Below are 72,089 nucleotides of genomic sequence, written 5' to 3'. Positions count from 1 at the left end.
TTCTGCTTATCAAATTCAGTGTTTGATACACAATACTTACTAACATTACGCAAATCTCCACGTTGCTGTGCATATTCTTCTGGGCTACATGTCAAAAAACTAAAATACCCGTCTCCTGTGGGGTTAACGTACTCCTCCCAATAAATAATTCTCTGGGTCTGATGGGGAGTCAAAACATGTGCCTGGGGGACCATTTGGAGTTCAATCTCACCATTCCACTAATCAGTCTGTGTGTCCACATGTTTTAAGAGGGGAGTGACCTCCCCTGCTTTTGGTGTGAGTGATATCAACCATGTTCTTCTGGACAGCGTTTTTGTGAAGCACCCTACGATCAGTTGACAGGAACACAAAATTACAAGCACCAGGACAAGGACAGGAAACATTATTTTACAAACAGTACTCAACCATGATGGTATCCTTGCAAATATTGATGACCACCAATCTTGCTCCACCACCCCAACTTCAGTTTCCATCACAGTATGTAGATTGTGTAGGGCAACAACTGCGTGGGCCAGAGACCTGTTAGCTGAATCGTGGGGTGGAAGGAATCGACAACATGAAGGGCCTACTTTGGCACAGATCCTGCCCTCCATGGCCATGAATAAATCAAGTACATAGCGATTATGAAATGTCATTAATCTGATTGCCCTTTGTTCCTCTCTAACCGCCTTCAAGCTGTGCTCAGTGTCAATTTCCAGCTGTACCATTTCCGAGCGGGTGATTTGAAGACACTTTAGAGTAAGCTGCTACCTTGATTCCTAGAGTGAGCAGAGAGGGGAAGAAAGTCTCAGTCTTGGTGAACAGCCGGTACTTCTCGGCAATGCCATTGAGTTTCTCATTTGGATCTTTTACTAGAGTATCCCTTTAACCCATTGTATTACACCCTATAGGTACAACAATGCCGGAGCGAAGGGCCCTGAATTGCGCCACAACAGAGTTAGATAGAAATAGGGACAACATTAGCACCACTAGAACATACTCCTACGATTGTGGTCTTTACTTCACGGCTATCGTGTTTTCAACTTTATTATTATGTTTAGGATTGTACCGGAGAATGTATTTTATTATGAATGACATAAAAGAAGGGGGGTGGTTGAAAACTTGTGCAAGAAGGAACACAGCTAATATGGGACGGGGTGAAACTAATGTGGGCTCATAACACTTCTGCAAACCTTACCTCCTTGCACAAGAACTGTACAATGAAAGTACCTCAGATGAGGTCCACCACAATGAATGCAAGTGAAAATGAAAACGTAATATATATGTAAATGACGAGTATCAGTTAACCTCTAATGTCTCAGCGCTGCCACATATTCACTCCCAGACATCCTCGGATCCTACCCCAAATGTCGAATTTATGTATATTGTGCCCCAAGCAACCGCCCCAAGCACTCCCCCAAATATGCAGTACCGGCAACATAAGACATAGCATGGCCCAGGGGGATTAATAGAAGGAGGAGGGAAACAAAATGCAGCAGATATGATGCATACCATGGCCTAGGGCTGGATGCAGTAGAAGACCCCCCCCCCGCCCCCACCCAGACCCATCTAATAAATGGTATTCGGACAGGAGCACCATGGGCAAGCAGGTAACAAATGAAAGTTGCTAGATGTGTTCTCTGATCCCTCACGCTTCAGGGACACCTAAAGTTCTAGTGCCAGAGGAAACTCCCATAGAGGATGCTCAGTGTCTTGTTCATCTTGCACTTTGTAGAATTTAAAACACCTTCCAAGCACACACACAGTAACGTTACAACTGCTCCAGAAAGAGAAAACGTGCCGCAGCAAACTTCAAGGAGTAATTTGCATCAAAGAGACGTTTTTTGTCATAAAAGGGACAATGTTCTCGGACAACAAATGGCAAGAAGCAACAGTGATGTGAAAAGCAGAAGCACTAAAAGGATTGTCGGTAGAAAAATGTCAATGGATAGAAAAGACCTGCACTCAAACGTGGTCCCAGAACATTGCCAAGCTCACCTGGGTCACAGCTCTAGAAAAACTAATTAAGATCCAGCATGAAGCTGAATATGAACTTTGTTTCCACAGAGAAGGAAAGGTACCCATGGGATCAAACAAACACTGCAACAAAACACTTGTCCTCCCCGACATGCGAAAGGGAACAGCTGCCCTGATGGACAATTGTTGGGTATGTGGCAAATAGGCATACTTGCACCTTCCGCAGTCATGGAGAGGTACTTGTGCTCTGGCTACGCTGCATTCGGCCCTAATGGTGAATCCGTAGAGCCATGTTCAGTCGGAGAGAGTGCCCACCAGGCTGTCCTTGGCACCCCAGTCCACAACTGAAGAACCCCCCCATCTATGATGTGCTGTCAGAGGGCCAGCTACGAGACAGAATGTCCCGCAAAAAGAGAGCATCAAACTACATCTCTCAAGACTCGTCCAATCTCTTAGCACAGATACCGGACCAATTTAAACTCTTTAATTCAGCAGAAAAATGTTTCGCATCACTGGTACTAAATATCCAGCCCCGAGCAAACGCCAAATGGTTACAGATAGTGAGGTGGGAGCTGATTCAATTAGCCAACGACACTGAAGAAGGTTTCAACATCATCAAGGTAGAACTCAGAGCCCTGCGGTTAATGACGATGCAGAGCCGCTATGTTCTGGACCTCCTCACAGCAATGGAAGGCAGTGTTTTCTGAAAAATCGGTAGTGCATGTTGCACTTTCGTACCTTCTGCAGACTCTGACAACGGGACACTATCACACGTGATTGCAGCAGTACATGATCTCAGAGAAAGGATGAAGAAAGAAGGGGGAGTGCAACCAAGTGACTGGTTCGATGAGGTTTTTATCTGGGTACCATCATAGTTCGGGACTGCAAAGAAGCTACTGTTACCATCACCGTTTTCCTGCTACTACTTTTCTGTGTGTGCCAGGTAGGAGTTTGATGCTGTGCAAAATCTATGCATAGTAGAGCCATAGATTGAGGCCTTTGAGCAGGTAGATGGCCAGAGGGGGGTGACACTGTTATCCTCCTATTCCTCATCTGTTTCAACAATAACATCTTCAACATTATTTTCCTCAAGGTTTGCTACATTTGCTGGAGTAGTGGGCACTACAGCACCACTATCCAGACTTTGTTTCTCTAAGAGTCTATCAATCATTTCTTGTTTCTTGCTTTTGACAGGAAGACCTTTCTGTCTACACAGATCCCTTAAATAATCTGCACTATTAGTAAGGAGGGTCTCCTGGCTGTAACTTTCCACGATTTTCACTTTTGTTTAAAATAAACTTGTTGTGATAGATAGCTCTGTGGTTAATTGAAACAAGGCACTAGCAGAACTCTAAAGTGTAAATCCAATACCTTTATCCTCACCGCTGTACTCCAGTGTTAGGCAGAATACTGTGCAGTTCACTTAGGGAGCACTACACCAGATAAGGATTACAGGTGAGAGCAATAAATCCCCTTTGGTATCAGTCTGTACCACAAAGATTTATTTGGTAGCTGTGGCTGAGCAGTCAGACTTATCTCAAGAGGGAGCTGAGCAGTATTCAGGGTTTACATCATAGGCCTAGTAGGCTATGGGACAAGGAAACACTGAACAAAGCTTTGTAGTTAAAAAGTAGAGATATATATTTATTTTATACACTTGTAATCAAAACACATGTATCACAGTATCAAGCAAGTTAAATTAAGTCAAGGAAAAATATACATACTCCCTATATGAATTGTAGACCAAGTGAACCAAAGTGAAAACTGAGCAAAACGGCACAGTGACAACTACACACATGGGGTCCTCTAACAATTCCGCACAAGGGAGGGAAAGCACAAGTTATTTAGAAATAGGTTCTTATACAGCCTAGCAACACTTCCCATTTACTTGTGACCCAGTTAGAGCAAGACAGTGCATCAGTATAAGCAGTACTTAAATGAAAACTGAGCAAAATGGCATTTCACAAGATTAGACAGTGGGAAGGAAAGGGTAGTTATAAGACAGGGGTGCACCACACAGTTCGAATGGAGAATCAATCTAGAGAAAGCAGATTTAACAAATGTGACCAGATTCAGTAGGCCTGTGCCAGAGTTAGTGGTACAGGGTGAAAGGGCCCAGGAGCAAAATGTTCTTGTAGCTGCAGTCAAGTCTTTGGTTAACGAATTGGAACTGGTAGATGCAGAAGTAAGATAGACAAGGGGGGCGGCCAACCCAACAGGTAGGTAAAGGATTTAAAACACCTTTAGGCTACCGCGAAGAAAGGGCAGCCTGGCAGAACAATGTACCTTTAAAATGAAGAGGTGGCTCCTGCGGTGGCGGTTGTTCCTGGTAGTTCGAGGGATCCAGCAGAGGAAGAGAGGCTCTCGTCTTCGAGGAAGGTTCGAGGTACTGCACTACCCAGGGATGAAACCAGCCGCGCTGCTGCCAAACGAAGTTTAAAAGGTACGTTGCTTTTAATCGCGGTCCGGGGCGATAGCTGACTGGCTATCCGGTCTCCAAGTGCGGGGCACTGGTGATTCGACCAAGGCAGGTCCGGGGAGGCGATTGGCAAACTGGTTGGCCCCACCAGCTCAAGGGAAGAAGGCTCTTTCAGATGAAGATCTCTCGACGTGTGGAGAAAAGTGGTGAGACGCTGCAGCAGGGCTTCACCGGTGGTGGTAGTCGTTGCAGATGTCTTTGGCTTCTCTCCTCTTCGGTTCCGTAGTTCCAGTGGCGACGTCTTGCTCTTCCAGTCCTCAGGACCCTGCTTTTATGCAAAAAGAGCCCCATTCATACAGCGTAGCTGTCACTCACACAGTGGAGTGGTCATCTTGGTGGGAGACCCTCCAACCTATCAGGATAGAGTGCGACATGGGTTGCCAAAGCAACCCTGTCCAGGGGTTCTACTCCCCCTCCCACACAGTGGACCCACCCCAGACTCAGTGGCGCCGAGAGGAGGGCTTCTTGGCAGAAGCCTGCCAAAAGGACGAACAAAGGATCCCCGACCTGGGTTAGGATTCTAGAGAAAGACACGAGAAAGAATTTATATTAAAGTTCTGGCAAATAAAACCTACCGGAGTAAAGTTACTAATAAAATACACCTGCGGTATGTAAGAGGCTGTCAGTAAAAGTGGTAGCCTCGAACAATGGGAAAATCCCGTAGGGAAATATTCACGGTCGAATATTTATGGTAGTAACCACTGCCACCAGCCAGAAACCTTTGAGAGAGGGACTGTACGGTATCCTCTCGAAAATGAACATAGGGGAAAAACTATTAACCCCTTCCAGTACCTATATTGTAAGATGGGTTGTTTTGGTTTAGTTCATAGAAATTGACTAGTAAAGTCAATGGGGACTTTACATGCCCTGGGAGACAGTAGTCAGTCTCAGGGTATGGAGTCTATGTTTGGGGGTCGCTACCACACCCCTGTATCACTGCACTGAGGGCGCTGTGTAACACATGTGAATAAAGATGGTTACTATGAGGGTGAGAAAAACCCCATAGACATTAAACACAAAAATAGCCTAGAACACACATAGCAAAAATGCCTAAGATTGGGAAAAAGAGTCTCACTCTTAGCAGGTAAAAAGAAACAAACCCTTCAAATCCAGCAAAGCTGCTGGGGGACTCTATAGGTAAGGGAAATTAGCCATAGAATGAGAATTCTCCCTAACACCCGGGTCTGCACTTAGAAACCTCTGGGTATTAAGCGCGTTATAAATAACTTATCACATCATATCATATCTCCTCCCCTGGAGAGCCTCTCAAGGTCCTCTCCCTTGCAGGCCTAGTGAGCTCCTGTTCCTTTTACTGAGAGGCCTGGGGGTACTAGACACAACTCCAAGTGTTTTCAGGTCATTACCCAACAGGACTCTCCCAGGCACTTCACTCTGCACACTAACAGGTATCTTGACAGTCATATCATTACACTGGATGAGAGCTGGTTAACTGGGAAAGCATTTACACAGGGCCTCCAGCTAACTTGGTTAGGCGTTTGGGTGCCTTAGCAACATCCTCCACCTTGAAAAATGTTTCATCAACCACAGTTATGCTGGCTCCAGTGTCTCTGATGGGAAGAGTCTCCTGGCCATTCACAAGAACACTATCTTTATAATACTCTTTAGTATTATCTGGGATGGAATTATAGACATCTAAATTATGTTATTCCCACAAGCCCAGGGACACTAAAGAAACACTAGCTGAGACTGTCATGGGTTCATCAGCCAGAAGGTGAAAGTTTCCACTTGCCATAGGTACTTCTCCTCTGGGGAGAAGGCTAAGGAGACAGTGTGGACCCCTGAAGGTTTACCCTTACATCTGGGATCCCCTTTCACATGGTCAGTTGACCCACAAACATAACATTTCCCAAATGTCTTGATGAATGGAGGTTTGTTCTGACCTCCATCTGTTTTGGGTCCAGATGGTACACTAGCCTGATTCGGTTTCCCTTGTGGTTTACCCTTATGTTGTTGTTTGTGGCCCTCTTTTGGATTGGAGGTATTTGAATTCTCCTTGTTATCTTTCTTTGGCTGCTTTCCCTCATCCTTCTTCTGAGTTGCCCCAGAATCCTTGTGAGTAGCCCTGTTGGCAACCCACAAGTCAGCAGCCTTAGCTAACTTCTTTGGATCTATCTCCTTAGAATCAGCCAAGTACTGTCTGAGCTCAGGAGAGCAGGAATCATAAATTGACTCCAACATTACAAGATTCCTCATACCTTCATAAGTGTTAGGGTCTTCCCAAATCTAGCAATTAAAGCTAGCTTCACACACTCCTAATCCATCCTATCCACCTCCCCCAACTCCAACACAACACCAGATGCAACAGTGGGCAGCCTAGAGAAGAGCCAAGGAAGCAACTGATTCCCTGTAATGTCTTGAATCCCATGGTTATATTCAAACATTGCCAACCAATCCAAAATATCAAGCTTAGCCTCATACATACCCACAATTTCTTTAGGCATACAGGGTCTCTTAGGACTGGAAGACCTAGAAGACTCTGGGAGAGAAGCATTTTCCAACAACAACTTTTCATTTCTAAGGCATGATTCATTTCCATTTCTCCGAGCTTAAGTTCTTGATGCTTTTGTTCAGTTTGAGCATTTAAACGTTTAAATTCCAGTTCAAGCCTCATCTTTTCTAGAGCAATGAATTCAGGACTGGGTGTAGGGCCTGGTGGGTCCCAGTGGACAAAGGTTGAGGTTGCTGAGCAGGCGAGGGAGCAGTGAGGCCTACATTAGGAGACTCATCTACTTCCTCTAACTCATCAATAATAGACACATTATCATCCTCATTATTTTCCACATTTGCTGAGGGGTCAGGCATTTCAGAGCCACCCTCCAGACTTTGTTTCTTTCAATCTACTCTGACTTTCTTCCTTTAACAGAGAGATTCCTTTCTCTACACAGATTTTTCAGATAATCCACAGTGTAACTAAGGAGGGTCTCCGGGCTGTAGCTTTCCATATCAGACATGATTAATATTGCTTTTTAGTGATGTTTAGCCTTGTGGTTAGTTGATCCAAGGTAATAGCAGCACTCCAAGTGTAATCACTATACTTCACCGCTGTACACCAGTGTTAGGCAGAATCATGTGCAGTACCCTTGGGGAACACCACACACAATTATGGGCCTCATTACACGGAAGGCGGTAATGGTTAACGGCCACCGTTAATGGTAACGGTGACCGTTAACCATTACCGCCTTACTACGAGGTCCCTTAGCGGGTTGGTGCTTTAACGCCTGCTTTTTGCAGGCGTTAAAAACCAACCCGCTAAGGGACCTCGGAGCTAATTACGGCACCGCAAAATTGCGGTGCCTTAATTAGCACCTTCCCCATTCCCATAGAGCCCTATGGGGCAGAAATGGGAATGGGGAAGGGCAATGGCGGAAGGGGGATTTACCGCCCCACCAACCTTGGAATGGGGCGGTAAATCCCCTTTCCGCCAAGGCGGTGCCGGTAATTTACCGGCATGGTCCAGGGTGCTAATAGCACCCTGGATCACTGCCTTCCGTGTAATGAGGCCCTAAGACTACAAGTGACAGTACAATTTCACCTTTGGTACAAGCCTGTACTACACAGTAAGTGGTAGAGATGGCTGAGCAGCCAGACTTATCTCAAGAGGAAAGTGAGCAGTATCAATAGTTACACAAAGTACTACCCCTCGAAGGAGCAGGAGGGTCCCGCACTGCTGGATCTGTGCCCCTCTCTCCTCCACCGAATCCGGAGCCCCCCTGCTACAAGGTAGTCTCTGTGGAAATTGTGCCAATTTTGCCTAGAAGGGCGGCGCCTTCCCGTCGAGTGAGTCGAGATTTTACCTGACCAGCCGACTCTTGTGCAGTATATGCACCGCTTTTATTGTGCTGGGCCAAATTTGCTTATTTTGCCTTGAATGCAGGCATCTGCCCACTGCTACCATACCTTGTACACGAGGAAGCCGACTCTAAGATGGCCGACTGCTTCCACAGTGCCTTTGCCTGACCCTCCTTGCCTGGCCTAACCGCCCCTCGAGCCCGATTGGCCCACAGCGGCTCTTATTGGCCAATCTATTGCCGGTAGGTGATCGCCGGTCCCACCCACGAAGGACCACACACCAAGGACTGCTTCCTGTCCTGAACCTGTCCATGCCTATCCCTGCCTTCTGCAAGCCACTCTGCTCGACGCTGACCACGCCAGCCTAAGGTAATGTTATCCCTGCCTGATTACATCCGGTGCAAACCCGTTAGGTATAAGATTACTCAACAAAGACTGATCCACAAGCCGCACGGTAACACCGAAACCTGCCTGCATCCAATTGCCTAGTGCTCCCTGCGCACTCAATCAACTTATGTTGTTCCGCACTCCCCCGATCCTACTACAAAGACGCAACTATAACATACCGTGCTTGCTTGATTGTGCCGTCCGGCATGATATCCCAAGACCGCCTCCTCAACGCTGTATGTTGCACTGTCCATATTGAACTGTTTGTGGCCACTAACGTTGTCCAACCCACACGTGCCCTCTAAAAGCCAAATCTTGCACTGTCTTAACCGCTGTTAACATTGCTAAGCCTAGCCCTTGTGTGTTTGCATTTGCTCTTTGCTTTTCGACCTGGCCAGTGACATTATTGCCACCTTGCCTCTTTGCGCCTCTATAATGCTCTATTACGTATAGCCCTGCTTGTTGCCCTTGTATACTATACATTGTACTGCATACTGTATAGATTGTATTGCTTCAGCCCACATGGGCCCTAACGTTGCATTATGCATTGACCCAACTGCTCCTACTACTGTTACCTGCTAGCACCATTACTGCCCTTTGCCCAACGCATACCCTATCCCTGCGCGCAGCCACTGCACCCATGCCTATCCTGTCCAATGCCACCCTGGCAATGCTGCTGCAGCCCATAGGCTCTTCCTAACATGGCACTCTGCAACGTTCTGCCCTCGGCCACTACTGCGACTGCCCAGGTGCATTCCATCAACACGCACCTCTCACAAACCCTCCTGCAACCACTCTGTGTTCTAAAGCCTTCTGCCATCTCGCTGCATCAACCCTCATGCACCCACCGTACTAGCAGGAACTCGCACCCCTGAGGCTTCAGCCCGCTCACATGACACCCACAGCCAACCCTAAACCCGCATCAGTTATGCCAACTTAGATTATCCTTACCATGTTTCCCTTCTGCTTGGTACAGTTCAACCTACCCTGCACAGGCTTGCACTTCATCGCCCACCCCAACAGGCTTAGTAGATCAACCTGTCCCAGCCACCATCCTATCCCCTGTCCCACCCCTTTCCTACCAAACACAAGCCCATTCCAGCCACTTCTCACTCTGCCCCACCATAAATTAGACACTTGCTCTACACAGAAAGCCTTGCCTGCTACTACCCTCTGCAAACCACCTCCACAGCACAGCATCACCAGCAAGTCCTACTCTAGTACTGGCACCACAAGATATGACCGCCTTAGGTCCAGGACACTCATCACTGCTAGCCCAGCTAACATAAGTGCGAGTAAAAGCAAACCCAAACCAGACACCCCTTACACCAGTTCATCCCACTGTACACTAATTAGAAAACCACACCAATCCACCACCGAAACCATCAAAGGCGCACTTATCAATGCTAGATCACAAGTCGCCCACGCACTAGACATAGCCGATATGATCACACGCAACAACCTAGACCTCATAGCTATCACTGAGACATGGCTACACGCTGCATCTGGCCCCACCCTAGCACTAGCCATCCCTAATGACTACACCATCTACCACACAGACAGACAAACAACCAAAGGCGGCGGAGTGGCTATCATAGCCAGAAGCTCCCTCAACATAAGACATCTACAAAATCAATCACTCCCTTCCGCTGAATTACTCACATTAAAATCATCCACTTCCAGCACAAGCACCATCACCACCTCTACAGACCACCAGGCCCCATTTCATCATTCAATGACGATATAGCTCTACTCCTTTCCAACAACACCAAACCTAACTCACAGATTCTCATCCTAGGTGATTTTAACCTGGGGTACAACGATGAGAAAGACGACAATGCTCGCACAGTAGCCAACACGATCTCAGAATTAGGACTTACACATCACATCTCTCAACCTACACATAATAAAGGCTGCATCCTTGACTGGATCGCAGACCTCAACTGTAACACCACCATCCTCTCCAACACACCTTGTACCTGGACGGACCATCACCTCATCACCTTCGCCATTAACAAAGACAAACACACACCAGTGCCCCTGCCCAACGCTCCACCTACACTCACAAGAAACAGTAAAAATATTACTGTGGAGAAGCTTATCCCATTACTCCAGCCCATCATCGATTTCCCGCCCACCATTACCAACCCTACAGAACTAGTAGACCTCTATAATACGACCATCCTCAAAGCTTTGAACACGGTAGCTCCTCTGAAATTACGGAAAGCCAAACCTTGTGCGCATCTCAATTCCTGGTTCACCCCTGAACTCAAATCACTCAGCAAAATCAAAAGACAAGCCGAATTAGCTTGGAAACAGTTGTTAGGGAGAATTCTCTGTTAAGGCTAATTTCCCAAACCTAGTGATCCTCCAGCAGCTTTGCTGGATTTTTGGGGTTTATTTTTTTCTCCTGCTAAGAGCGAGACTCTTTCTCTCCCACTCTTAGGCATGATTTGAGTATGTCCTTTGACTATGTATGTGTTTTATGGGCTATGGGGTCTTTTACTCCATAGGGCTTCATGTGTTTTGGGTATGTGTGTTACACAGCACCCTCAGTGCAGTAACACAGGGGTGTCATAGTGACTCCCAAACATAGACTCCATACCCTGGGACTGACTACTGTCTCCCAGGGCATGTAAAGTCACCATTGGCGTTACTAGTCCAAAATTGTGAACAGAACCAGTACAAACCATCATATTGTGGAAGTACTGGTAAGGGGTAATTCGATTGCCCCTGGGTCCATTTTCGAGGGGGCATTGTCCAGTCCCCCCTCGTCGAGTTTCTGGCTGGTGGCAGTGGTTACCACGCAAAATATTCCTTCGGAATATTTCCAATAGGATTTTCCCATTGATTTTAAACGCACCACTTTTTGGTGTAATGTTAAAGATACCGCTGGCTTATTTATTTAATATTAATTCACCGGTCGAGTCTTTTTGCCAGAACTCGGTTTTAAATTGGCGTTTGTGTTTGCCTCTGAAACTCTAACCCAAGTCGAGCCCTTTGTTTCACTTTTTGGCGGGCTTCTGCACAGAAGCCCTCCAAAGTGGTGCCACTCTGTCTGGGTCTACAGGATGTGTGGGAGGGGGGGAATAGGCACCCAGGACTGAGTTGCCTTGGTAACTCAAGTCGCACACTTGTGTGATTGGCCCAGTAGTGAGCCGCCCGGCGCACCACTTAGCATGTTTGATTGACAGCTAGGCTGATGAATGGGGGTTTTCTGCATAAAAGCAAGGCTTTGGGGACTGGAACTTCAATGGGGGTTTTCTGCATAAAAGCAGGGCTAAGGACCTAAGAATCCGACGAGGAAGAAGCTGAGCCACCTGCAACTCGACGACACCACCGGTGAAGCCCTGCTGCAACAAACTCACCACTTTCCAACGACAGGGAAGATCTTCAGCTGTAGAGTCTCTCCTCCTTCGAGCTGGTAGGAACAACCAGTTCGCCTTCTTTCGCTCACAGAAGCGTGCCTTGGTCGAATCGCCCGTGCCAAGCAGCCCGGCGGCCGGATAGCCAAGCTCACCACTTTTGACCGCGAATAAACGGACCGCAACTTTTAATCGGGAACTCCGCGGCTGGTTTCATCCCTGGGCAGTGCAACGACTCCAAACTTCCTCTACGACGAGATCCTCTCTTCCTCTGACTGGAACACTGAGCTGCAACCACTGCCAGGAACAATTCCCTCTGCTGGAGCTTCCTTCCCATTTAAGGTACTGTGTCCTACCTGGCCTCCCTTTCTACAGAGTGCTCAAGGTGCCCCCTAAATCCTTGTCCTCTATACTGGGTTGGCCCCAGACCTGCTTACTGTGCTTTTCTGAACTATTCCAACTGTTTTTTGACTTTTCTACAAAGACTTTAAAGTGCATTTCAGCTGTGTGATCTTGGGCACATTCCGCCTTGCTCTCTCCAAGAGTGGGCCTGGCCTATGAACTTTTTGCTCTACAGTAGACCCTGCCTTTCTTGACTTGCTGTGGTTTCTTAAAAGTGTTGGTACTCTGCCTTTTCTCTCCCTTTTTAAACTGAATTATTGGAGTGCCATCTAACGTTATGCGCTCACCTCTGTTTTGCAAATAAGTGGTGTCTTAACTTAGACTTGTCGAATAATTTAATTAGGGAGGTGTATATACTTATAGTGACTGTGTTTGAACTTGCTTGACATATTAGTGCCAGTGTATTTTACAAGTGTGTCTTTAAATAAATAATTATATACTTTTATACCAAAGCTCTGGTCAGAGTTTGCTTGTGCTACTGTATTTTTGTACCTAATGTGTATACTCTATATACTGCCTAACTCTTCTTGAGAGAAGTCTGACTGCTCAGCCACAGCTACCAGGTAAATCTGTGTGGTACAGCCTGCTACCAAGTGGGTTTACTGCCAACACCTGTAGTCTTAATCTTTTTGCAGTGCTCCCTAAGGGAACTGCACAGAATTCTGCCTAACAACAGTCGCCATCAACGAACAATAAAACCTCCTATTCCCTAGCATCCTCTACCTATAAGTCAGCTATCATCCAAACTAAAAGAAAATATGTTCAACGAGAGAATCTGTAATGCCAAATCTAATACCAAAGAGATCTTTAACACCCTGAGAGACCTCGAGTCCCCATCCCCCATCCCCGACACATGCACTAAAGACAAATCTTGGTGTACCAACGTACAGGAAGCACTTCTCGGCAAAATTGCCATGCTACAAACTAAAATTGAATCTAACAAAAACAGTCTTACCTTCAAAGACAATCCCACTTTTCCTACCCACATCTTACAAACGGATGACATCAACCCATTCGAATTCTCCCCCATCTCAACCAAAGAGGTCGAAGACATAATCAATTCCCTGAAACCCTCCAAATGCCAAGGCGACATCTGTCCGGCTTCAGTCATCAAAGATGCGGACAAACATCTTGCCCCTTTCATCACATCTCTCATAAATTCATCCTTCTCATCCAGCATAGTACCCGACAATCTAAAGGACTCTTGGGTACCACCTCTTCTCAAGAAACCCACACTAGACCCCAGCGTGCCCACCAACTACAGACCCATTACCACTGTGCCCTTCCTTCTAAAAATCCTCGACAGAGCTGCCTACCTGCAGATACAAAATCACCTAGAGAATAGCAACCTCCTAGGACTAAGACAATCAAGCTTCCCCCCAAAACATGGCACTGAGACAGCCCCGATTGATCTTAAGAAACAAATGGACAATCTTAAAGACAATGGCAAACTAGCCCTTCTCCTCCTCGACCTGTCTGCCACCTTTGACCTGGTCAATCACGACATTCTCTGCAAACACTTAACCGTGGCAGCTACATTTTCCAACAAGGCTAACGCCTGGATCAAGTCCTTCTTGAACAATAGATCCATGAGGGTCTTTGCCCCCACAGCATCTGCTGAACCAGCCCCTGTTACATGCGGCATCCCCCAGGGGTCCTGTGTCTCCCCGACACTCTACAATGTTTTCACAAAACCCCTCTTTGACATACTAGACCATTTGGGTTTCATCTACACGAATTGGGCAGATGACACTTAAATACTCATCCCACTAACAGGCAACTACACTACTGACAGCACAGTCCTCAACAATATCTTCTCCATTATCCAAGAACAGATGGCCAAACACGGCCTTTGCCTTAACAATGACAAGACCGAGCTTCTCCTCCTAGGCTCTCAATCCAGACTTAACAAACTAGACAAATTCTACCAGACATTCACCATTGACGGTAACAACATCCCTGTCTCCAATAACGTCAAAACTCTCGGAATCTACCTGGACTCCTCCCTCACACTGACAAGACAAATAAACGCTATTTTGTCAGCCACTGCTTACACTTGTAAGCTTATCAATGCCAGCAGACCGTACCTCTCAACCCCCAACTGCATCACCTTAGCTAGAGCACTAGTACTCTCCAAAGTAGACTACTGCAACGCCCTCTACTAGGGCACTAGCCAAAAGAACATCAATAAGCTTCAAGTTATTCAAAATAACGCCCTAAGAGCAGCTATGAATATACCTAAACACAAGCACATCTCAGACGCAAGACGCACCTGTCAATGGCTATCCATACCCCAGAGAATAGATTACAAAATACTCTCTCTCACACGCAAATGCTTATCCAACCAAGCACCCAGATACCTTTCTGACAACTTCACGAAACACATCCTATCTCGCCCAACCAGATCAGCCCAAACACATTGTCTAAATATCCCCAGATTCAAGCTCCAAAAAGCAGGCGGCTCAAGCTTCCCTGTGCTTGCTTCCAAACTCTGGAACTCACTACCATCTGACCTTAGACAAGAACCCTCCTTTCAACGATTTAGACTCAGTGCCAAATCATGGCTACTGGCCAAAGTCACATAATACGCCTACCCAATCACACATAATTGTAAATATAGTATTACAAACTGCCCTACCTCAAACCTTTGTAAATTTGCTGTAATGTATATACTAATTGTAAATGCTTATAATGTCACTATTATCTGTAACACATTTTTTTGACCTTTGCGTGACTTTTTGGCCACTATGTAAACGGCCAAGCGCCTGGATGCCCCAGGGCCAGGTGGCGCTATACAAATAATAAACTAAACTAAACTAAAGGACAGCAACTATGGTTCAAACAAACACGGACTCAAACATTTCACTATTATTAAGCAGTAGAAAAATTCACACTCTTAATACACTACACCACACCCAATAGATTCTGGACAAGTTAAGCTCAAAATGAAGTGTGAGCAAAATGGCACTCCAGTATTTTAAAAGGGAGGGAAAGACAAAGTTAGACAAAAGTTAAGCAGCACCAACAAGTAAGTAAGCAGGGCAATCTAGAAAAAGTAACTACAGTGAGGAAATTAAATCAAGAGGCCGGGGCCAAAGTCAATGGACCAGAGTCTTATGCAGAGGATCACACAGTTCAGAGTAGTTTGCGGTTAAGTCATTGCCAAGAGTTCAGAACGAAGTTGGTCGGACAAAGAGTTACTTTAAAGAAGAGAGAAGGACAAGCCCTCGAATTGGCAAAAGCTTTCAAGCATTTTTACCACGGTCGGACAAAACGGGCGACCGGATTTGAACATTACCTTAAATGAAGAAGAAGGCTGTAGCTGAAGCAGATGTTCTTGGCAGGTCCTGCAGGCTCACGGTTCCTGAAGCGCCTGCCGGACTGACAAAAAGTAGGAAGACTGGAGGATCCTGCACTGCCCAGGGAAGGAACCAGCAGCAGAGCAAAGCAACAAATAAAAGGTGCGCTTCTTAAAACCCAAGCAGGGTCGGTTCCTCCTGGTTATCCGGTTCACTGTAGCTGTACACAGCAAATTCGACCAGAGGAGGGAGGCCTGGCTTGCAGTTTGGGTGAACTGGTTGGTCCCACCAGCTCAAGAGGCGAAGATTCCTTGCAGATCTTCCCTGTCGTCGAAGTTTGAAGATTCGGACCGGCAGCAGGGGTTCACCGGGAGGTTCAGTCATGGTAGAGGTCCTCGTCTGTCAGCTTCTCTTCAGTTCTCTCGATCTAGTGGCGACTCTCCCGTCTCATTCCCAGAGACCTGCTTTTTATGCAGTTTTCCCCCATTCACACAGTCTGGTTGTCAATCACACAGCAGGATGACATTCACTTTTAGCCAATCATACCAGAGTGCGACATGGGTCTCCAAGGAGACCCTGTGCAGGGAGTCTCAAACCCCTCCCTCACATCCTGTCCCCCTCAGACCTTCAGGTGCCTAAGGAGGGCTTCTGTGCAGAAGCCCGCTGAAGGACGGCGAACAAAGGAACCAAACCTGGTTTGGCGCGCAGAGTAAAACACGAGAAAGACTTTTACAAAAAGAAATGGTGAATTAACCCAGCCAGAACCATATAAAAGTATATTTGGTCCAGCGGTTTTAAGTTCGAGGCTACTAAGATAGCCTAAAACAATACCAAGGCTATTTAGAATAACCGCGGTAGAAAGAAATAGGGTAGTTACCACTGCCACCAGCCAAATCTTAATGAAAAGGGAACGAAACAATGTTCCATGAGAGACAGACAAAAGGGGATAACTATTAACCCTTTCCAGTACTCTATGTAAGATAGTTTGTACTGAGTCTGTGATTTAAAAAGACTAATAAAGTCAATGGCAACTTTACATGTTTCTGGGAGACAGTAGTCAGTCCTGGAAAAACAGAGTTTCAGTGGGAAGTCTGAAAAAGACAACCCTATGTCACTGCACCGAAGGTGCTGTGTAACACACAATAAAAAGTTGATGCCTATGGAGTAGGTGTGGCTCCACCGTCCATGAACACACAAAAATGAACAACACATAGCCAAAAACACATGTAAGAGTGGGAAGAAAAGGCTCACACTCTTACCAGGTGAAAAAAGAAATCCTAGAAATCCAGCAAAGCTGCTGAGGGACTCAGTAGGTAAGGGAAATGAGCCATTCTGGAGAATTCTCCCTAACAGCGGGAACGTCGGATGCACCGGCACATGCAGAGTTGTGCCGGTGCTTCCGACTTGCTGTGCTCGTGGGTGCTGGTCAGCCTGCCAGTAAAACCTGGCAGGCTGTCAGGCACCCGCGAGCACAGCCCGTAGTACGGCGGTCTGGTAACTACGGTACCGGCATGCTTACCGGCACCGTAGTTCCCAGACCGCCGTGCTCGGAATGAGGCCCAGTAACACATAAGAAAAACCTAAGAAAAAACAAAGAAAAACACGTTTATATGATCAATAATAGCTGTCTACACACAAATGTATAAAGGTGATCGCTACTCAGTTCCATGCTTTGTGCACCCCATGCAAGTATGTCATAGTTTCATTACTTCATGAGCCCTTGGTTGTGGTCAATTCAGCTTGTTGTGAATAAGTGCGCTCAATGTGTTATATTCTGCCATTTTTAAGCATGTGCTTCTCATGCAGTGCCCCGTAAATGTTTGTCTATGTTCATATGTTTGTATACGTTTGCTCACCATTGTGAGAGTTCATATATATTTATAAGATTGCCCATTTTAACCTATACACCGTGTCAGCTTCACTGACCTGTGTGCAGGGAAATGTCCTGCTCAGAAGTACGTGGTTCGCGACGTTAGTAAACGTCCTTCTGAAAGGAAACGATATCAATATGTTTACGTTATCCATCAATGTCAAGATTGCGTTTGTGTATTTCCGATAAGTTCTGTTCTTACCTTATCTGATGTATCGCTATGCATACAGCCGCTCCCGCTGCGTACAGTGCAGCCGCGGCAATCATGTTCCTGTTAATGTTTTACCGTTGGCATGGCAACATTGTGTTACAAGATGGCCGATCGCAACTAGTTGCGTCGGCCATCTTGGGAGGGGCAACTCATTAGGAATTATGTGTGTAACATCTAATCAGTGTTGTGCTTCGATGGAATTGTCAATGTTGGGTTTTCTACCTGAAATGGGACAATCCTGCATTAAACCTCTCTTCCGCATTGGTAGAGTTTTTACCTCAAATGCTCACTATGTTGATATTCCACATCTAATAACTCGATGCCGTCTAAATCACTTCAATACATTCTACTCATGAATAAATATCAATAGTTATATATGGGAACTACATATAATTTGGGAACTGCATATAATTTTGTAGAACCACGAGCTTCAGTGGTAATATATGTTCCGATGAACTAATAGTTGAACAATTGAAAGTACAATACAAATAGTGCAAACATTGGCTGAAAATATGACATGTGCATTCATCTTCATGTGTATCCAAGTTTGTACCGATACCTCCTTTTAGCATTTAATCGAGTTAGTATAAACTCACCACAAGGGCAAAATCAGATTATGCAAATATATATAGTTGAGAATACTCCAACACATTCAAGCCATAAGAAGTATTGATTCTAACTATCCGATGGCTCTGCATTTTCAGTCCCAACATGGCAGCAGATTGGAGGGTTTCCCTTTTTTTGGTATTCGGACTGTGCCTAATCACCCAGAGGCGGCAATAGGGAGTTACTGTTGATACAACTGGAGACCAAGTCCATTTTGGACCTTGAGACCAAGAAACCTAGGGATCATAATCTTGATGAAGAGCTATACACGTTTTTAGGCACCAAATAGTATATATTTGTTTTTTTATCTTTGATGAACTACTTTTATATTTCAGGTACCTTAAATGTTTTTGTATGACCTCTTGAATGTCTATTAATGTCCAACAGTGCCTTCTTTAGATTTTAGCCACCATGTACATTCCCTTTAGTTCTGACGTATCTTTCAGGTTGTTTCTTTCATGATATTGTGCAGTTTAACTTGCACAATTTTGTTTTTAACAAGATCAGTAATAGGGTTTTGTTTTTAATATTGATCACTGTGATGCATACTTTTACACAGAATGTCTTTTGGATTCCTTATGCTTTCTTACTCTCCCCCTTATCTTGTCTCGACCCCTTTTGTCTTTTCCTTGGCGGATATTTCACATCCTTTTAGATGCAGATACTTACATCGCAGGGGTTACCCAGTCATGGTATATCCCTTTGCGGGTCCACTATGTCTAAATATTGTTTTGGGACGCTCAAGCATATCTGTATCATCTTTTTGCAGTAGAAGGTTTACTAGGAAGCTAGTTTGCCTTAATAATTGGGCATTTTTATGGTTAAATGCACTTTGCACTTTACGGTGGATGAATTTGTTGATCTGCTCCAGTTGTCCATGCATGCACGGTTTTTTGTCATGTATCCTTTTACAGAGAGAAGAGTATTTTTAATATTTTAGATACTATGTCATCTTAAACATTCAGTGATTTTTAAATTCTTCTCTGATAATTGATTGCATGGTTTATGATTTACATTTCCAGCACATTTAGGAATACATCAGTGCATTCATGGACGTAGAGCACTGTGCATATTATTATTACTGTAGAGACTTCAACTCTCATCCCCCCTTCCCTTTTTCCTTTCCTTTGCTGCTAGCACTTTGCACTTTCTTTGCTGCTAAAGCACTTTGCACTTTATACTGCACTTTTGAGCTTGATATGTCCCATCTGCATTTTTGTATTCATACGATGATGACCATGCGTTTATGGATTCTTGAGACTTAAGATAATTACGGGGCATATTTACACGTTAGTCAGTAAATGGTATGTACGATATTCAGACTGCGGGACAGAGTGGAGGAGATGGCTGAACAACGGCGTGTGTGCAGATTATTTGCACAGATGCAATGTTTACTTACATGGAAGGCATTTACTGACTAGGCTTCTACCTTATTAATATTTTATAATTTGTACTGTTTAGAGGCATGATATAGTCCGTATGGCCCCCGTGCATTGCACTAACAGTGGGAGTGTTTCATTAAAAAAAATTATTTTGATGACACTCACAGATATCAGTCGTGATTAACACCATTTTCCATCTTGTTACATTATTGGTGTTTTGAGATATTTGACATATTTTGTCTTTTTCTCCGAGCGGTGTATTCACCGTATTTTTTCCTCCCATTGCTATTTCCGCGCGTTGCTCGCCGTCTCCTCCTCAGTCCCTGCATTCATGATTTCTAGGACACTGGTTGAAGCATTTTTAATTACATAGTAGTTATCTGGTGTTTTGATGACTATGGGGTGTACTTTATTCATATAGTACAGACCGGTGCTTTTAAATGCTATGACATGGCCGCCAAGTGTTTACTACATTGTACTGACTTGTGCATAGGGACATTCTATGCACTGCTACCATAGAGTTTGCCTAGCTCTTTTAAAGGAGTCCTTTTTCTGTGTCATTCCCTACCTACGTGAACAAGCGGTCGGAGTACCGTGAAACGTGTCGTTTGTTATTCAGGTTTTCTCCCTTTTTTCATGCACTTTTATTAATAAAGAATACTTTGTGCTGCCTGGATTTGCTGTCAAGCCTTTTCCTTGCTGAGATTGGACTTCTTCCTCTCAGCTGCTCTCGGGAGTGCAACCCGTTGGTTTTGCCCTGTCACGGGGCACAATTTTTGTTTCAAAATATATATTCACTGAAAAAACTTTGTTAAAGGGACGTTATGGTTAAGTTGGACTAATAAAAACCTATGAAATTCAACGAAAATACTTTGTTAAAGGGACAGTATGGTTCCAAGTAAAACCGAAAAACCCCTGAAATTCTCCAGTTATGGTAAGCTAAGCAACCATAACTCGCGCCACCACCGTGCACTGCTAAGACTAACACCCAGGACATCAAAGATGACATCACAAATGTCATTGATAGACGTCTACCAACATCTGACTTCATAGCGGACCTTCCAGACAGTGCCACATGACCATACGCTGGCGCACGGCATGATGACGTGTCCGGGAACCCGTCCGCACTTCAAAATAAGATCTCTGCTTGACGGACAGTTCGGAACTGCATTTTCTACTGATCTAGGAACTTTCAAATTTCCCTTGCACAGCTCCAACACCTATTCCTACTCATTATCCATTAACAATCTAGTACACAGTACATACTTTTGGCAGCCCACCAAACCACTTGCCTCATTCCAATGTGCCCTCATTAATTCCTGCTCCCTCCCAGCACATGCTCTGGAAATCTGTGACCTGCTCCCCGCACACAAACCTGAACCTCTTAGTCATCTCTGAAACTTGGCTACATGAAGCCTCTGGCACCGCCTTATCCTTAGCCCTACCCCAAGGCTACATCTAGGTCTGGACCGCCTACACACCAAAGGCGGTGGAGTGGCCATCATTGCCAAGGAATCCCTCTTCCTACGACAGGTCACCAACTCATTTGAAGGCAACAGTGACGTTTTGTCCCTCAAACTTACCACCTCCCCTAACTGCACCATCACTATACATATTGTTCCCCCCCCCCATCCCCATGGCTGACTTCCATGAGAAACACATACACCTCCTATCTGACAACCTAAAAATCTCCTCTAAGTCCATTCTATTAGGAGACCTGAACCTCGGATTCAATGACCCTGAGGATTCACATGCCAAATCTCTTGCCAAAGCTCTAGACACCCTGGGGTTCAATCAATCAATCAATCACTAACCCCACCCACTCTAAAGGCTGCATCCTGGACTGGATAGCCAACCACAATTACTCTCTATCCATCTGCTCCAATGCCCCCTGCCCCTGGACAGGCCACCATATCATCCACTTTTACATCCACATGCCTACGATAAAAAACCACTCAACTACCGCATTACCCAGTTCAAGGAAAGTAACCAAATCGAGGCTACTGCCCTATGTAGCAACCCCCACTTTCAAACCTCCTTTCTCCAATGATCCCATCGTTCTAGCTGATCTATAAAACTCTGCACTAAAGAATGCACTCAATGCCATAGCTCCAGTGTCAGCAGGAAAATCAAAACGGCCAGACACGCAAATGCTTGGTTCACCCCAGAGCTACTGGAACTCTTCTCCTTGAAATGCACCGCCCTCTCCACTTGGTAAACTAACCCACTTGAATCCACAAAACTAGAATTCTACCAGATAGCCACCCAATACAAAAAGGCAATCATCTCGCCCAAATCCGCCTCCTTCAACACTAGGATTACCAATGCAAAATCTGGAACTAAGAAAATCTTTGCCATCTTCAGAGAACTAGAATAACCAGCTCCTACCACGCAGGTCATAACTAAAGACGAATCGTGGTGTTCTAACTTCCAAACCGCCATGCTCAACAAACGTAACCTTCTGCAGAGCACAATCCCAACCAGAACACATTGTCTCGCCCTCAGCCACACCCACCACTAACCCCTCTGCCCAGGAGGATATCCCCCTCTTCTCCTTCAATGATGTCACAGAACTTAGTCCTCACCCTCCTAAAACACCTCAAACCTTAGAACTGCAAAGGTGATGACTGTCTAGCCACGATCATTAAAGACTGCTATCACACTAGCCCTGTTTCTCACAGCAGTTATCAATGCCTCCTTTCCCTCTGGACTGGACCCTCCTAGCATTAAGGAAGCCTGGGTACGACCACTTCTAAACAAGCTGTCACTTTACCCGGCCTCCTCTAAACAACTACAGACCCATAACTACTGTCCCTTTCCTTTTAGAAATCGTTGACAAATCACTGGTCCAACACTTCCTCGAAAACAAACCATATCCTGGGCCTACGTCAATCCGGCTTTCGCCCTGGTCACGGCACAGAATCTGCTCTGCTTGACCTTAAAAAGCAACTTGATATAAAGGATGCAGGCAAGCCTGCCCTACTCCTCTTCTTGGACTTATCAGCCGCATTTTACCTAGTGGACCACAACATTCTTTGTCACCACCTCACTTCCTCAGCACACTTCTCACCTAATGCCACAGCCTGGATCAGCTCATTCCTGCAAGGAAGAGCCATGAGAGTGTTCTCAGATCAGGCGTGTGGAGCTCCCATCACCATCCACTGCTGAGTCCCTCCGGGATCCTATATCTCTCCCACTCTCTACAACATTTCCACTAAGCCTCTATTTGACATCCTAGATTCCATTGGTATAGCTTACACTAAGTATGCTGATGACACCCAAATCCTACTCCCACTCTCCAGTAACTACGAAACTGACGCCAAGGCCCTCGACACTGCCTACTCCACTATTGAGGCCTGAATGTCAGCCAACCGTCTCTGCCTCAACAGTGGTAAGACTGAAATCCTCCTAGTAGGCTCACAGGAAACCCTAAACGTACTTACCAACCAATACAGCACTTTCACAATTGATAACATACAGATCCTGGTCTAGTGTTAGGGAGAATTCTCTGTTTAGGCTGAATTTCCCTACCTAGTGAGTCCCCCAGCAGCTTTGCTGGATTTCTGGGGTTTCTTTTTTTCTCCTGCCAAGAGTGAGACTCTTTTACCCTCACTGGACATGTTGAAGTGTGTTTTCTTGGTTAAACCTTGTGTTGAATGGGCTATGGGGTCTTTTACTCCATAGGGCCTCATGTATTTTTGTGATGTGGGTTACACAGCACCCTCTGTGCCGTGACCCAGGGGTGTCCTAGGGACTCCCCAACATAGACTCCATACCCTGGGACTGACTACTGTCTCCCAGGGCATGTAAAGTCACCAAAGACTTTGCTAGTCTTGAATCCTGAACAGAACCAGTACAAACCATCATATTGTGGACGTACTGGCTGGGGCAATTCGATTGCCCCAGGGTCTGTTAGTCGAGGGGGCACGTCTCCGTCCCCCCTGATCAAGTTTTGGCTGGTGGCAGTGGAAACTACGTTTTATATTCGACCGCGAATATTTTCCTATGGGATTTCCCATTGTTTTAGGCTAACACATTTAATTATTTATTTACGGTAGCCTTAAACATACCGCCGGTTTATATATTTATTTTTATAACTCCGGTTGGGACTTTTTGCCAGAACTTGATCCTAAAATGGCGTTGGTGTTCGCCTCTGTAACTCTGACCCAAAGTGGAGCCCTTTGTTCCACTTTTGGCGGGCTTCTCCACAGAAGCCCTCCAAAGTGGTGCCACTCTGTCTGGGGTACTTAGGAGGGGTGGAGGGGGATTTAGGCACCCTGGACTGAGTTACCTTGGTAACTCAAGTCGCACTCCGTCCTGATTGGCCCAAGTGGTGAGCCGCCCGGCTCACCACTTAGCATGTTTGAGTGACAGCTAGGCTGGGTGAATGGGGGCTTGCTGCATAAAAGCAGGGCTTTGGGGACTGGGACTTCAGAAGTCGCCACAGGACCAAGAATCCGACGAGGGAAGAGCTGAGCCGACCTGCTTCGACGACACCACCCGGTGGAGCCCTGCTGAACCGTCTCACCACTTTTTCCCGACGACCGAGGAGAACTCTTAACGGAGTGGCTCCTTCCCTTAACTGGTGGGGACAACCAGTTTTCGCCTTCTTTCCGTTCTTTGAGGTATCTCGTGGCCGCCTTGCCTGTGCCAAGCACCCCGGCAACCGGAATACCACACTTTACCCCCATACCGCGAAAGTCGGTACCAACCCTTTAACCGGAGGACTCCGCGGCTGGTTTCTTCCCGGGCAGCGCTACGACCTTTCTCTTCTGCTCTTCAGCGAGATATTCTTCTCCCCTGACCGACGTCGAGCCTTGCTGTCGCTGCCTGGAACAACTGCCCCCGCCGGAGGATCCTTTCCGCTTAAGGTACTGTGTTCCGCCTGGCTTCCCTTGCCACCGACTGTACGGGGTAGATTTAGTCCCCGGCTTTCGAACCTGGGAGTGCCTGGGACACTTTGGCTAAACTTTCTGAGCCACTCTAAACTCTTTTTGACTCTTTGCAAGACTTTGAATCTCTAACTAACAGTGTGATCTTGGGCACATTTTCGTTCAGGCTACTCTAAGAGTGGGCCCTGCCTAGTGACTTTTGCTCACCTGTGACTTTGTGCTTCTTTAAGCCTATTGCAAGTGTTCTGGACCTTAGAGTGCTGTGTTTAACCCATTTCTGCTTTTTCTCTCCCTTTCTTGGAAACTACTAGAGTGTCATCTAACGTTAAGCACTCACCTCTGTTTTAATTAAGTGGTGTTAACCTAGAGTTGTCTAGATAGGAGAAAGGATTGAATCTACTTTCATTATAACTGTGTCTGAAGTGTTTACTATATTTTGCTAGAGTGGTTTTAACTTATGTGTATTTTAAATAAATAACTATATACTTTTGAAACCAAACTCTGGTCAGTGTTTGCTTGTGCTATTGTGTTTTGGTACATATTGTGTATACTTTGCATACTGCCTAACTCTTCTTGAGAGAAGTCTGACTGCTCAGCCACAGCTACCAGGTAAATCTGGGTGGTACAGACTGCTACCAAAGGGGTTTACTGCTCTACCTGTAGTCTTAAATCTTTTGCAGTGTTCCCCAAGGGAACTGCACAGGTTTCTGCCTAACACTGGTGTACAGCGGTGGGATATGTATTGAGTATACATTTTATTGTGCTTTAGATACCTTAGTGCAACTAACCACAAAGCTTGGCACTGAAAAAGTAAAACCTCTAACATGTCAGTTATAGAAAGCTATAGTCAAGAGTCCCTTGCAGCCAAAACTGCTGATTGTTTAAGAGTGCTCTGTAAACATAAGGATCTCCTGACTAAGGGCAAGAAAATGGAGCTGATTGAAAGATTGTTAGCTAACCAAAGTCTGGGTGATGGTTCAGAGGAACCTACCACTCCAGCAACTGTAGATGACAGTGTTGAAGTTAACATGGAGCAAAATGTTGATATTTCTGAGGAAGAGTCAGAAGAGGAGGGTGAGGCTGTTGTAACTGTCCCCCCTAGGCCTCTGCCTGCTCTACCTGCTGTGCCTACTGGACCTTTACCAGGTCCCACATTTAGTCCTCAGTACTTTGAACTGGAGAAAATGAAGCTAGAATTGGAGTATAAGAAACTTAATGCTCAAACTGACAAAGAACTAAGGCTAAGGGAAATGGAGCTCAAGTATGACTTAGAAATGAAGAAATTATCTGTTGAGAATGTTTCTCTCTCTGGCTCCTCTAGAAGTTCCAGTCCTAAAAGACCCCGGATGCCTAAAGAATTGGTTGGTATGTATGAGCCTAAGTTGGATGTGTTGGATTGGTTGTCTCTGTTTGAATATAATCATGGGCTCCAGAACATCACAGGAAATGACTTACTCACCTGGTTGTTCTCTAGGCTTCCCCCTGTTGCAACTGATGTGGTAATGGAGATGGGGGAGGAGGATAGGAAGGACTATGAATGTGTGAAACTAGCTTTGATAGCTAGATTTGGGAAGACCCCTTCCCAGTATCTTAAGAGGTTTAGGAGCCTCAAAAAGCATGATGGTACCCCTTGGGCTACCTGGGTGAATGAATGTTTGAAAAACTTAGAGGGATGGATTAAGGGTTACAAGGTGAACACTTATGAAGGTATGAAGAATTTGTTTATGTTGGAGACTATTTATGATGCCTGCTCTCCTGAGCTCAGACAACACTTGGCTGATTCCAGGGAATTGGATTCCCGGAAACTAGCTAAGGCTGCTGACTTGTGGGTTGCCAACAGGGCCACGCACAAGGATTCTGGGGTAACTCAGAAGAAGGATGGGGAAAAACAGTCTAAGAAGGACTCCAAAGAGAATTCTAATACTACAAATTCCAAAGAGGGCCCCAAACAAAACTATAAGGGTAAGCCACAAGGGAAACCAAATCAGGCTAGTGTACCTTCTGGTCCCAGACCAGAAGGAGGTCAGAACAAGCCTCCATTCCAGCGAGCCTTTGGCTCATGCTTTGTTTGTAAGGCTACTGACCATGTGAAATGAGATCCCAGATGTAAGGGTAAACCTTCAGGGGTCCAGCTTGCCTCCTTAGCCTTCGCTCCAGAAGAGGAAGTACATATGGCAAGTGGAAACTTTCTATTACTAGCTGATGAACCCACTGGAGTCTCAGCTAGTGTTTCTTTAGTCTCTCTGGGGTTGTGGGAGCAACAGAATTTAGATGTCTATAACTCTATCCCAGATAATACTAAAGAGTATTATAAGGACAGTGTCCAGGTGAATGGTCAGGAGACTCCTGCCATTAGGGACACTGGGGCCAGCATAACTGTGGTGGATGAATCATTTTTCAAGGCAGAGGATGTTGCTAAGGCACCCAAATGCCTCACCAAGTTAGCTGGTGGGCCTGTGCAGATGTGTCCCCAGTTACCAGTTCTCATCCAATGTAATGATATGGCTGTAAAAATACCTGTCAGTGTACAATGTGAAGTGCCAGGTAGGGTTCTGTTGGGTAATGACCTCAAAGCTCTTGGAGTTGTATCTCATACCCCCAGACCTCCTAGCAAAAGGTTTCAGGAACTCACAAAACTTGCAAGAGAGAAAACCCTGAGAGGGTTATCTCAGGAGATGATGACAGAAATCACTCCTCTACCACTGGAGCAACTTACTGCAGTAACTACCAGATCAGGAGCAAAGGGGCAACCCAAGACTCCTAGGAAAAAGCCAGCAGCAAGCACTCCAGTGCTTCCAACAAGGACTTCCCCTAGGTTGTCCAAAGTTACACCTGTAACCCCCCCTCCAGCTGAGGCTGAGAGAGAGGTACAACCCTGTGTGGTTGAGCTAGACTCTGAGGAAGAGCTAGAAGGAGGCCCCAACCTTATTGGAGATTTGGACCCTGAGGACCATCCTGAGCTGCAGTCTTTACTGGCAGAAGGTGGGCCTAGCAGGGCAGCTTTTCGTAAGGGGCAAAGAGAATGTCCAACTCTGGAGGGTCTCCGCCACCAGGCAGCTTCTCAAGCTGATGGGCAAGAGCCTGGGAAGTATAGGTTGCACTGGGAAGATGGCCTCTTCTACAGTGAACCCACTGAGTCTGAACCTGGAGACTACAAACGCCTTGTAGTCCCACAAGAGAACAGACAACAGTTCTTACAACTAGCCCATGAGATACCTTTGGCTGGCCACTTGAGTTTCAAGAAGACCAAGGAAAGGCTCTCACTCTACTTTTATTGGCCAAAGATGGGGGCTGAAGTAGATAGATATTGTAAGAGCTGCCATACCTGCCAGACTTCTGGTAAGGTTGGTTCCAAGAATGTGGCACCTTTAGTGCCTCTCCCAGTTGTGGGAGTCCCATTTGAGAGGGTAGGGATTGACATTGTTGGTCCTCTTGATCCTCCAACCTCCTCAGGCAACAGGTTTATCCTTGTTGTAGTAGACCATGCTACTAGATACCCTGAGGCCATTCCTATGAGGACTGTTACAGCTCCGGCTGTGGCTAAGGCCCTCCTTGGTATTTTTACCAGGGTTGGGTTTCCTAAGGAGGTAATCTCTGACAGGGGGTCAAACTTTATGTCCCACTACATGAAGGCCATGTGGAAAACCTGTGGAGTTACCTACAAGTTCTCAACCGCCTACCACCCTCAGACCAACGGGTTGGTTGAAAGGTTTAACAGAACCATGAAGAGCATGATAGGTGCTTTGGAAGAACCCCTTAAGAAAAAGTGGGACCTTCTACTGCCATGCCTTCTCTTTGCTTATAGAGAAGTCCCTCAGGAGGGAGTAGGTTATTCTCCCTTTGAGCTTCTCTATGGCCATCCAGTCAGAGGTCCATTGGCCCTGATTAAGGAGGGGTTGGAAGGTGCTCCTCCCCTCAAACCCGTCAGAGTGACTGACTATGTGATAGGTCTCCGGAGGAGAATGTCACACATGATGGCAGAAGCAAGTGACAACTTGAAAGCTGGTCAAGCCCTGGTCAAACATTGGCACGACCAGAAGGCTAACATGGTTGAGTTTACTCAAGACCAGCTAGTTCTAGTTATGCTCCCAACAAGGCAGAGGGCCTTGCAAGACAAATGGATGGGACCCTTCAAGGTTGTGGGAAAACTTGGAGAGGTCAACTATCTGGTGGATCTGGGCAGACCCAGGGAAGCTCCTAGAGTCTTCCACACCAACCGACTAAAAGCCTACATCTCCAGACCTGATGTAGGAGCCTTACTCCTAGCTTCAGCTGCAGAGGAGGAAGAGAGTGAATCTCTCCCTGATCTCCTCAGAGGTGTACCTTTAGATGAAAAAGTTGAAGGAGTCAATCTCTCTTCAGACCTGACACCTGAGCAACAAGAGGAGTGCAAATCTATGTTAAATCAGTTTGCCTCCCTGTTCTCACTGTCACCAGGCTTGACCCCTTGGGGCCAGCATGAGATACTCACTGGTGACTGTCTGCCAGTCAAAAGCAGAGGATACAGAATGTCAGAACATATCAGAGCCCACATCAAAGGAGAGGTCAAGAAGATGCTTGATCTCGGGGTAATAGAGCCCTCTACTAGTCCATGGTCTAGCCCAGTTGTGTTAGTACCAAAGGCAGGATCCAAAGACTTGAGATTCTGTGTGGACTATAGAGCTCTAAATGCAGTCACCAAGACTGATGCCCATCCTTTGCCCAGGACAGATGAGTTGGTGGATAAACTTGGTGCAGCCAAGTACCTCAGCACATTTGACCTGACGTCAGGCTATTGGCAAATAGCCCTGACAGACCATGCCAAGGAGAAAACTGCCTTTTCAACCCCAGTTGGCTTGTACCAGTTTAAGGTCATGCCTTTTGGACTGAAAAATGCACCTGCCACATTCCAAAGGATGGTGAACCAAGTTCTGGCTGGGATGGAAGATTTCTGCATGGCATACTTGGATGACATTGCAGTCTTCAGCCACTCCTGGGAAGAACATGTGAACCACCTAGGACATGTGTTGCAGGCTCTGAAACAGGCCCATTTGACAATCAAAGCCAGTAAGTGCCAGATTGGTCAAAGTAAGGTGGTCTACCTTGGACATGAGGTAGGAGGTGGAGAAATAAGGCCTTTGCCCAGCAAGATTGAAGCTGTGCAAAATTGGACAACACCAACTACTCAAACCCAAGTGAGAGCTTTTCTAGGCCTCACTGGGTATTACAGGAATTTCATTGAGAACTATGGGACCATAGCTTCTCCACTGAATGTAATCTCCTCTCCCAAATTCCCTAAAAAGGTAAAATGGAATGAGGAGTGCAATCAGGCCTTTGAAAAACTGAAGAGAGCTCTTTGCCAGGCCCCAGTATTGAGAGCTCCTGACTACCACCAACCTTTCATTGTACAAACTGATGCTTCCAATGTAGGTATAGGTGCAGTTCTAAGCCAACTGGATGAGAAGGGTAGGGAGCACCCCATTTGCTTCATCAGTAGGAAACTGAAGGATCCTGAGACAAGGTGGGCAACTATCGAAAGAGAATGCTTTGCTATTGTGTGGGCACTGAAGAAGTTTAGGCCATACTTGTATGGTTCTACTTTTGTTATTCAGACTGACCACCAACCCTTGAGATGGTTAATGCAAATGAAAGGGGAAAATCCAAAACTATTGAGATGGTCAATCTGCCTGCAAGGGTTTGATTTCACCATTGAGCACAGGTCAGGGCGTCACCATCAAAATGCTGATGGACTCTCTAGGATGTATATCATCGACTAGAGGTATGAGGTTCATCCAGGAGTGGATTAAATCCTCCTGTCCCTTAGTCTGGGGGGGGCGAGTGTTAGGGAGAATTCTCTGTTTAGGCTGAATTTCCCTACCTAGTGAGTCCCCCAGCAGCTTTGCTGGATTTCTGGGGTTTCTTTTTTTCTCCTGCCAAGAGTGAGACTCTTTTACCCTCACTCTTGGACATGTTGAAGTGTGTTTTCTTGGTTAAACCTTGTGTTGAATGGGCTATGGGGTCTTTTACTCCATAGGGCCTCATGTATTTTTGTGATGTGGGTTACACAGCACCCTCTGTGCCGTGACCCAGGGGTGTCCTAGGGACTCCCCAACATAGACTCCATACCCTGGGACTGACTACTGTCTCCCAGGGCATGTAAAGTCACCAAAGACTTTGCTAGTCTTGAATCCTGAACAGAACCAGTACAAACCATCATATTGTGGACGTACTGGCTGGGGCAATTCGATTGCCCCAGGGTCTGTTAGTCGAGGGGGCACGTCTCCGTCCCCCCTGATCAAGTTTTGGCTGGTGGCAGTGGAAACTACGTTTTATATTCGACCGCGAATATTTTCCTATGGGATTTCCCATTGTTTTAGGCTAACACATTTAATTATTTATTTACGGTAGCCTTAAACATACCGCCGGTTTATATATTTATTTTTATAACTCCGGTTGGGACTTTTTGCCAGAACTTGATCCTAAAATGGCGTTGGTGTTCGCCTCTGTAACTCTGACCCAAAGTGGAGCCCTTTGTTCCACTTTTGGCGGGCTTCTCCACAGAAGCCCTCCAAAGTGGTGCCACTCTGTCTGGGGTACTTAGGAGGGGTGGAGGGGGATTTAGGCACCCTGGACTGAGTTACCTTGGTAACTCAAGTCGCACTCCGTCCTGATTGGCCCAAGTGGTGAGCCGCCCGGCTCACCACTTAGCATGTTTGAGTGACAGCTAGGCTGGGTGAATGGGGGCTTGCTGCATAAAAGCAGGGCTTTGGGGACTGGGACTTCAGAAGTCGCCACAGGACCAAGAATCCGACGAGGGAAGAGCTGAGCCGACCTGCTTCGACGACACCACCCGGTGGAGCCCTGCTGAACCGTCTCACCACTTTTTCCCGACGACCGAGGAGAACTCTTAACGGAGTGGCTCCTTCCCTTAACTGGTGGGGACAACCAGTTTTCGTCTTCTTTCCGTTCTTTGAGGTATCTCGTGGCCGCCTTGCCTGTGCCAAGCACCCCGGCAACCGGAATACCACACTTTACCCCCATACCGCGAAAGTCGGTACCAACCCTTTAACCGGAGGACTCCGCGGCTGGTTTCTTCCCGGGCAGCGCTACGACCTTTCTCTTCTGCTCTTCCGCGAGATATTCTTCTCCCCTGACCGACGTCGAGCCTTGCTGTCGCTGCCTGGAACAACTGCCCCCGCCGGAGGATCCTTTCCGCTTAAGGTACTGTGTTCCGCCTGGCTTCCCTTGCCACCGACTGTACGGGGTAGATTTAGTCCCCGGCTTTCGAACCTGGGAGTGCCTGGGACACTTTGGCTAAACTTTCTGAGCCACTCTAAACTCTTTTTGACTCTTTGCAAGACTTTGAATCTCTAACTAACAGTGTGATCTTGGGCACATTTTCGTTCAGGCTACTCTAAGAGTGGGCCCTGCCTAGTGACTTTTGCTCACCTGTGACTTTGTGCTTCTTTAAGCCTATTGCAAGTGTTCTGGACCTTAGAGTGCTGTGTTTAACCCATTTCTGCTTTTTCTCTCCCTTTCTTGGAAACTACTAGAGTGTCATCTAACGTTAAGCACTCACCTCTGTTTTAATTAAGTGGTGTTAACCTAGAGTTGTCTAGATAGGAGAAAGGATTGAATCTACTTTCATTATAACTGTGTCTGAAGTGTTTACTATATTTTGCTAGAGTGGTTTTAACTTATGTGTATTTTAAATAAATAACTATATACTTTTGAAACCAAACTCTGGTCAGTGTTTGCTTGTGCTATTGTGTTTTGGTACATATTGTGTATACTTTGCATACTGCCTAACTCTTCTTGAGAGAAGTCTGACTGCTCAGCCACAGCTACCAGGTAAATCTGGGTGGTACAGACTGCTACCAAAGGGGTTTACTGCTCTACCTGTAGTCTTAAATCTTTTGCAGTGTTCCCCAAGGGAACTGCACAGGTTTCTGCCTAACAGACCACAACATTCTTTGTCACCACCTCACTTCCTCAGCACACTTCTCACCTAATGCCACAGCCTGGATCAGCTCATTCCTGCAAGGAAGAGCCATGAGAGTGTTCTCAGATCAGGCGTGTGGAGCTCCCATCACCATCCACTGCTGAGTCCCTCCGGGATCCTATATCTCTCCCACTCTCTACAACATTTCCACTAAGCCTCTATTTGACATCCTAGATTCCATTGGTATAGCTTACACTAAGTATGCTGATGACACCCAAATCCTACTCCCACTCTCCAGTAACTACGAAACTGACGCCAAGGCCCTCGACACTGCCTACTCCACTATTGAGGCCTGAATGTCAGCCAACCGTCTCTGCCTCAACAGTGGTAAGACTGAAATCCTCCTAGTAGGCTCACAGGAAACCCTAAACGTACTTACCAACCAATACAGCACTTTCACAATTGATAACATACAGATCCTGGTCTCCCCATCGGTAAAACCTTAGGAGTCTACCTCAATGCCACTCTCTCCATGTCACGTCAAGTCAGCGCCATCGCCTCCTCAGCTGCCTACTACACCAAATTGATTAACGCAGCCAAACCACTCTTATCCACTGAGAACTGCCTCTCCATCACCAGAGCCATAATAGGCTCAAGACTGGATTACTGCAACATCCTCTTTGCTGGCACTACAGCAAAAAACCTAATGAAACTCCAAATAATCCAAAACAATGCACTTCGAGCAGCTCTCAAAATTCCCAAAAGAGAACACACATCTGCCGTTAGTGTACGGCAAAGCGGATGCCCCGGAGGACGGATCTATTAAAGTTTCCTTGCAATAAACTGTGGGATGTACATCTTTGCTTTAAGCTAAATTTGATGTACACCCATGAAAGGACATTGAAATGGGGAAATAAATCTGCAGTAGGTGCTCCTGTACGGAGCCGCTTTTGTAATGAATCAGAACAAAAATAAACCCTAAAACATCTTGTAATCTACTGAAAACACTTTGATAACTGGGACCTGGCATGATCGGTACGACGTTGCCAGCCAGGGAATGGTTGTGGATGGCATGTATGTGGGGATATACAACAAAGACCATATTGGCTCTTTCAAAATGTCTTGTGCTGTTAAATGTAGAACTGGAAAAAATGATATCACAAGTATGAAGAATGCCAGTATTTCTGCTTTGAATAAACTTAAAAACACTTAATGTTGTTTTGTGTTTTATGTATAACTTTGGTTTATTGTTTATGAGAAACCAATTTATGTGGCTGGATTTTGTGATAGGTGTTTGCTGGTCATCCACTCTGATTATGTGGTTTATACATCACTTTGATGATGTACACTATGAAGGATGAAATTCATTAAGAAGGACTCCACCACAGTAGTTGTCAAGTGAATGTTCTGTTGAGAAGTCTATGTACACTCGCAGTATTATTGTGAGATGCTTGTTTATTACGCATAGTGGAGATTGAGATCTACACATTCAGGTAGAGCAGTGCTCTGTATTGCAGATGAAATTTAACAGGATGTAATCTATGAGAACGGTTGTTATGCGAATGGATCTCTTCCTTCTCTGAGGCTAGTATTTTGTTTTATATTATGGTTTACCGTGATAAGAAGATTGTGTTTTTAACCTTTGTTTATTACATACTGTTGATGTTGTAAGAGTTTGTTGAGCAAACTAATTAAAAAAAAGATCTGCCGCCAGTCACAAAGCCCAATGGCTCCCCTTCAAGGAACGGGTCCTATTCAAAACTCTTGCCGTCACTCACAAGTGCATCACTCACACAGCCTCCCTTTACCTTGCCTCGAAAGTAATGAGAACAGGCTCTTCCAGACCCACAAGAACACCACCACCACTCCCACCGTCTCATAATCCCCAAGTCGAGTCAAACAAGCCAAAGCAGGTGGCGCTAGCGTCCCTTTAATTGCTGCCAAACAATGGAATTCCCTGCCACTCACCCTCAGAAACGAACCCTCACACCTTGCATGCTGCAAAGCACTCAAAACCTGGCTGTTTAACTAACCTCTGCCTACACTCCCGCTCTGCGCATCACGCCTGCGTACTCATGTTCCCTGTAACCTATTGAACTGGGTACACGTCATATGCTTTGTCATGCACCACTGCAACTAGTTCTTGCACCACTGTAACCAATGCACCTACAGTTGTTAGATCTAATACTCTCTGTATGTACTACTGTAACCAAGTAGCCTACTTACCTCTGTGACAGCGCCACGATGCCTGCGGGCTGTTGTGTGCTACACACAAAAAAACTAATAAATAAATAATGCGCTTTAAAATGCACACTTTTATCCCCATCCAAACTCTCGTTTGAGGGGATGGGTTGCAAGTTGTCCTCCTTTACTCAGTGCAATAGGGGGCATCCCTGGGCATGGGGGCTGGGGGGGCAAAGAGTAGAGAAAGGGAAGAAGGGGGCATGGAGTGCACTCAGGACAGGAGACAAACTGCTGCAGAAGCAAAGAACACCCTGTGCAGAGAGACATGCATATATCACAGCAGCTATTTACCTTCTGTTGCCTGCGGGACACTGCAACGCACCAATAGTGTATTCAGGTCTGGAGAAAGAAAATATTACCATAGGATTAATTAATCTCCAAGAATGTGCACCACATCCAGAGAAAATAGATTTAAGAAATATCCAAAGAGGGAGCAGCCTCGCCCCCTATAAATCACAAACACAGGGGAAAGGCTTAACAGAAGGAGCGTGAAGGAACAGCAGAGACAAGTCAACATTACCCTAAAAGGACACTTTTCTCACCACAAGCGCGTGCAATAGGCCTGTCACTCAGCTGCGGTAAATTATGCCATGGGATTGCTTCAGAGCTTGTGCAGCATTTTCCCTTTAACAATAGAGCAAGAGATGGGGGGGGGGCAGGAGGAAGCAGGAACGCAGCCACGGCTCAGAAGACTGAGCTACCTAGCGCCTTGGGCAGCGAGGCTGGGGTGCAGCACTGGAGGACAGACATGCGCAGTACCGAGTAGACACCAGAGAGCATGCGCAGAAAGGGGGAACGGGAAGTAGGAACTCACAGCTGAAACTAAACCCAAGGAGCATGCGCAGAAAGGGGGAACGGGAAGCAGGACTCACAGCTGAAACTAAACCCAAGGAGCATGCGCAGAAAGTAAACACCGGAAGTAGGAACTCACAGCCGAAACATCTACCCAAAGAGCATGCGCAGAAAGGAGACACCCCGGAAGTAGGAACTCACAGCTGAAACTAAACCCAAGGAGCATGCGCAGAAAGGAGACACCGGAAGTAGGAACTCACAGCTGAAACTAAACCCAAGGAGCATGCGCAGAAAGGGGGAACGGGAAGCAGAACTCACAGCTGAAACTAAACCCAAGGAGCATGCGCAGAAAGTAAACACCGGAAGTAGGAACTCACAGCCGAAACATCTACCCAAAGAGCATGCGCAGAAAGGAGACACCCCGGAAGTAGGAACTCACAGCTGAAACTAAACCCAAGGAGCATGCGCAGAAAGGAGACACCGGAAGCAGCACGCTCACAGCTGAAACATGTACCCAAAGAGCATGCGCAGAAAGAAGACGCCGGTCATATGTGCATCTACAGGTCTCAAGAGTGTCCATACAACGTTGCCAAAATAAACATGAGGTCCACTTTCCTAAGCAGAGCACATTTCCAAGGACCGAATGGTTCATACTCGTTTTAATCCAGTTAGCCATTTCTTACCCATGCTTCTGGCCAGTCATTCACACGGACCAGTTCGTAGTGTACTTAGAAACAATGCTATGTGATGCCACTTCCTGTGATGTCACGATGGGGGCGTGGTCAAATTACATCACTTCCTGTGATGTCACACGGGGGCGTGGCCAAATAACATAACTTCATATGATGTCACTCTTGGGGGAGTGACCTTGTGATGTCACTTCCACTACGCCTGGCATTTTGGTGAAATGACATCCCTGCTTCCGCCTCTTCCAAGATTCGCCCTCCACGGCTGCTGAGGCTGGGGGTTGTGTCTCCTCAGGGTAGAAGTGGACACTGTGCTCTCCCTGGGGTGGAATGGTTTGGTTTCTAGGCACCCTTGGTCCGGGGTGCTTGTTCAGATCCTTCCATTGGACGTTACGGGCATGCCCCAAGATGGGGTTGCCCAGGGCATTCCCCAGGTGCTCTGCTGCTGCACTGTTCACAGGGCGTGGAACGGGTTGCCATGTCCCGTTTTGTGGCGACACTCTCTTCCTCGCATCGCCCGCCTGGTGGGGCGGTTTTCGATGTCGGCAGTGAAGGCAGCGGTTCAGGACGCTGTGGATCGCAAGGTTGCCTCTGGGTTACGGAATGCATGCTGTTGCTACCCTGTCCCTCTGTACATCTGTCTGCAAGTCCTACATGACAGACTCTGCCTTGTGCAGCTCTGCAGCCACTTTACGGGGGTCCTGTGCTGTTTGGTGGCTCCTTGGAGGTGTCGGTTCACTATGTAGGAACGTAGGTTCCCAGCCTATGTTCATGCGGACGAGGTCTGACGACACTCGTCCTCTGCTCTCCCACACACGACTCGCCCTTCGAGGCTGGTTTAGAAGTCCGGCTGGTACATTGGGCTGGCGGGCGTTCTTCACAGACCTAGTGGTCTTCCGCTACCTGGCCTTGTTAGGACTTCTATCAATTCATGGTCTATCTGGCAGCATTGGAGGGAACAGCATCCTCACTGGGTATTTAGCCCTTCAAAATGGTGGCAGCTTGGTGCACTGCTCAGACGATCTGGTAACGTTGCAGTTGTTTACAAGATGGCGCCCTGATGCAATCCATCCCAAGGATCGTTGCCACAGAGTGAAACAGCAGAAGAAGCAGCCCAATGGTGAGCACCTTGTGTCGCTTCGTTTTTCCCCACTAAGCATTGACGCTGTTACTCTACCCTGTTTTCTATTCCCTGTTTTTCTCTTAGCCCTTCTGTCTTGCCTTTGCCATATTCCTCCTTTGCCCTTCCCGATTCCCTCTGCCTTTGCACTCTGCCTGCCTGCTCTGCGAAGTAAGTTCTGTGAAGGAAACAGAGCTCCTATTCCCTGTGCGATTGTTTCAGTTGCCGCCTTGGCACCTCGGTGCGTTTCTTTTACATCGAGGCAAGTAACGGATAACATCAGTTCGCCAGAGCAAGGAACCATACCATCATCTTCTCTGAAGATACAATGCCTCTGACAAGGGTTTTCCCTGTATGGGTTTTCCCCCTGGCCATCGCCCATAGAGCACACACGGCCACCCTATTCAAATTGGGCTACGTGAATGCTCTTGTGCCATTTTCTAATCAAATCTCTCTGGGATGAAACACCAGGTGATCTACGACGAGATTACAGGTTAGCCTCCGACTGCACATCCTTACAGCAAGCGACGCCAGCTCCATCACAATGGAACAAATGCAACAAGTATTAGCAGCTCTTCAAGATCTCACCCAGGAAGTGCAACATCTGAAGAATGAAAATGCTGCGCTTTGACAAATGGTTGCAGCTGCACCCATACGAACTGAGCTGCCTCCAACCTCCCTCATTTTGTGGAATTTCGCAGAAAATCCAAAGAAACTCAAGGAGTTCTTATGATATGATATGATATGGTATTTGTAACGCGCCTATACACAGGTGTTAAAGGCGCGACGAGGCAGGGAGGGGAGGAACAAGGGGAGACATAACAAACGATCCTACTAGGCCAGGTGTCATTCAGATCGCGCAGGGGTGGGGGAGGGGGAAAAAGTGCAAGGGGAGGGGGAGGGGGGGAAGTGCAGTAAGGTAAGTGGCGTAAAGTAATACATAAAAAAGGGCCAGCTGGTGGCAAGTGCAAGGTAAGTGCAGAACAAGTGCTGGGGAAGGGGGGGGGCTGTAGGGATACAGAGACAGTCCCGCAGTGCAGAGGGGTTCCAGGGGATCAGTGGCTGGGCCCAGGACCGAAGGCCGTTTAGAGTGGTCCAGTTGCAGGATCAGTGCAGTTTAGTGAAGAATTAATTAGCTGTTCAGCAGGGGAGAGGGAGAGAGAAAGCAGAAGCAAAGAGGAAGGTTTTGAGGTGCTTCCGGAACCGGAGGTGGTTCTCCTCAAGTTTCAGGGAGGCAGGAAGGCTGTTCCAGAGGGAGGCCCCTGCTGCGGAGAGAGATCTACCCCCAGCTCGTTGCTTCGAGAAACGGCTGACCATGAGGGATTTGGAGGCGGATGAGCGAAGGGCTCGGGGAGGAAGATATTTGGGAAGAGAGAGTTGAAGGTATTTAGGACCCAAGCCCCAGAAGGCCTTGTGGACAATGCAGAGGGTTTTGAACTTTATCCTCGCAGCCACTGGGAGCCAGTGTAGAGATTTCAGTCCTGGAGAGATACGGTCCCTGGGCTTGAGGCCAAGGACAAGTCTCGCAGTTCTGTTCTGGATGAGTTGCAGAGGGCGGAGAGTGGAGGCAGGCAGATTCTTGGAATCATGTGTTGTACAGTTTACTTTGAATCCCTCCTATTTTCCCACAGATCACTCTAACGTGAGTTTTATTCTATCCAACTTGGCAGGAAGTGCCCTGGCACCTCCCCTTGTAATCACCAACAATCAAATCCTGGATTCATGTTCTGCCTTTGTAAATAGTCTTCAGGCAATGTTTAGCCAACAAGAACTCACTGTCACCACCCAGGAAAATCTCAAAAGAAGACAAGGGTCATTAGATGTGCTGACTTGCAGCACCAATTTCAAACAAATGGCCGGGGAGACCGCCTGGCCTGATGATGCTTTGGTAACACTTTTTCGACAAGGGTTGTCTGAGGAACTCAAATATGAGGTCTCCTGTGTGCCAAGACCTCCAAATCTGAAAGAGATGATTGCATTAACGCTACAGATCGATTTTCGTTTGCAAGAGCAGCAATCCAAAAGACTTAAAGGACGCCTGCAGAAGACGGCCAAAGCTTTTCATTCTAGTCCTCGCCAGCACTCAGAATAGGAGCCCATTCAGGGTGGTATCGCCCGTGGAACTTTGACTCTGGAAGAACGCAATAGGCGCAGGACTCTCGGCCTCTGCATGTATTGTGGATCTTACAAGCATTTGTTAAGGATTGTCTGATCACCCCACCTCAACAGACGGGAAACACCAGACCCCATCCATAATGGGAACCACGGTCAAGGGGAAAGCTGTATGTTCCCACGCTCACAATCCTCAGGATACCCTCATGATGGTTCTTAAAGTAGAGTTGCATCTCCAGGACAAGATCATTCATGATGTTCCTGCCCTCATCGATTGTGTCTATAAACAAGGAAAGGGGTCCTGCCTATGTAATTTCTAATCTATTGCACTTTATTCTAATGCAGTTATTACTTCTTGTAGGGCTGCCTGCCAGCATATCATTAGTTGGCAAGCAATGCCTCGCTGTCTGCAGAAAATACAGTGGAAAGCTCAAAAGAGAATGGTGTTCAGTTTATTACTAATGACTGACCCATTTTTTGAAATATATTCATGTTTTAAAATATATGCACTTTGTAACATATGTGAAAAGCGCACAACTTGAAAATCACAGAGTGCAGTACATATCATCTCCTGGATCTGGACATTTTACAAATGATATGTAAAGTAAGGCTAATGAACATCAGACATTTACTCCATGCTAATCCTCATAACAAAACTCAACATAGGCATTGCTTCATGCCTTTGCAACTTGGCACATCATTTGAAAAACATACAGATGTCAAATGCAGTCACAGCAGTGTTCGTTATTTTCACAGGTGAACATGGAGTTCCTAAACAAAACCAAATGCATTACTTTGTGTGGCTTTGACATGCAGATGTTCCAAATAGAGAAATGTTCTAGTGTCTTTCATAGATGAAAATCTATTCAATGTGTTTCATCTTGGTGGTATAACCTTCACGAGGTTTACTTTACACCAAAAGTCAATTTTCAGCCAGGCTAGGGGGTGACCTTAAAAAGTCGACGTCCGGACATTGAATCAAACCCTGAGCAGGGGGAAGAACCCAAAGGTCACCTGCATGGTTGCGCTGGGGTTCATCGATTGTGGGGCAGAAGGACATTTTCTCGATGACCCCTGGGCCCCGGAACACCATGTCCCTCGGGAACCCACCCCACTTCCTATTCCAGTGGAAGGGGTTGACGGTACTCCATTATCTTCAATCCCCATTAAAGAACAAACCTCCAAACTTTTGATGCGACTATCTTCCCATAATGAGTCCATCACATTTGATCTAATAAAGGCAGCACATTACCCAATTATTTTGGATCTTCCTTGGCTTCGGCAACACAACCCCTATGTGAATTGGGCAGCTGGTACCATATTTTTGGGCTCAGAGTATTGCCTTCGACATTGCCTTCATGAAATAGCCATCTGCTTTCAAACTCAACTGAAAACCAATGAGAACAGATCTATATCCCACCTCCAGAAATTGCCCAAAGAGTACCATGCTTATCAACAGGTATTCTTAGAAGACGAATACAAGTAGTTACCTCCACATCGAGTAGAGGACTGTTCCATTGAGATCTTGCCCAACACTCAAGTTCCTTTCGGTATGATCTATACTCTCTCTGAGCCAGAGAAAGAGGCCTAAGGTGCATACCTACAGACTTAACTTCAAAACGGGCTGATAATGGTGTTCAAATCCCCTGAGGGTGCATTGATGTTCTTCATCCCAAAGAAAGACACTTCAGAATTACGTCCATGTATTGATTACAGAAGCTTGAATAAGATTACAGTAAAGGATAAGTACCCTCTTCTCTTGTTCCTGGACATTTTGGAGGCCGTCCGAGGGGGCTTTGATATGTACAAAGTTGAATCTTAGAGGCGCATATCATCTCCTCCGGTTTCATAGTGGCAACGAGTGGAAAACAGCATTTGGCCCTCCCTTCTGCCACTACGAATACCGTGTCATGCTCTTCGGATTGGCTAACGCCCCGCTTTTTTTTCAGCGATTTATGGATCACCTTTTTTCAGATCTCATATTTCATTCAGTAGTCGTTTATCTCGACAACATTCAAATATTTCCCAGAAATCTTCAAGAACATCAAATCCGATGTATCAGAAGTGGAAAAACGTCACATTCACAAAACATCTGTTAGTTATTTGGCTTTCATTCAATCTTCTGATGGAGCTTCCATGGATCCCTCAAAGGTACAGGCTATTTTGCAATGGAAAGTGCCCGCTTTGGTTAAAGACATACAAAGCTTCCTGGGCTTTACAAACTTTTATAGGAAATGTTTTCCTAATTTTTCTTTGAAAATCCTACCCTGACTGCTCTTTTGAAGAAGGGAGTCCATTTCTCATGGAACAACAGAGCGAGACAGGCGTTTCGAGTGTTAAAAGCCCATTTCACAAGAGCTCCTATATTACGCCTCCCAAACCAGAATAGACCATTTATTCTGGAAACGGATGCTTCAAACGCTGCAATTGGAGCCGTTCTTAAACAACTTTTCTAAGATGATTGTGAACACCCCATTGCTTATATCTCCAAGCCTCTATCAGGCTCGGAACAGAATTATACCGTCTTGGAAATTGAACTTTTAGTGATAAAAAAAACCTGTACCGAATGGCGACATTTGTAACTGGGTTCCAAATATCAGGTGACTGTGAGAATGGACCATCGCAATCTAAAAGTTCTACAGCGACATGAATGTCAAAACAGTAGACAGGCCTGTTGGCATATTTTATTTCTCTTTATGATTTTCTTTTCACCTTTCTGCCTGTCACGAGAATCAAATGGCGGACGCATTATCTTGCACCGACTCTGAAGCCGGAGTTCCTCATCAGCAACAAAAGCTGCTTCCCAAAGCTTCTTTTCTATTTACTGTCTCCATCTTTCTCCAACAGGTGAAACAAGCAACTCATCTTTGAGACCCATTGATATTAGCCACCATGGAACAGTACGGGTTGTAAGGCGGAGCATGTTTCATGGTCAGACGCTTTACTTACCCATCTCAACCTTACAACAAGAGGTACTATACATGGGCCATGATGTGAAGACAGCGGGTCATCGTTGAGTTTGTGTAACCTTGGAAAACATCATCAGATATTTCTGGTGGCCCAACCTCAACAACGAAGTTAGAGACTACGTAGCCTCTTGTGCCATTTGTCAGCAAAGCAAGACACCTCGTAGGCTCCCCTTGGGAAAATGAACACAGCCTCCTTTACCATCCCATCCATGGCAACACATCAGTACTGATTTAATTGTTAATCTACCCCTTTCTGACGATCAGACTACAATCATGGTGATGGTAGACTCTCTTACTAAAATGGCTCATTTCATGGCTCATCCGTGTATTCCTACTGCCAAACGTATGGCCGAAGTTTTTCTTCATTCCCTCTTTCCTCTTCATGGCTTGCCGACTACCATAATCTTGGATCGAGGGACACAATACACCTCTACTTACCGGAAACTATTGTGTAATAATCTTGGGATTCAGAGAGCCCGGACCTCTGGCTATCACCCACAGTCAAACAAACAAACCGAAAGGCTGAACCAGTCACTCACACAATACTTACAGTGTTTCACATCAGCATCATAGGACAACTGGGCTGCCCTACTACCATTTGCTGAATACGCTTATAATAACTTGATTCATACCTCTACCGGACTCACTCCTTTCTTTTGCACCTACGGTTATCACCCTGCATGTGTACCTTCCGAGACCCCTTCAGACACCAAGGTTCTTTCACTAATGAACTTGTTGATAAGATCCAAACAGGTCATACCACTGCCTTGCAGTCCTTAACAGATTTACGAGCTACCAGCTAGAAGCAAGCAGATCGAAGGCGACTTCAAACATCTACTTTGAATGTCGGAGACCTTGTGTGGCTATCATTGCACCATTTACTGAAACATTTGGTTCCATCCAAATTGGCGCCACGCTTTTTTGGTCCCTTCCAGATTCTTCAACTGATCGGGCCAGTCGCCTTCAAACTTCAACTACCCGCTTCATGGTCTCGCATACATCCTGTATTTCACATATCCCAGTTAAAACCCTATATGACAGATCGCTTTCACAGACTCACTCGCAAATACCCAGTACCTGTTGATACCACCTCTGGACCCGAATATTAAGTGAAAGCCATATGTGATTCCATTACCATAGGGGACAGCTACAGTATCTACTCGATTGGAAAGGTTATGGATCGTCCGACCGTACATGAGAACCAGCTTCAGCAGTTCATGCCTCAAGACTTCTCAGGATATTTCACCGGTTGCACCCTTGGAAGCCTGGTACGATGCCTCTTCAGGGGTGGCACACTGTTAGGACTTCTGTCAATTCATGGTCTATCTGGCAGCATTGGAGAAAACATCATCCTCACAGGGTTTTTAGCCCTTCAAGATGGCGGTGGCTTGGTTCACTGCTCAGAAGGCAAAACAAAAAGGTGATGGCTGGAAGGTTTTGAATTAATCATAACCACGGGCGTAGCCCTGGCCAACCCTCCAGACCATCGTTTTTCAGCCTGCCACACCACTCAAAACCTTCCTCTTCGCCTCCGCTTTCTCTCCCCCTCTCCCCTGCTAAAGTTACTGAAAATGCACTGAATCTGCAACTGGGCCACTCACCTTCTCGGTCCTTGGTCCAGCCACTCTCCCCTGCACTGCCTCCCTGGCACCCCCTGCACTATGGGACTGTGTCTGTATCCCTACAGCCCCTCCTTCCCAGCACTTATCTGCACTTACTCGCACTGCCACTAGTTGGCCCTTGTTACTTTCCTGTATGCTATTAACCCTGTACTGCACTTTCCCCTCTCCCTTTCCCCTTGCACTTGCACGATCTGAATGACACCTGGCCTAGTAGGATCGTTGTACGCCTCCCCTTGTTTCCCCCCCCCTGCCTCGTCGCGCCTTGAAACACTTGTGTATAGGCGCGTTATTAATGCCATATCATAACATATCATTACAGAAGGGGAAAAACCATATGCAATTCAGGTTTGGTCCTACCTCAAAAAGGGCAGTCCAGCCCGAACCTCTAGGTCACATCCCTTCTGCACGAGACCACAAGCATCCCCAGACATGTTTCAGCCTTGTTGGGCGTCATCAGTGAGGAGTAGCTTGGATCTCTAGGCCCGGCAGACTCAGGACCCACGTCTGGGCATACCCGTCCCACTCAGGGTGACTTTAGCAAAACAAAAAGGTGATGACTGGAAGGTTTTAAATTAATCATAACCACAGGCGCAGCTCTGGGCAACCCTCCAGAACATCGTTTTTCAGCATGCCAAGCCATTACAGAAGGGGAAAAAACCATATGCAAATCAGACTTGGTCCTACCCCAAAAGGGACAGTCCAGCCCGAATTGCTAGGTCACATCCCTTCTGCATGAGACCACAAGCATCCCCAGACATGTTTCAGCCTTGTTGGGCATCATCAGTGAGGAGTAGCTTGGGTCTCTCAGAAGATCTGGTAACGTTGCAGTTCTTTACAAGATGGCACCCAGATGCAATCCGTCCCAAGGATCGTTGCCAGAGAGGGAAACAGCATAAGAAGCAGCCCAACGGTGAGCACCTTGCGTCGCTTCGTTTTTCCCTACTAAGCATTGATGCTGTTACTCTACCCTGTTTTCTATTCCCTGTTTTTCTCTTAGTCCTTCTGCCTTGCCTTCACCATATGCCTCCTTTGCCCTTCCTGCTTCACTCTGCCTTCGCACTCTGTCTGCCTGCTCTGCCAACCAAGTTCCCCAAAGGAAACAGAGTTCCTATTCCCTGTCCGATTGATTCAGTAGCCCCCTTGGCGCCTCAGTGAGTTTCCTTTACATCGGGGCAAGTCACAGATAACATCAGTTCGCCGGAGCTGAAGATCTTCACCAAGATTCTTCACCTCCGACAAGGGGGTTTCCCTGTATGGTTTTTCCCCTTGGGCATCGCCCATAGAGCACACACGGCCGCCCTATTCAAATTGGGCTACGTGAATGCTCTTGTGGCATTGTCCAATCACATCTCTCTGGATTGAAACACCGGCTGATCGACAAGATTATAGGTTAGCCCCGACTGCAAATCCTTACAGGGCTCTCAGCACGGTCAGGATGGTTCTCAGATGGCCTTCGGGTCCCTGCCCGCCACTCTGGTCTGGATTTCTGCTCCATGCTCTCTTCCCACATGCACATGCTTGTGGCCCTTGAGGACTGATTATGGATGGCCACTTTTGTGCCAGTTCATTGGGCACTCCTGAGTGGGAACCTACTCAGAGAGCGAGTTATTTGGCTGTGTTCCTTCTCATTAGAGAAGCTTCCAGACCTTTGTTTATATGTTTAGGGACATGGGATTTCTTCCTAAGTTACCCAGAGTAATCAAGACATGGACGCCTTGCTCACTGTGCTTAGAGAGGCACAGCTTGGCCTCACTGATGAGACCCGACCAGGCCGAAACACGTGTCTGGGGTTGCTGTTTATACTCTTGTTCAGAGGAGAATTGCTTAGTATTTTGATGCTGGACTGCCCACGTGGGTAGTACCACACTGATATGCAAATGGGTATTTCTCCTCTGTGAAATGTACAGTGAGCTAAAACGTGGTTATAGACCCTCTGAGTGGGCACCTACCTATAGAACAGGTTATTTGGCCATGTTTGTTCTCGGTAGAGGGGCTCACAGACCTTTTTGTGTATTTTTAGGAACTTGGGGCTCTGCCGTACGTTGCCCAGGGTAATCCAGACGTGGACCCCCTTGCTCACTGTGCTTAGATAGACACAGCTTCGTCTCACTGATGAGGCCCGACTATGCTGAAACACATGGCAGAGGTTGCTGTTGGTACTCTTGTTCTGAGGAGAATTGCCTGGCATTTCGGTGCTGAACTGCCCAAGTGGATGGGACCAGACTGATATGCAAATGGTATTTCTCTTCTGTGAAAAGGACAGTGAACTAAAATGTGGTTATAGACCCTCCGAGTGGGAACCTACCCATAGAACATGTTATTTGGCCGTGTTTGTTCTCGGTAGAGGGGCTCTCAGACCTTTTTGTGTATTTTTGGGAACTTGGGGCTCTGCCGTACGTTGCCAGGGTAATCCAGACGTGGACCACCTTGCTCACTGTGCTTGGAGAGACACAGCTTCGTCTCACTGATGAGGCCCGACTAGGCTGAAACATGTGTCTTGCGTGGCTGTTGGTACTATTGTTCAGACGAGAATTGCATAGCATTTCGGTGCTGGACTGCCCAAGTGAGAAGTACAGTCAGCTAAAACGTGGTTATAGACCCTCTGAGTGGGCACCTACCCATAGAACAGGTTATTTGGCTGTGTTGCTTCTCATTAGAGGGGCTCACAAACCTTTTTAGTACATACAAGGTAAGTTTTTTGGGAGACATCCACCTGCACCCTCTCTCTCAGTCAGGCCCACTCTAGGAACACTCTGCACATAACATTCTCACAGCACTCAGCATCCAGGCAACCGTAACATTGTAACATATATAGCAACAGGAGGGAAGGCAAATCCAAGCCACAACACTTATCCTTCTGTCTGTCTGGCCTTTTGATTCTGGTGGCCATTCTGACAATATACACATACAGCCCAAGAGGAGCAGAATGGATAACTTTGAAAGTAAGGAGGAGCAGAAAGGAGGAGCAGAAATCAGCCCATTCAGGAACACTGAGGTATGATACGATATATGATATGATATGTCATTTATAACGCGCCTATACACAAGTGTTTCAAGGCGTGACAAGGCAAGGGAGGGGAACAAAGGGAGGACAGAGACAACGATCTTACTAGGCCAGGTGACATTGAAATCGCACAAGGGCAAGGGAGGAGGTGAAGGTGAAAAGTGTGAGAGGGAAGGGGAAGGAGAAGTGCAGTACATAGGATAACAGTAATAAATAGACACAATAAATAGGAACAATACATAAGAAGTGCAGCCAGCTGGTGGCAGGTGCAAGGGTAAGTGCAAACATCAGGTGGCAAGTGCTGGTAGGGGCTGTAGGGATACAGAAACAGCTCCAGAGTACAAGGGTTGCCAGGGGGGCAGTGCAGGTGTGCAACTGGCGGGAAGGGGACCTGGGCCCGAGAACAGATGGTAGCCAGGTGACCAGTGCAGTTTCAGTCAGGAGTTCAGCAGGGTAGAGGAGGAGAGAAAGTAGAAGCAAAGAGGAAGGTCTTGAGGTGCTTCTGAAACCGGAGATGGTTCTCCTCAATTTCCAGAGAGGCAGGGAGGCTGTTCCAGAGGGAGGCCCCAGCCGAAGAAAGAGATCTGCCACCAACTCGTTGCTTGGAAAAGCGACTGACCTTGAGGGAGTTGGAAGCGGATGAGTGAAGAACTAGAGAAGGAAGATATTTAGGAAGAGAGAGTTGAAGGTATTGAGGCCCCAGGCCCCAGAAGGCCTTGTGGACAATGCAGAGGGTTTTTAATTTAATCCTTGCCGCCACTGGGAGCCAGTGCCGAGATTTCAGTCCTGGAGAGATACGATCCCTAGGCTTGAAGCCAAGGAAACGTCTTGCAGTCCTGTTCTGGATGAGTTGCAGTGATTGGAGTGTAGAGACAGGCAGATTTAGAAAGAGGCTGTTGCAGTAGTCCAGCCTAGAGAGAACCAGAGCTCTGGAGACATTGCGCTTCTGGGGGAAGGAGAGGAAAGGAAGAATACCTCTGAGGAGGTGCAGCTGGTAGTGTGACTTCTTAGAGACATCAGAGATGTGAGGAGAGAAGGAGAGTGTGGAGTCGAAGATGACCCCATGGTTTTTAGCCTCACAGGTGGGAGCAGGATGAGGGCCAAGAGAGGTTGGCCAGAGAGAGACAGAAAAGGGTGGAGCAGGTGTGCCGATGAGGAGAATCTCAGTCTTACTGGTATTAAGGAAGAGATCATTGGCAGCACACCACTCCTGGATAGCAGACAGACAGTCAGAGATGAGGGAAGGAGAAGAGGTAGCTGGAGGGAGCCTGAAACTGAGCTGAGTGTCATCCGCATAGCACTGAAATTTGGGGCAGGGAGCGGCAATGCGGTGGGCGAGAAGTGATGTTCATGGAGACAACCAACAGATTCAGTGTGAAGATTAAGCTGGGAGATGGCCAGCTTTTACAGGCGTTTGCCCAGGAACGGAGTGATGGAGATTGGGCGATAGTTAGCCGGGCAGGACGGGTTGGCAGAGGGTTTCTTAAGAAGAGGGTGCACAAGGGAGTGCTTCAGGGGGGGAAGGGAAGACCCCAGTGGCGAAGGAGTGGTTGCAGAAGTCAGCCAGAGCAGGAGCCAGGGTGTTAATGTGGTCCTTGATGGTTTTGGAGGAACAGGGGTGAACCTGTTTTGATGAGACTTTCATAGATCGGACTTGTCTAGAAACCTCATCTGGGGAGAACAGGGAAAAGGCAGAGAAGGAGGGAGGAGAGGTAGCCGAAGAAAGGCCAGATGAAGTGCAGGGAGTAGGGGAGGGGGAAGAGAGAGAGAACAGGATGTCTTGAATTTTAGAGATGAAATGAGAAGCCGGAGCCATGCAGAGGGCCTGAGAGGGGACAGGAGAGGTAGAGACTGCAGCAGGATTGGCCAGTTCCTTGCAGATTTTAAAGAGTTCAGCTGAGTTGTTAGATGCTGCAGAGATGCAGGCTTGGATGTGAGCTCTCTTCTTGGTGCGGACAGAGAGACGCTATTTCCTGTGGAGCAGGCGGCAGGCCAGTTTGTCAGAGGATGTACCGGAAGCACGCCATTTTTTCTCAGCCACCCTGCACTTGTGTTTGAGGGTGACGAGGTCTGAGTCATACCAGGAGTTGCACTTTGGGCGTCAAGCGGAGCCTCATGACAGGGGCAAAAAAATCAAGAGTATCAGTTATAGCAGAGTGGAAAGGGCTGTGTCATGGTGCGAGTCAACCAAAGGGGCAGGGGGGGAGAAAGTGACGGTGAAAGCCTCAACTGACACAGCTTCATGGGTCGAATAATCAAGAAGGTGGGTGGCAGTGCTGGAGGTGGCTTGGCCTGAGGGGTAGAGAGGGTGAGCTGGGAGGAAAGGAGAAAATGAACGCTCCAGGAGAGAGGAGTGGTGAGAGGGATAGAAAGGGGAAGGCCTGAAGAGATCAGAGCATCCAGAGTGTGCCCTGCAGAGTGAGTCGGGCCAGAGATGAGAATATAGAGTGAGAGAGAGTCGCAGATGTCGCGAAAGAGTCCAGAGGAAGGACAGGAAGCATCCAGGTGGATGTTAAACTCTCCAAGACGGAGGAGTTGAGTGGTTGAGACCAGGAGGGAAGAGTAGAGGTCTGCCAACTCAGAGAGGAAGGAGGAGATCTGACCAGGTGGCTGATAGATGATAGCCACAGTAAGGGAATGGCTAGGAGAGATAGAGGCATTCGAAAGAGGAGTAGGCTTGCGTAGGAATGACAGAGGCAGGAATCCTCTCGGGGAAGATCAGGGCTAGACCCCCTCCAGAACGGTTGGACCTGGGCGCAGAGAGGATCTTGTAACCATCAGGGAGGAGAGTGTCAAAGCTTGTAACAGAGCTGGTCATGAACTATTTCTCGGTGAGACCGTGGACATCAAGGTCAAGTTCTTCCAGGAGGCGGTAGATGTCAGAGGAGTGTTTGACAGCTGAGCGAGAGTTAAGAGTGGCAATATGGAGAAGGTTGCCACCCTTGAAAGACTTCCGGGGAGGTGTACAAATCAGAGGTACGCCCTGTGGAGCTGTAGAAGAAGCCCGACGGGGGGCAGAAGAAGGAGGAGAGGACAAGGAATCCAATGAGGAGACAGCAGGGGGAGGCAAGGAAGCCATAGGGGGAAGAGAAGGGACAGCAGGAGAAGGAAGGAAGTTGATGAGGTGCGGGAAGCGTCTATCAAAGAGGAGAAGATTGGCCAGAGAGCCTTGGACCAAGACAGTACCATTCAGGTAAACATTTATGATGACCTTAGAGGAGTCGAAGGAGGCCAGGAGGGCCTCGTACCTGGTGCCCCCATTAATGGGAGAAGAAGAGAGGACAAAGCACAGAGACCATATGAAGAGTCCATATGTCTGACAAAGGAACAACAAATATGCTTTGGTGAGGGTTTGCCTAGAGGAGGCACTGGTATAGGTGTCGTCGATAGAGAGGCCTGGGTTGGAGACCAGGATGTCCTTTTTAAACTTCTTCCTACCAGATTTAGTAAGGAGAGCAGGATAGTCGATAGAGAAGCAGTTGGAAAAGTTAGGACAGACAAAGAGCACCATAGGGTGGCTGGGGAGAGGAGAGAAGAGGAACGGGTGGGAAGGAGGGGTGTAAGGGGCGGGGAGTACATTAGGAAAGGATGCATGGAGGGGCGCAATCAGATGGTAGCGCCTGGAGGCTGGTAAATGGTAGCAATGGTCAAGGTGGAGGAGGGAGAGATCACCAACTTGCAAACCAGGCCCACAAAGGAAGAGTAGAGCTGGGTGGGTAAGATGGAAGAAGGAACCCACTCAGGTAGGATTAAGGCAACCCCACCGCCAGCACGGTAAGGTTGAGGCTTGGAAATGATCTTGAAGCTGTCAGGTAGGAGGGAGTCAAAAGAAGTGACTGAGCTGGCATTGAACCATGTCTTGGTAAGAGTGAGAATGTCGAGGTCAGTATCTTCGAGTCATGAAGCCCAATGTGGATGTTTGGAGAAGGTAGACATTTGGAGGAGGTTGAAGAGAGGGGACAGGAACCGCGGATAGGAGGTTTCAGTAGTGCAAAAATGTGAAACACTCCAAGGTATTTTTTCCTATAAAACCTAGCAAGATGGAGGGGAGATCTACATTGATTCACAGTGATACTCTGTCCAATTTGTTTCTGGCATCGAAATTAAATAAAGCAGACTCATGTTTGATTCTAAATCTAAGTTTGGAGTGATTTCCTTCCACATGCTCATCACAATACATTTCTTGTTTCAAAGTTTTATCCAAGGCATCCGACTGTAAAACTATACAAAATAGTGTTTTTTGATTTGTGGTTACTTTGTGACAGTACACAAAGGTAATATTTGTTTTTGGAAGTTCAAATATCCAATCTGAGGACCAACACTACTTGTTTCACTTTTCAAAACTGATAAATGATTTTAACAAGCAACAATTGGTCCCGGACAGATTAGAGTAGCCTAACACATGCATTTAGTATCTGGAAACTTATGAAGGAGTTAGCACTTTTGCTAACATCCCATGATTTGTAGTTTCAAAGCTAATATTATTTGTTTGTTTTCTGCCGGCATCAGCCCCTCAGATCCCTCTGGGTTATGCTGATTAGAGCCTTACATTTGTTTGGAGCCTCTGTTCACAAATTTCAAGACTGATGATAGATTCCGAAAAAGCAGTGACAGGTCTCACACATACCTGGACAAATGAGTGCACCTCAATTGAGCAGACGTGCTCATGTATGTAGCTTCTGTAAATATCTGAAGGAGATTTTCTAACCAACCTGACGTGTTCTAAAATAGTAGTATCTTGGCAAAGTTCCATTGAGGTGATTTTTACCAAACATCACCATTTATCATGCCAGAGCACATTATAGTTTTGGTGTTTTTTTCAGCATTCATACCCTCCGAATCTACAAGTGTTGTTGATGGAGTTTTAGCGGCCTGAGGACTGGGCATTAAAAGGGGAAGATTTATGGTCATGTTTCTCTGAAAACCAACAGCTTCCAGACTATTCTTACTCCTTGACCCAGGTCTGGAGTATGGAGGCTTGGTGATGTATCTGAGCCAGGGATGACATGGAGCAGGAACCAGGCTGACTCAGGTAACTGTAAAAGGAACAGGCTTTATTCCTCTTAGTTACATAGGTATAGTCAATGAAAGGTAGGAGAGTAAGTCACAAGCCTCTGCCCTGGTTCCCAGTCTATCTCCAAGTCCCAACCGACACTCTGTGGAATCCCCAAGCCTCCCACACTCCAAGCTCCACCTCTCCATTCTATGAGGCCCCTGCATACACAAGCACTAGCTACAATCATACCAGGATACCACACATCCCCCTCCTTAACAACCAAACTCAAGAAACAGAATACCCTCACCATCATGCTAGGATCACAATCAAAACAAACCAAAACACATTCTACCCCGGCCTGCCTCACCGAGGGCTCAGTGCTGCCACCACCAAGAGCATACCTTGCCACATGGACAATAAAAATTAAGCTACCAACATAAACCCTCCTAACCTACCACCTTTTGCCAGAACTGCCACTCCTGGCCTCAAGTCTGCCACACCTGAGCACAAACCACGTCTCAACGTGACCAACATACCTTCCAAAATAGTGTAGCCCCACAAGCATACACAATGGCCTCACAAAATCCTAACATGCCAACAACAAACAAAACCAAAGTATCCAAAAACAACCATGCCTCAACACCTTATCCTTACTCCCCTAAAGAAAACATAGAAAAGGATGAAAAATATAGCAAGAAGACTAACTAGACAAAGACCACATAAACCACAAAACGCAACCATAGAAAGGAAGAAGAATGGTGCGTAAACCCAACCACGGTAAAGACCATGCTAAAAATAAACTGTCTACAGCCGTTACAGATGATGGAATGTAGCAGTAAGGCATCGAATGTAAATATGCAGGAATATATCATCATAGCACAACAAAAAAAATAGTGTCATGCTAAATTCCACAGCTCCTAGTAAAATGTAATAAACTTTGATGTTAACATTTCTTAAACAATTCAATTTGCCAGTGCGTGGTTAAACTGGTCCTCCACCGACCACAACTACAAGGCCTACAAACTGTGTGCCACTCCAAAAACCTATTAGACAAAAAAAATCCACTGGCGTGCTAAACAACTGAACTTACCCTGCACCACCTGGCACCACAGACAACTACTAGGAGACCAACTACTCCTAAGAAAACACCACTATGTGCGGTCACCTTAAACGCACATACCTACAAAATGGGCCCCCTGCCCAAAACTCCCATGCAAAATGCATATACATGACCCCCAAACTACAAAAAATGGGCCCGTGCCCTGGTGTCTACATATCTACCCTACTAAGGGTTAACCTCAAATGGAGCACTACTGTCACAAGTGTCCAACCTCCAAAAAGGAAATTGAGGCTACTACAAAAGGTTTTCCAAAACTGTGGGCAAACACAACCGGCCGGCATGTGAAAGCCACTCCCCAAAATGTACATGTAACTCCACAATGTCCAACTCCACTGTGCGCAATCTTGGGTCAGACACCAAAAACTCCATTTGCACACACACATGCAACCTCAACAAATAACCCATACTGCAATTCCATCCTCTCCAAACTCACTGCCCACGAAATACATACACTATACTTAAATGCGCATTAAAAAGGTGTATATTCCCAACAAAAAAAAAGTGGTGGCGATCAGTCACCATGCTGGGGGCGCACGCAAATCTATAAAAGCAAATCTTAAGCATATTCCACAATTAAACATTCTTGTATAAATACATGACATGCTCCATATTTGATACATTCCTACAAAAATACATACATTTGAAAAATGTGGTGGACTTTTCCAAATAGGCGTAGTCTCTAGTCTCTCCCTTCACTTCATGTAAAAACAACACAATTGTGAAATTGCAAAACTTCATATATAAAAGAACTCTCCTCTGTTTCAGAGTCCTGTACTTTGTCGGTAATGTACGCATGCAGTCCATATCAAAAACAGGATAATTTGTGCATCACCGTACATCCCGAGTTTAAAAAAATGCTCAATTCAAACGCTGCACCATACAGCTTGCCCCCCAAAGAACTCGGCTCCCAATCCGCATAAGAAATCAATAGCCCAGCACGTCAGATAACCTTATTAAACAACACACTCCGTATTGTTCTTTCACTAAAATCAAACATGCAGGCAAAACTCTTGAGTGCATTTCCATTGCACACTTTAATACCATGTGGCTCCTTCTCCCGCCGGCCAGCCCCGAACTTAAACTGCTGCCAGTATGATTACGAGTACCTTAAAGTTGTCAGCATCCGACACTTGTTCCCAGCTAATCCGTCGCATTTCCTTACGGCATCATCATTAATGCTGGACGGGACGTGTGCTGAGTTCACCGCCCACTGCCGTAGTCACCTTTTTACACTACCAGCGTGCTGTTGCTCCTCTATAAATGACCACGTTGCTGCCTGAACAATAAAATAACGCGCAACACCAATGCTGCTTCTCCATGAACTTTACAATAAACGATGTGTTACTGTTACTGCTGCTCTTATCATATCTGCTACCATTGCCTGATGCCTCTGCCAATGCCATCTCCAGGGTTACTCCAGCCTCCAATCTCGGCTCACCATGGCAGGGCTCCATTACAGGTACACAGCGTCAGGCTCCATGCACCTCAATTCTCCTGCGCTCTCCATACCTTACTCCAGGTTCTTAATCCTCGTCGCCAAATGATGTATCTGAGCCAGGGATGACATGGAGCAGGAACCAGGCTGACTCAGGTAACTGTAAAAGGAACAGGCTTTATTCTTCTTAGTTACATACGTATAGTCAATGAAAGGTAGGAGAGTAAGTCACAAGCCTCTGCCCTGGTTCCCAGTCTATCTCCAAGTCCCAACCGACACTCTGTGGAATCCCCAAGCCTCCCACACTCCAAGCTCCACCTCTCCATTCTATGAGGCCCCTGCATACACAAGCACTAGCTACAATCATACCAGGATACCACACTTGGCATGGATTACGGCAGTTGCCAGTGCCCTACCCCTGGGCTGTCTGGTGTGTGTGCAGGCTGAGACAACCGACTGGCTGAGCCTTTGGGGGAGGGAGCCCCCAGCGATATTTGAGCTCCAGCTGGGAGCAGATGACTGGGACCTCACGGCGGGCCTACGGTCCCAGAAGGTACTTGAATCCTGCATACTATGAGTACTGAGGTGGCAAGAGGAGGCAGACACTGACTACCACACAGTTAAGAAATCCTGGGGCCTAGACTAGATGTTTGAAGAGGGGTAGTTGCCATTTTGACATTGTGAAGTATGGAGCCCCTGAGAAAGTACGTAAAGATGAAGAGTCTTGATGCTTCGGCCACTGGCGATGGGGTAGCTAACCATATACCCCCTTGGTCATAATATAATCAGGATGGAGGGCTGGAGAGGTAGCTGCGAGGACGTGGCGAAGCCCCCATTGTGAGGCCTCGTAGCTGATGCCCCCCAGTGCAGCCTGTGGGCCTGGCACAATCTGCTGGCTTGGAAGTATGAGGGTGCTGACCTGACCAGTGAGAGTCCAATCTGGGGCCCAAAAACAACTCAGCCCACTACCAGGTAAATGTCATAAAAAGAGGTGACAGAAGATGGAGTATGCCAAGTGCTAGATAATCCCAGCTCTTTATTTAGAATACACAACAATCTGGGGGAACACGAGATCCACAGGCATGCCCTCACTCAGGTTTCTTCCAGTGTTCATTGCGGTTGTAGGTCAAATGGTCGAATCTAAAGGGTCGACAGGTCAAATGGTCGACACCAAAAGTCGACAGGTCAAATGGTGGAATTTTTTTTTTTTTGTTTTCTCTTTTTTTTTTATGGGGGGGTTCCCCCAACCGCCTTTTTTTTGCTAAAAAAACCACTTTTTTTCCCTAAACGAAAACCTAAAAAAATATATATAACTAAAAAGAAAATTCGATCATTTGACCTGTCGACCAAATTGTGTTGACCTTTTGACTGTCGACCATTTGACTAGACAGCGTTCATTTGCTTGACACATCTCTAACATTCATTGGTTTGCTCCCCTAATGTACATTCACTTTCCATTGATGTAACAATCAGGATTGGAGGGTGCCTATCTACTGGCCAACCCACTTTTAGATAACACATACACTTACATCACTTTAACATTTGATTGGTTGGCATTAGACAGGAGTAAGAATGGCTCTCATTGGCTGGTATAGGATGTTCTTAACCTTGTACTGACCAGGTGTGAGGATATGACAATGCATTACTTACCGTAAAAGCATTTCTGATGGTTGTATCTGCTTAGATTCACATGCTGTGCATAGGTCCGACATCCAGTGGTCACTGCGGAGTATTGCATTTTGTTTTTCGTAGTCGAAAAGGGGACGTCGACAGGGCGTGTCTGAAACACTATCCCTATAGTGACGTGCGTTGTACCCACAATCCCTCACGCGTCGAGGTCCCTCTGTTTGTATTTTTTCTGCCCTGAGGGAGCCTTCTAGACGTGAGTGAGTACAGAAAAGAGAGATAAGTGAAAAGCGCACAACTTGAAAATCACAGAGTGCAGTACATATCATCTCCTGGATCTGGACATTTTACAAATGATATGTAAAGTAAGGCTAATGAACATCAGACATTTACTCCATGCTAATCCTCATAACAAAACTCAACATAGGCATTGCTTCATGCCTTTGCAACTTGGCACATCATTTGAAAAACATACAGATGTCAAATGCAGTCACAGCAGTGTTCGTTATTTTCTCAGGTGAACATGGAGTTCCTAAACAAAACCAAATGCATTACTTTGTGTGGCTTTGACATGCAGATGTTCCAAATAGAGAAATGTTCTAGTGTCTTTCATAGATGAAAATCTATTCAATGTGTTTCATCTTGGTGGTATAACCTTCACGAGGTTTACTTTACACCAAAAGTCAATTTTCAGCCAGGCTAGGGGGTGACCTTAAAAAGTCGACGTCCGGACATTGAATCAAACCCTGAGCAGGGGGAAGAACCCAAAGGTCACCTGCATGGTTGCGCTGGGGTTCATCGATTGTGGGGCAGAAGGACATTTTCTCGATGACCCCTGGGCCCCGGAACACCATGTCCCTCGGGAACCCACCCCACTTCCTATTCCAGTGGAAGGGGTTGACGGTACTCCATTATCTTCAATCCCCATTAAAGAACAAACCTCCAAACTTTTGATGCGACTATCTTCCCATAATGAGTCCATCACATTTGATCTAATAAAGGCAGCACATTACCCAATTATTTTGGATCTTCCTTGGCTTCGGCAACACAACCCCTATGTGAATTGGGCAGCTGGTACCATATTTTTGGGCTCAGAGTATTGCCTTCGACATTGCCTTTATGAAATAGCCATCTGCTTTCAAACTCAACTGAAAACCAATGAGAACAGATCTATATCCCACCTCCAAAAATTGCCCAAAGAGTACCATGCTTATCAACAGGTATTCTTAGAAGACGAATACAAGTAGTTACCTCCACATCGAGTAGAGGATTGGTCCATTGAGATCTTGCCCAACACTCAAGTTCCTTTCGGTATGATGTATACTCTCTCTGAGCCAGAGAAAGAGGCCTAAGGTGCATACCTACAGACTTACCTTCAAAACGGGCTGATAATGGTGTTGAAATCCCCTGAGGGTGCATTGATGTTCTTCATCCCAAAGAAAGACACTTCAGAATTACGTCCATGTATTGATTACAGAAGCTTGAATAAGATTACAGTAAAGGGTAAGTACCCTCTTCTCTTGTTCCTGGACATTTTGGAGGCCGTCCGAGGGGCCTTTGATATGTACAAAGTTGAATCTTAGAGGCGCATATCATCTCCTCCGGTTTCAAAGTGGCAACGAGTGGAAAACAGCATTTGGCCCTCCCTTCTGCCACTACGAATACCGTGTCATGCTCTTCGGATTGGCTAACGCCCCGCTTTTTTTTCAGCGATTTATGGATCACCTTTTTTCAGATCTCATATTTCATTCAGTAGTCGTTTATCTCGACAACATTCAAATATTTCCCAGAAATCTTCAAGAACATCAAATCCGATGTATCAGAAGTGGAAAAACGTCACATTCACAAAACATCTGTTAGTTATTTGGCTTTCATTCAATCTTCTGATGGAGCTTCCATGGATCCCTCAAAGGTACAGGCTATTTTGCAATGGAAAGTGCCCGCTTTGGTTAAAGACATACAAAGCTTCCTGGGCTTTACAAACTTTTATAGGAAATGTTTTCCTAATTTTTCTTTGAAAATCCTACCCTGACTGCTCTTTTGAAGAAGGGAGTCCATTTCTCATGGAACAACAGAGCGAGACAGGCGTTTCGAGTGTTAAAAGCCCATTTCACAAGAGCTCCTATATTACGCCTCCCAAACCAGAATAGACCATTTATTCTGGAAACGGATGCTTCAAACGCTGCAATTGGAGCCGTTCTTAAACAACTTTTCTAAGATGATTGTGAACACCCCATTGCTTATATCTCCAAGCCTCTATCAGGCTCGGAACAGAATTATACCGTCTTGGAAATTGAACTTTTAGTGATAAAAAAAACCTGTACCGAATGGCGACATTTGTAACTGGGTTCCAAATATCAGGTGACTGTGAGAATGGACCATCGCAATCTAAAAGTTCTACAGCAACATGAATGTCAAAACAGTAGACAGGCCTGTTGGCATATTTTATTTCTCTTTATGATTTTCTTTTCACCTTTCTGCCTGTCACGAGAATCAAATGGCGGACGCATTATCTTGCACCGACTCTGAAGCCGGAGTTCCTCATCAGCAACAAAAGCTGCTTCCCAAAGCTTCTTTTCTATTTACTGTCTCCATCTTTCTCCAACAGGTGAAACAAGCAACTCATCTTTGAGACCCATTGATATTAGCCACCATGGAACAGTACGGGTTGTAAGGCAGAGCATGTTTCATGGTCAGACGCTTTACTTACCCATCTCAACCTTACAACAAGAGGTACTATACATGGGCCATGATGTGAAGACAGCGGGTCATCGTTGAGTTTGTGTAACCTTGGAAAACATCATCAGATATTTCTGGTGGCCCAACCTCAACAACGAAGTTAGAGACTACGTAGCCTCTTGTGCCATTTGTCAGCAAAGCAAGACACCTCGTAGGCTCCCCTTGGGAAAATGAACACAGCCTCCTTTACCATCCCATCCATGGCAACACATCAGTACTGATTTAATTGTTAATCTACCCCTTTCTGACGATCAGACTACAATCATGGTGATGGTAGACTCTCTTACTAAGATGGCTCATTTCATGGCTCATCCGTGTATTCCTACTGCCAAACGTATGGCCGAAGTTTTTCTTCATTCCCTCTTTCCTCTTCATGGCTTGCCGACTACCATAATCTTGGATCGAGGGACACAATACACCTCTACTTACCGGAAACTATTGTGTAATAATCTTGGGATTCAGAGAGCCCGGACCTCTGGCTATCACCCACAGTCAAACAAACAAACCGAAAGGCTGAACCAGTCACTCACACAATACTTACAGTGTTTCACATCAGCATCATAGGACAACTGGGCTGCCCTACTACCATTTGCTGAATACGCTTATAATAACTTGATTCATACCTCTACCGGACTCACTCCTTTCTTTTGCACCTACGGTTATCACCCTGCATGTGTACCTTCCGAGACCCCTTCAGACACCAAGGTTCTTTCACTAATGAACTTGTTGATAAGATCCAAACAGGTCATACCACTGCCTTGCAGTCCTTAACAGATTTACGAGCTACCAGCTAGAAGCAAGCAGATCGAAGGCGACTTCAAACATCTACTTTGAATGTCGGAGACCTTGTGTGGCTATCATTGCACCATTTACTGAAACATTTGGTCCCATCCAAATTGGCGCCACGCTTTTTTGGTCCCTTCCAGATTCTTCAACTGATCGGGCCAGTCGCCTTCAAACTTCAACTACCCGCTTCATGGTCTCGCATACATCCTGTATTTCACATATCCCAGTTAAAACCCTATATGACAGATCGCTTTCACAGACTCACTCGCAAATACCCAGTACCTGTTGATACCACCTCTGGACCCGAATATTAAGTGAAAGCCATATGTGATTCCATTACCATAGGGGACAGCTACAGTATCTACTCGATTGGAAAGGTTATGGATCGTCCGACCGTACATGAGAACCAGCTTCAGCAGTTCATGCCTCAAGACTTCTCAGGATATTTCACCGGTTGCACCCTTGGAAGCCTGGTACGATGCCTCTTCAGGGGTGGCACACTGTTAGGACTTCTGTCAATTCATGGTCTATCTGGCAGCATTGGAGAAAACATCATCCTCACAGGGTTTTTAGCCCTTCAAGATGGCGGTGGCTTGGTTCACTGCTCAGAAGGCAAAACAAAAAGGTGATGGCTGGAAGGTTTTGAATTAATCATAACCACGGGCGTAGCCCTGGCCAACCCTCCAGACCATCGTTTTTCAGCCTGCCACACCACTCAAAACCTTCCTCTTCGCCTCCGCTTTCTCTCCCCCTCTCCCCTGCTAAAGTTACTGAAAATGCACTGAATCTGCAACTGGGCCACTCACCTTCTCGGTCCTTGGTCCAGCCACTCTCCCCTGCACTGCCTCCCAGGCACCCCCTGCACTATGGGACTGTGTCTGTATCCCTACAGCCCCTCCTTCCCAGCACTTATCTGCACTTACTCGCACTGCCACTAGTTGGCCCTTGTTACTTTCCTGTATGCTATTAACCCTGTACTGCACTTTCCCCTCTCCCTTTCCCCTTGCACTTGCACGATCTGAATGACACCTGGCCTAGTAGGATCGTTGTATGCCTCCCCTTGTTTCCCCCCCCCTGCCTCGTCGCGCCTTGAAACACTTGTGTATAGGCGCGTTATTAATGCCATATCATAACATATCATTACAGAAGGGGAAAAACCATATGCAATTCAGGTTTGGTCCTACCTCAAAAAGGGCAGTCCAGCCCGAACCTCTAGGTCACATCCCTTCTGCACGAGACCACAAGCATCCCCAGACATGTTTCAGCCTTGTTGGGCGTCATCAGTGAGGAGTAGCTTGGATCTCTAGGCCCGGCAGACTCAGGACCCACGTCTGGGCATACCCGTCCCACTCAGGGTGACTTTAGCAAAACAAAAAGGTGATGACTGGAAGGTTTTAAATTAATCATAACCACAGGCGCAGCTCTGGGCAACCCTCCAGAACATCGTTTTTCAGCATGCCAAGCCATTACAGAAGGGGAAAAAACCATATGCAAATCAGACTTGGTCCTACCCCAAAAGGGACAGTCCAGCCCGAATTGCTAGGTCACATCCCTTCTGCATGAGACCACAAGCATCCCCAGACATGTTTCAGCCTTGTTGGGCATCATCAGTGAGGAGTAGCTTGGGTCTCTCAGAAGATCTGGTAACGTTGCAGTTCTTTACAAGATGGCACCCGGATGCAATCCGTCCCAAGGATCGTTGCCAGAGAGGGAAACAGCATAAGAAGCAGCCCAACGGTGAGCACCTTGCGTCGCTTCGTTTTTCCCTACTAAGCATTGATGCTGTTACTCTACCCTGTTTTCTATTCCCTGTTTTTCTCTTAGTCCTTCTGCCTTGCCTTCACCATATGCCTCCTTTGCCCTTCCTGCTTCACTCTGCCTTCGCACTCTGTCTGCCTGCTCTGCCAACCAAGTTCCCCAAAGGAAACAGAGTTCCTATTCCCTGTCCGATTGATTCAGTAGCCCCCTTGGCGCCTCAGTGAGTTTCCTTTACATCGGGGCAAGTCACAGATAACATCAGTTCGCCGGAGCTGAAGATCTTCACCAAGATTCTTCACCTCCGACAAGGGGGTTTCCCTGTATGGTTTTTCCCCTTGGGCATCGCCCATAGAGCACACACGGCCGCCCTATTCAAATTGGGCTACGTGAATGCTCTTGTGGCATTGTCCAATCACATCTCTCTGGATTGAAACACCGGCTGATCGACAAGATTATAGGTTAGCCCCGACTGCAAATCCTTACAGGGCTCTCAGCACGGTCAGGATGGTTCTCAGATGGCCTTCGGGTCCCTGCCCGCCACTCTGGTCTGGATTTCTGCTCCATGCTCTCTTCCCACATGCACATGCTTGTGGCCCTTGAGGACTGATTATGGATGGCCACTTTTGTGCCAGTTCATTGGGCACTCCTGAGTGGGAACCTACTCAGAGAGCGAGTTATTTGGCTGTGTTCCTTCTCATTAGAGAAGCTTCCAGACCTTTGTTTATATGTTTAGGGACATGGGATTTCTTCCTAAGTTACCCAGAGTAATCAAGACATGGACGCCTTGCTCACTGTGCTTAGAGAGGCACAGCTTGGCCTCACTGATGAGACCCGACCAGGCCGAAACACGTGTCTGGGGTTGCTGTTTATACTCTTGTTCAGAGGAGAATTGCTTAGTATTTTGATGCTGGACTGCCCACGTGGGTAGTACCACACGGATATGCAAATGGGTATTTCTCCTCTGTGAAATGTACAGTGAGCTAAAACGTGGTTATAGACCCTCTGAGTGGGCACCTACCTATAGAACAGGTTATTTGGCCATGTTTGTTCTCGGTAGAGGGGCTCACAGACCTTTTTGTGTATTTTTAGGAACTTGGGGCTCTGCCGTACGTTGCCCAGGGTAATCCAGACGTGGACCCCCTTGCTCACTGTGCTTAGATAGACACAGCTTCGTCTCACTGATGAGGCCCGACTATGCTGAAACACATGGCAGAGGTTGCTGTTGGTACTCTTGTTCTGAGGAGAATTGCCTGGCATTTCGGTGCTGAACTGCCCAAGTGGATGGGACCAGACTGATATGCAAATGGTATTTCTCTTCTGTGAAAAGGACAGTGAACTAAAATGTGGTTATAGACCCTCCGAGTGGGAACCTACCCATAGAACATGTTATTTGGCCGTGTTTGTTCTCGGTAGAGGGGCTCTCAGACCTTTTTGTGTATTTTTGGGAACTTGGGGCTCTGCCGTACGTTGCCAGGGTAATCCAGACGTGGACCACCTTGCTCACTGTGCTTGGAGAGACACAGCTTCGTCTCACTGATGAGGCCCGACTAGGCTGAAACATGTGTCTTGCGTGGCTGTTGGTACTATTGTTCAGACGAGAATTGCATAGCATTTCGGTGCTGGACTGCCCAAGTGAGAAGTACAGTCAGCTAAAATGTGGTTGCAGACACTCCAAGTGGGCACCTACCCAAAGAACAGGTTATTTGGCTGTGTTGGTTCTCATTAGAGGGGCTCACAAACCTTTTTTGTACATACAAGGTAAGTTTCTTGGGAGACATCCACCTGCACCCTCTCTCTCAGTCAGGCCCACTCTAGGAACACTCTGCACATAACATTCTCACAGCACTCAGCATCCAGGCAACCGTAACATTGTAACATATATAGCAACAGGAGGGAAGGCAAATCCAAGCCACAACACTTATCCTTCTGTCTGTCTGGCCTTTTGATTCTGGTGGCCATTCTGACAATATACACATACAGCCCAAGAGGAGCAGAATGGATAACTTTGAAAGTAAGGAGGAGCAGAAAGGAGGAGCAGAAATCAGCCCATTCAGGAACACTGAGGTATGATACGATATATGATATGATATGTCATTTATAACACGCCTATACACAAGTGTTTCAAGGCGTGACGAGGCAAGGGAGGGGAACAGAGGGAAGACAGAGACAACGATCTTACTAGGCCAGGTGACATTGAAATCGCACAAGGGCAAGGGAGGAGGCGAAGGTGAAAAGTGTGAGAGGGAAGGGGAAGGAGGAGTGCAGTACATAGGATAACAGTAATAAATAGACACAATAAATAGGAACAATACATAAGAAGTGCAGCCAGCTGGTGGCAGGTGCAAGGGTAAGTGCAAACATCAGGTGGCAAGTGCTGGTAGGGGCTGTAGGGATACAGAAACAGCTCCAGAGTACAAGGGTTGCCAGGGGGGCAGTGCAGGTGTGCAACTGGCGGGAAGGGGACCTGGGCCCGAGAACAGATGGTAGCCAGGTGACCAGTGCAGTTTCAGTCAGGAGTTCAGCAGGGTAGAGGAGGAGAGAAAGTAGAAGCAAAGAGGAAGGTCTTGAGGTGCTTCTGAAACCGGAGATGGTTCTCCTCAATTTCCAGAGAGGCAGGGAGGCTGTTCCAGAGGGAGGCCCCAGCCGAAGAAAGAGATCTGCCACCAACTCGTTGCTTGGAGAAGCGACTGACCTTGAGGGAGTTGGAAGCGGATGAGTGAAGAACTAGAGAAGGAAGATATTTAGGAAGAGAGAGTTGAAGGTATTGAGGCCCCAGGCCCCAGAAGGCCTTGTGGACAATGCAGAGGGTTTTTAATTTAATCCTTGCCGCCACTGGGAGCCAGTGCCGAGATTTCAGTCCTGGAGAGATACGATCCCTAGGCTTGAAGCCAAGGAAACGTCTTGCAGTCCTGTTCTGGATGAGTTGCAGTGATTGGAGTGTAGAGACAGGCAGATTTAGAAAGAGGCTGTTGCAGTAGTCCAGCCTAGAGAGAACCAGAGCTCTGGAGACATTGCGCTTCTGGGGGAAGGAGAGGAAAGGAAGAATACCTCTGAGGAGGTGCAGCTGGTAGTGTGACTTCTTAGAGACATCAGAGATGTGAGGAGAGAAGGAGAGTGTGGAGTCGAAGATGACCCCATGGTTTTTAGCCTCACAGGTGGGAGCAGGATGAGGGCCAAGAGAGGTTGGCCAGAGAGAGACAGAAAAGGGTGGAGCAGGTGTGCCGATGAGGAGAATCTCAGTCTTACTGGTATTAAGGAAGAGATCATTGGCAGCACACCACTCCTGGATAGCAGACAGACAGTCAGAGATGAGGGAAGGAGAAGAGGTGGCTGGAGGGAGCCTGAAACTGAGCTGAGTGTCATCCGCATAGCACTGAAATTTGGGGCAGGGAGCGGCAATGCGGTGGGCGAGAAGTGATGTTCATGGAGACAACCAACAGATTCAGTGTGAAGATTAAGCTGGGAGATGGCCAGCTTTTACAGGCGTTTGCCCAGGAACGGAGTGATGGAGATTGGGCGATAGTTAGCCGGGCAGGACGGGTTGGCAGAGGGTTTCTTAAGAAGAGGGTGCACAAGGGAGTGCTTCAGGGGGGGAAGGGAAGACCCCAGTGGCGAAGGAGTGGTTGCAGAAGTCAGCCAGAGCAGGAGCCAGGGTGTTAATGTGGTCCTTGATGGTTTTGGAGGAACAGGGGTGAACCTGTTTTGATGAGACTTTCATAGATCGGACTTGTCTAGAAACCTCATCTGGGGAGAACAGGGAAAAGGCAGAGAAGGAGGGAGGAGAGGTAGCCGAAGAAAGGCCAGATGAAGTGCAGGGAGTAGGGGAGGGGGAAGAGAGAGAGAACAGGATGTCTTGAATTTTAGAGATGAAATGAGAAGCCGGAGCCATGCAGAGGGCCTGAGAGGGGACAGGAGAGGTAGAGACTGCAGCAGGATTGGCCAGTTCCTTGCAGATTTTAAAGAGTTCAGCTGAGTTGTTAGATGCTGCAGAGACGCAGGCTTGGATGTGAGCTCTCTTCTTGGTGCGGACAGAGAGACGCTATTTCCTGTGGAGCAGGCGGCAGGCCAGTTTGTCAGAGGATGTACCGGAAGCACGCCATTTTTTCTCAGCCACCCTGCACTTGTGTTTGAGGGTGACGAGGTCTGAGTCATACCAGGAGTTGCACTTTGGGCGTCAAGCGGAGCCTCATGACAGGGGCAAAAAAATCAAGAGTATCAGTTATAGCAGAGTGGAAAGGGCTGTGTCATGGTGCGAGTCAACCAAAGGGGCAGGGGGGGAGAAAGTGACGGTGAAAGCCTCAACTGACACAGCTTCATGGGTCGAATAATCAAGAAGGTGGGTGGCAGTGCTGGAGGTGGCTTGGCCTGAGGGGTAGAGAGGGTGAGCTGGGAGGAAAGGAGAAAATGAACGCTCCAGGAGAGAGGAGTGGTGAGAGGGATAGAAAGGGGAAGGCCTGAAGAGATCAGAGCATCCAGAGTGTGCCCTGCAGAGTGAGTCGGGCCAGAGATGAGAATATAGAGTGAGAGAGAGTCGCAGATGTCGCGAAAGAGTCCAGAGGAAGGACAGGAAGCATCCAGGTGGATGTTAAACTCTCCAAGACGGAGGAGTTGAGTGGTTGAGACCAGGAGGGAAGAGTAGAGGTCTGCCAACTCAGAGAGGAAGGAGGAGATCTGACCAGGTGGCTGATAGATGATAGCCACAGTAAGGGAATGGCTAGGAGAGATAGAGGCATTCGAAAGAGGAGTAGGCTTGCGTAGGAATGACAGAGGCAGGAATCCTCTCGGGGAAGATCAGGGCTAGACCCCCTCCAGAACGGTTGGACCTGGGCGCAGAGAGGATCTTGTAACCATCAGGGAGGAGAGTGTCAAAGCTTGTAACAGAGCTGGTCATGAACTATTTCTCGGTGAGACCGTGGACATCAAGGTCAAGTTCTTCCAGGAGGCGGTAGATGTCAGAGGAGTGTTTGACAGCTGAGCGAGAGTTAAGAGTGGCAATATGGAGAAGGTTGCCACCCTTGAAAGACTTCCGGGGAGGTGTACAAATCAGAGGTACGCCCTGTGGAGGTGTAGAAGAAGCCCGACGGGGGGCAGAAGAAGGAGGAGAGGACAAGGAATCCAATGAGGAGACAGCAGGGGGAGGCAAGGAAGCCATAGGGGGAAGAGAAGGGACAGCAGGAGAAGGAAGGAAGTTGATGAGGTGCGGGAAGCGTCTATCAAAGAGGAGAAGATTGGCCAGAGAGCCTTGGACCAAGACAGTACCATTCAGGTAAACATTTATGATGACCTTAGAGGAGTCGAAGGAGGCCAGGAGGGCCTCGTACCTGGTGCCCCCATTAATGGGAGAAGAAGAGAGGACAAAGCACAGAGACCATATGAAGAGTCCATATGTCTGACAAAGGAACAACAAATATGCTTTGGTGAGGGTTTGCCTAGAGGAGGCACTGGTATAGGTGTCGTCGATAGAGAGGCCTGGGTTGGAGACCAGGATGTCCTTTTTAAACTTCTTCCTACCAGATTTAGTAAGGAGAGCAGGATAGTCGATAGAGAAGCAGTTGGAAAAGTTAGGAGAGACAAAGAGCACCATAGGGTGGCTGGGGAGAGGAGAGAAGAGGAACGGGTGGGAAGGAGGGGTGTAAGGGGCGGGGAGTACATTAGGAAAGGATGCATGGAGGGGCGCAATCAGATGGTAGCGCCTGGAGGCTGGTAAATGGTAGCAATGGTCAAGGTGGAGGAGGGAGAGATCACCAACTTGCAAACCAGGCCCACAAAGGAAGAGTAGAGCTGGGTGGGTAAGATGGAAGAAGGAACCCACTCAGGTAGGATTAAGGCAACCCCACCGCCAGCACGGTAAGGTTGAGGCTTGGAAATGATCTTGAAGCTGTCAGGTAGGAGGGAGTCAAAAGAAGTGACTGAGCTGGCATTGAACCATGTCTTGGTAAGAGTGAGAATGTCGAGGTCAGTATCTTCGAGTCATGAAGCCCAATGTGGATGTTTGGAGAAGGTAGACATTTGGAGGAGGTTGAAGAGAGGGGACAGGAACCGCGGATAGGAGGTTTCAGTAGTGCAAAAATGTGAAACACTCCAAGGTATTTTTTCCTATAAAACCTAGCAAGATGGAGGGGAGATCTACATTGATTCACAGTGATACTCTGTCCAATTTGTTTCTGGCATCGAAATTAAATAAAGCAGACTCATGTTTGATTCTAAATCTAAGTTTGGAGTGATTTCCTTCCACATGCTCATCACAATACATTTCTTGTTTCAAAGTTTTATCCAAGGCATCCGACTGTAAAACTATACAAAATAGTGTTTTTTGATTTGTGGTTACTTTGTGACAGTACACAAAGGTAATATTTGTTTTTGGAAGTTCAAATATCCAATCTGAGGACCAACACTACTTGTTTCACTTTTCAAAACTGATAAATGATTTTAACAAGCAACAATTGGTCCCGGACAGATTAGAGTAGCCTAACACATGCATTTAGTATCTGGAAACTTATGAAGGAGTTAGCACTTTTGCTAACATCCCATGATTTGTAGTTTCAAAGCTAATATTATTTGTTTGTTTTCTGCCGGCATCAGCCCCTCAGATCCCTCTGGGTTATGCTGATTAGAGCCTTACATTTGTTTGGAGCCTCTGTTCACAAATTTCAAGACTGATGATAGATTCCGAAAAAGCAGTGACAGGTCTCACACATACCTGGACAAATGAGTGCACCTCAATTGAGCAGACGTGCTCATGTATGTAGCTTCTGTAAATATCTGAAGGAGATTTTCTAACCAACCTGACGTGTTCTAAAATAGTAGTATCTTGGCAAAGTTCCATTGAGGTGATTTTTACCAAACATCACCATTTATCATGCCAGAGCACATTATAGTTTTGGTGTTTTTTTCAGCATTCATACCCTCCGAATCTACAAGTGTTGTTGATGGAGTTTTAGCGGCCTGAGGACTGGGCATTAAAAGGGGAAGATTTATGGTCATGTTTCTCTGAAAACCAACAGCTTCCAGACTATTCTTACTCCTTGACCCAGGTCTGGAGTATGGAGGCTTGGTGATGTATCTGAGCCAGGGATGACATGGAGCAGGAACCAGGCTGACTCAGGTAACTGTAAAAGGAACAGGCTTTATTCCTCTTAGTTACATAGGTATAGTCAATGAAAGGTAGGAGAGTAAGTCACAAGCCTCTGCCCTGGTTCCCAGTCTATCTCCAAGTCCCAACCGACACTCTGTGGAATCCCCAAGCCTCCCACACTCCAAGCTCCACCTCTCCATTCTATGAGGCCCCTGCATACACAAGCACTAGCTACAATCATACCAGGATACCACACATCCCCCTCCTTAACAACCAAACTCAAGAAACAGAATACCCTCACCATCATGCTAGGATCACAATCAAAACAAACCAAAACACATTCTACCCCGGCCTGCCTCACCGAGGGCTCAGTGCTGCCACCACCAAGAGCATACCTTGCCACATGGACAATAAAAATTAAGCTACCAACATAAACCCTCCTAACCTACCACCTTTTGCCAGAACTGCCACTCCTGGCCTCAAGTCTGCCACACCTGAGCACAAACCACGTCTCAACGTGACCAACATACCTTCCAAAATAGTGTAGCCCCACAAGCATACACAATGGCCTCACAAAATCCTAACATGCCAACAACAAACAAAACCAAAGTATCCAAAAACAACCATGCCTCAACACCTTATCCTTACTCCCCTAAAGAAAACATAGAAAAGGATGAAAAATATAGCAAGAAGACTAACTAGACAAAGACCACATAAACCACAAAACGCAACCATAGAAAGGAAGAAGAATGGTGCGTAAACCCAACCACGGTAAAGACCATGCTAAAAATAAACTGTCTACAGCCGTTACAGATGATGGAATGCAGCAGTAAGGCATAGAATGTAAATATGCAGGAATATATCATCATAGCACAACAAAAAAAATAGTGTCATGCTAAATTCCACAGCTCCTAGTAAAATGTAATAAACTTTGATGTTAACATTTCTTAAACAATTCAATTTGCCAGTGCGTGGTTAAACTGGTCCTCCACCGACCACAACTACAAGGCCTACAAACTGTGTGCCACTCCAAAAACCTATTAGACAAAAAAAATCCACTGGCGTGCTAAACAACTGAACTTACCCTGCACCACCTGGCACCACAGACAACTACTAGGAGACCAACTACTCCTAAGAAAACACCACTATGTGCGGTCACCTTAAACGCACATACCTACAAAATGGGCCCCCTGCCCAAAACTCCCATGCAAAATGCATATACATGACCCCCAAACTACAAAAAATGGGCCCGTGCCCTGGTGTCTACATATCTACCCTACTAAGGGTTAACCTCAAATGGAGCACTACTGTCACAAGTGTCCAACCTCCAAAAAGGAAATTGAGGCTACTACAAAAGGTTTTCCAAAACTGTGGGCAAACACAACCGGCCGGCATGTGAAAGCCACTCCCCAAAATGGACATGTAACTCCACAATCTCCAACTCCACTGTGCGCAATCTTGGGTCAGACACCAAAAACTCCGTTTGCACACACACATGCAACCTCAACAAATAACCCATACTGCAATTCCATCCTCTCCAAACTCGCTGCCCACGAAATACATACACTATACATAAATGCGCATTAAAAAGGTGTATATTCCCAACAAAAAAAAAGTGGTGGCGATCAGTCACCATGCTGGGGGCGCACGCAAATCTATAAAAGCAAATCTTAAGCATATTCCACAATTAAACATTCTTGTATAAATACATGACATGCTCCATATTTGATACATTCCTACAAAAATACATACATTTGAAAAATGTGGTGGACTTTTCCAAATAGGCGTAGTCTCTAGTCTCTCCCTTCACTTCATGTAAAAACAACACAATTGTGAAATTGCAAAACTTCATATATAAAAGAACTCTCCTCTGTTTCAGAGTCCTGTACTTTGTCGGTAATGTACGCATGCAGTCCATATCAAAAACAGGATAATTTGTGCATCACCGTACATCCCGAGTTTAAAAAAATGCTCAATTCAAACGCTGCACCATACAGCTTGCCCCCCAAAGAACTCGGCTCCCAATCCGCATAAGAAATCAATAGCCCAGCACGTCAGATAACCTTATTAAACAACACACTCCGTATTGTTCTTTCACTAAAATCAAACATGCAGGCAAAACTCTTGAGTGCATTTCCATTGCACACTTTAATACCATGTGGCTCCTTCTCCCGCCGGCCAGCCCCGAACTTAAACTGCTGCCAGTATGATTACGAGTACCTTAAAGTTGTCAGCATCCGACACTTGTTCCCAGCTAATCTGTCGCATTTCCTTACGGCATCATCATTAATGCTGGACGGGACGTGTGCTGAGTTCACCGCCCACTGCCGTAGTCACCTTTTTACACTACCAGCGTGCTGTTGCTCCTCTATAAATGACCACGTTGCTGCCTGAACAATAAAATAACGCGCAACACCAATGCTGCTTCTCCATGAACTTTACAATAAACGATGTGTTACTGTTACTGCTGCTCTTATCATATCTGCTACCATTGCCTGATGCCTCTGCCAATGCCATCTCCAGGGTTACTCCAGCCTCCAATCTCGGCTCACCATGGCAGGGCTCCATTACAGGTACACAGCGTCAGGCTCCATGCACCTCAATTCTCCTGCGCTCTCCATACCTTACTCCAGGTTCTTAATCCTCGTCGCCAAATGATGTATCTGAGCCAGGGATGACATGGAGCAGGAACCAGGCTGACTCAGGTAACTGTAAAAGGAACAGGCTTTATTCTTCTTAGTTACATACGTATAGTCAATGAAAGGTAGGAGAGTAAGTCACAAGCCTCTGCCCTGGTTCCCAGTCTATCTCCAAGTCCCAACCGACACTCTGTGGAATCCCCAAGCCTCCCACACTCCAAGCTCCACCTCTCCATTCTATGAGGCCCCTGCATACACAAGCACTAGCTACAATCATACCAGGATACCACACTTGGCATGGATTACGGCAGTTGCCAGTGCCCTACCCCTGGGCTGTCTGGTGTGTGTGCAGGCTGAGACAACCGACTGGCTGAGCCTTTGGGGGAGGGAGCCCCCAGCGATATTTGAGCTCCAGCTGGGAGCAGATGACTGGGACCTCACGGCGGGCCTACGGTCCCAGAAGGTACTTGAATCCTGCATACTATGAGTACTGAGGTGGCAAGAGGAGGCAGACACTGACTACCACACAGTTAAGAAATCCTGGGGCCTAGACTAGATGTTTGAAGAGGGGTAGTTGCCATTTTGACATTGTGAAGTATGGAGCCCCTGAGAAAGTATGTAAAGATGAAGAGTCTTGATGCTTAGGCCACTGGCGATGGGGTAGCTAACCATATACCCCCTTGGTCATAATATAATCAGGATGGAGGGCTGGAGAGGTAGCTGCGAGGACATAAGGTGCTGTGGCGAAGCCCCCATTGTGAGGCCTCGTAGCTGATGCCCCCCAGT

Source organism: Ambystoma mexicanum, chromosome 5q (assembly GCF_040938575.1).
Source record: "Ambystoma mexicanum isolate Mex_15411 chromosome 5q, UKY_AmexF1_1, whole genome shotgun sequence".
Taxonomy (NCBI): Eukaryota; Metazoa; Chordata; class Amphibia; order Caudata; family Ambystomatidae; genus Ambystoma; species Ambystoma mexicanum.
The sequence above is the reverse complement of the archived record's forward strand: the minus strand, read 5'-3'. Positions refer to the sequence as shown.